Source organism: Aspergillus ochraceoroseus, assembly GCF_002846915.1.
Source record: "Aspergillus ochraceoroseus IBT 24754 chromosome Unknown P175scaffold_11, whole genome shotgun sequence".
Taxonomy (NCBI): Eukaryota; Fungi; Ascomycota; class Eurotiomycetes; order Eurotiales; family Aspergillaceae; genus Aspergillus; species Aspergillus ochraceoroseus.
Window position 1 is genome coordinate 10,727 of NW_024468486.1, and position 72,089 is coordinate 82,815.

Below are 72,089 nucleotides of genomic sequence, written 5' to 3' on the forward strand. Positions count from 1 at the left end.
TCTTGATATTAGTATATATAATAACCTGGCTACCATAGGCCTGGTAAATATGCGCCTGGATAAAACTAATTACCCTAGAGGTAATTAATTACTAGTGCGGCTCCTGGGGCACCCCATGCAGTAATATTAGCTAGTGCATGTGGTATGCTATATTTGGATAGCTAGTCTAGCTATAATATATACTAATCTTACTAGGCTGGTACTAGATCTGCTGTAAAAATATAGCTTTACTAGATAGGGGTAATATAGTTATTAAATATATTATTTATATATAGGTACTAGCTAATTAGCCTAACTAAGCTATAGTAGGCTAGAAATCCTTTTATAGGTTTAATATTATATAATATTTATTAATAATAATCTAGTCTAGCTACTATAGTAACCACTACTAGTTTAAAAATATATAGAAATTAGAATTCTTAATAGATTTAGATATAACTAGTATAATTATAGCTTTATTAGGGGGGTAGTAACTTTCCTATAATATATAATAGATTCCTAGTATCTAGTACTACTATATTAAATTAACTTATAATAAAATTAATAGAATAATTATAATAGTATAACCCCCTAGAATAGTATATATAGGTAATATAAATAACATGCTCTTCCTACCTCTAGTAAGTATAATAATTATAACTAGGCTAGTATTATCCTGGATAGCTTTAATAGCTAGCCTTTATATTTTATAGAATATAATCTCCTATCTAGTTATATACTATAATACTTACTCTAAATTAGCTGCCTATAACTATGCCTGTTACTAGACCTGGTAGTCTACTACCTGTTCCTCTTATAGGTTTTCCTACTTGCCTAATATAGGGTAGTCCTCCTAAGTAAATCTTAAAAATTAGTACTAGTTTATACTAGATACCTAGAATTTTAATTATTATATAATAATATTATTTTTAAACTTAGTTACCTTCTAGTTATATATTATTCTAGCTATATAAGGAATATGGCTAGCCTGCTTGTCTATAATATTCCTAATCTTATTAAGATCTTTATCTACCTCTATAGTAGCTATTTCCTGCTCTTACTTAACTTATATATTATTTAGGAATATACTAAATAGATATAAAAAATAATAGCTAATGCCTACTATAATATTCTAATAATAGGTAATATTAAGTAGATATAATAATCCTATACTAGTCTAGCTCTCCTACTTTAATACCTTGTAGAACTACTTACTAGTCTAGTCCTAGCTACTACTAATATTAGGTCCCTATAATCTTAAGTTATAGTAGTAATTAGGATAGTAGTATAGGTATTAGTTAGTATAGAATACTACTAATTATTATATAAATAATAATACTAATTATAAATATTATATAATTAACTTATTAATTACTTAAAATAAATACTAGTAAATAATCTTTATATTATTACTAGTATAGAATTCTTTATAATATATAATAATAAATACTACTATACTATCCTTAATATATATATTTTAATATTAGTTAGTCTTAGTATTTACATGCTAGATACTTAATAATTCTAGGGCTTATATAGGTGCCCTACTAGTTAAATATATGGCTACTACTAGCTTCTCCTTAAACTAGGCTACCTGCTAGAAATACTTCTAGATCTTAGGGCTGCTGACCTCCCCCTAGGTAGTAAAGATATAGGCTATAGCAGGTTCCTACATAATCTAGTCTAGTAGCTAGCTATATCTAGCCACAGGCCACCAGGTTCACGCATCCTGTAAAAAACTCCAGCTAGGGGTGGCTTTAGTAGGGTTATTAAATAACTAATTTTATAAAATAGCAGGCTATTAATCTAGATTAAATTAATATAATAATCCTATTATAAACTCCTGTGCAGCCCTAACTAAGCTATATATAAATCTTTAAAACTTACCTATAGTAAAATTTATTTCTTTATATAATAACTACTCCTATCCTATCTAGGTTACATGCCTAGGGGTAGTAGTATTATAATAAATCTTTAGCCTAAAGGTCTACTAATCTAGTAATATCTCTACAGGCCTGTACTAGCTATAGACTATAAATTACTAGACTATCTAGTCTACTTTAGCTTAAAATAGCATTCCCTGGGTTTAGGGAATCTAGTAGATAAGGGCTATAGGCAGGCTAAGTAGGCTAGATAGTAGGCTAGATAAGGGGGATATAATAGAGGTATTAAGTCCCTTTATATACTCTTTATTAATAATAAACCCTAACTCTTTATTTATAGTATCCCCTATCTATAACTCTTACTCTATAGCTATAGCCTATATATAAATAATCTTTATATACTATAGATCTAGCTATAATACTTTTTATATAAGTATAAAGCGCGCTACTTTTAATACCTAGGAAATAATAGGTAGGTAACTTTTAGGGCCCTACTAGGTTATCTCTCCCTAATCTAATATAGCTATAGTATAAATTAATAGGCTTTTATACTTATAGATCTTAATTTTCTAGTTTAATAACTTAATATAAAATTCTAAGTATATAGTTTTAATTATAATTATAATAAATAGCTAGACTATAGGAGGCTAATTCTTAATCTCTATAAGGTTAGGACTGTGCTGGGATTCCTACATGGTTATTTACTATAATTACTGCTATATTTTCTACTACTAGGTAGTTATAATATATTATAGCTACTACTTCTATAGCTAGTTTATCTATATATAGATAATAAATAGTAAAATTTATTATTATAACTAGATATAGTTTTAGATACTCTTCTTATTTATATATACCTATAATAGCTAGTATAGGGTCTAGTATAGTATGGTATGTATAGTAGCTATTTAGATCTTATTCTTGCACTACTTTATCATGTACTAGCTATATTAGGCCAGTAACTTTATAGTATCCCATATTATGTATATAGTACTGCTTATAGGGTCCTCTAGCTTAGGATTAGGAGTAGCTACTACTACAAGCAGGTCTAGAATATATATATTAGCTAAATACCAGGCCTAGCAGGTTATATATAGTTATGAATTAGTATTCTAGAGCTCTCTAGCCTAGATAATCTGGATAGCTATCTTCTACTTATCTACTACTGCTTGTGCCTTAATCTCCGTGACTAGCTACTTATAAGTAGTGATTAGGATAAATTACTCTTTAAGCTAGGGATTATATAATAAGATATATATTAAATAAGAGTTTTTCTAGCTAGGGAATACCTGCTACTAGGTAATTAGATAGAATAATTATTAAAGCTAGATCTACTACTTCTCCTATTCCTAGGTAGGAATCCCTTTATAAAACTAGTACTAGATTTAATTATATACTTCTTTCTAGTAATTTTGTATAAATTTAATACTAGTAATAATATATATATATTACTCTAATTCCTTACTATAGCTATACTAGTATAATAGCCTGTTAGTATAAATAGGGATAATAGAAACTAGTATATCTAGTATATAGGGAATATATAAATTATCTAGCTACTAGATAATCTTTACCTAGCTAGCTACTACTTAAGTAATAAGTTAATTATTCTATAGCTTAAAAAAATATTTCTTCTATAGGTATATTATAACCTCCTTGGGATAAATACTATGCTAGTACTAGTAATATATAATAATTTATAGTATAGAGATCTTCTTAAATAGCTAGTATTCTATAATAGAATATAGATAGGTAGTAGCTAGATATAGATAAAAATATAATATTAGATAGGAAAACTAATAGAAATACTTAGAGGAATTAAAGTTTAACTAGACTTTTTAATTAAATAAGCCCTTGATTATTTAATTTACTAGTATAATTAATCTATTACTATTATATATAGCTATCTAAGTCTATCCCCTACTAAATCTTTAATAGAACCCCAACCAACTTTAATATATTACTATATATTTACCTGATATCTATAGGCTCTAAAACTTAGAAATCTATAATTTAAGTAACTAATCTATATCTAGTAAAAATTTGAGCTATAACATGCAATAGGTTCTACAAGTACCCTACTCCTGAAAATTGAGCCACCCTATAATAAGCCAACCAATCAGTGCTGGTCCTCCACAAAACCCTAGAGCCACCCTAGTAGCCTTCCTCAACCCTTGTGGGATAGGGTTACCTAAATAGGTCTAGACTACCTGTAGCTTGGCATACCCCAATAAAAAAAACCTACTTTTTTTATTTTAACTTTCTACCTTCCTAAAGAGGAAATTTCGAATTTTTTTTTTATATTATTAAAATTTAATTAGTTAGCTTTCTAAATATCTAATTTTTATTTAAAAAGACCTAATATTGGTAATTTTAGACCCAGGGTCTGTGTTAGACCCAGACCCTCCCCCCTGGAGACCCTAAAATTTTGCGCAGACCCTGGGGAGGGTCTGTGACAGAATAATATTAGGCGGTTAAGCAATACTATTAAATAGCTGCCCAGTAAATTAAATTCCTAGAAAGGGTGGTTAAATTATGGCAGGAAAGTTACTGTCTAGTTTACTTTTTTAAATAGGATAGTAAGTTTTTATTTCTTTATTTATTTCTTTCCTAATTAGGAAGTTTATTTATTAATTTAAACTTTAGGATCTAAATTACTAGATCCTTCTATATCTACTAGAATTTTTGCCCATTTATTTGAAAATTGCCCTGAAAATACTACTTAGGTAGTTTAACTTGAGCAATTTAGGGCTTCTTTGGGTAACCCTATTCCAGATACATGCTGTTTTAGGTGTTTTCTACCTACTAAGGTTTGTAAGGGTCCTAATAAAAGTAATAAAGGTCTCACATGCCTAGCACCTGACCTAGTTGCATTATTATAGATCCTGATAAAGCAGAATTTGGATCAAATTCATGCAAACCCTACTAAATATTAGAGGGTTGAAATTCTGCCTGAAAATCTAGGTAACCAGACCTTCCTAAAATGGAAATGGGATCTAGATACTGAAATTACTGAAGGAGCCCTTTATTTCTATTACTTTTTTCTAAATATATCTAAATTATAGCCTAAAATTATACAGGGCCCTAATATAGTTTAGATTTATTTTATTTATTTTATTTATTTTATTTATTTTATTTATTTTATTTATTTTATTTATTTTATTTATTTTATTTATTTTATTTATTTTATTTATTTTATTTATTTTATTTATTTTATTTATTTTATTTATTTTATTTATTTTATTTATTTTATTTATTTTATTTATTTTATTTATTTTATTTATTTTATTTATTTTATTTATTTTATTTATTTTATTTATTTTATTTATTTTATTTATTTTATTTATTTTATTTATTTTATTTTATATTTCTATACTAGCTACTATTAATATTTTAATTTTAAAAAATATGGCCTGAAAAATAAGGCATTAATAGTTGCTGCCTAGTAAATAAGGCACCTATATGGTTGCCTGACCCATCTAGTTAACCCTAGGGTATTAGGGCTACCTAAATAGGTCTAGACTACCCGCAGCTTGGCATACCCCATCAAAAAAAACCTGTTTTTTTCTTTTGACTTTCTACCTTCCTAATTAGGGAATTTTCGATTTTTTTTTAAATATTATAAAATTCTACTTCATTAGCTATCTAGATATCTAATTTTTATTAAAAAAGACCTAGAATTCATGATTTTAGGGGGGGGTATCGTATCAAACCCAATACCCCCCCCCTAGAAACCCTAAATTTTTGCAGAGTACCCCCCCCGGTATCGTGACAGAATAGTAGTAGCTACTATTAATATTTTAATTTTAAAAAATATGGCCTGAAAAATAAGGCATTAATAGTTGCTGCCTAGTAAATAAGGCACCTATATGGTTGCCTGACCCATCTAGTTAACCCTAGGGTATTAGGGCTACCTAAATAGGTCTAGACTACCCGCAGCTTGGCATACCCCATCAAAAAAAACCTGTTTTTTTCTTTTGACTTTCTACCTTCCTAATTAGGGAATTTTCGATTTTTTTTTAAATATTATAAAATTCTACTTCATTAGCTATCTAGATATCTAATTTTTATTAAAAAAGACCTAGAATTCATGATTTTAGGGGGGGGTATCGTATCAAACCCAATACCCCCCCCCTAGAAACCCTAAATTTTTGCAGAGTACCCCCCCCAGTATCATGACAGAATAGTAGTAGTATTCAACTCTGGTGCTCATTAGGCAACGGAGTCAGCGTCTATGCTACTTAAGTGAGCCCGTTAGCCGTGGGTCTGGTCTTCAATCTTCCCATCCCGAATACAATCATAGCAGCCATCATCACTTTCTTCTTCCAAGTCCTCTTCGATCCGCCCAAATTCCTTCCCCGATTTTTCCATATGCAGGCCACTCAAAAACCAGTGACTCCTAGAGAGCGGGCCTTGATCATCAAAAAGGCTCAGGAAGACGCGCTCGCTCGATTGCCTCTAAACACGCTCTTCATTGTTCTTCATATACGATCCGACCCTCCTCAGCCAAATGACTTTCACTGGGGATATTACTTCCACACTAGCGCCCAGGGAGGGTCGAAATATCACATGAGAAACCTGGGCGGAGGATGGATCCCGGACCATGGCCCAACCGGAGGCGCTTTCAAGTCGAATTTCCTGTGCGTCCTTATCGAGATCACAAACGTCCCACATGTAAAGCATGGTCTTCTCGACCAGATTATGAGATCCCGTGATGGAGACGTCAATTCAATTCCCGGTATAACCTGCCGAGTATGGCTCATGGTCATCTTGCGAGAGTTGATTCGACAAGGGATAGTACGCTGCAGCAATATTGATGGCTTGCAGCAGGAATGTATGACTTTCGGAAACCAATACAGTCAAGGGGCAGCAAACAACACCCAGCCACGACCTGTAGTAAGATCAGCCCTGTGTCTTTGAAAGCAAATTAGAGAGAGAACACACGTAGTTGAGCAGAGCTGCGTATACCTTTTTTTTTTTTTTTTTGCTGCTCTCATGTTTGTAACTCGTGATTGTTATCCGAATCCATTAAGCCAATGCGTGTATGTTTATTAGCCCTAACATTGCCATGCTAATTTAATAAGCCTCAGTCACTAAAGGGCTATATAAGAGTCGACGGTTAATAGATTTAGAGCCACATCGGAGTCCAACTCATCCGAATATTGTCTTCCACCCATCCAAGAGGCAACTTGGAACCACCAGCTATCTTTCCCAAAGCGCATAGCCGTAGTAAACTCCCAGTATTCGGGATACCAGCCTGCGGATTCCCAGTCGAGAAACCCAGATAAATGTCCATCATCATCGACAAGAATGTTGTGCGCTTTGAAATCCCCATGAGTGAATACAATTCTATGCTGATGACTCTGTAACCTTTTTGCGCGTGACAGAGTCTTTTGGTAATCGGTGTCAGATTTGAATGCATGGGCTGAAGCCGGAGCAAAAAGATAGTCGTAAAAAGCTTCTAGGCTGGAAAAAGGACCCATGATGTGCCCAGGAACTCGTGAACTCCGTAAGGGGGTTCCAATGGGAGAGCAAATCGTCTCTGACCCTGGAGAATGCCACGATCGCATAGAGGTGATACAAAATTTCAACTCTTCCAGCCAAGGCTCCTTGGCATTAGTCTGTAGTATATCGTTCGAGTTCTCAAGAGGTACACCAGGTAGCCTTGTCATCAAGATAGAAAATCTTCGGTTGAAAGGCGCATCTAGGTGTTCACCACAGCTGATAACTTTGGGTACAGGCATTCCCGCAGATCTTGCCATTTGCATTGAGACCACCTCCTCGACGCTCGTCCGGTCTGTCCATTTCATAACAAGGCCAAATGGTAATTGAATAATATTTGCATCGAATAGAAGACCGAACCAAGAGCAGTACCATTGAGAGAAGTAATAAAGGAGCTTGTGAATGATGCCCCAGAGTATTCTGGTGCATCTGCCGGGCCCAACTGGTACTCGAGGGGTGGTCTGCTGAATTGCGGACTGCATCCGCCGTGGCCAGGTATAATCTGGCAGTAAGATCGATGGAATAATAAGGCGATCCATCGAGTCGTCTAATAGCCTAAGTTCGAAAATGAATGCTGGGACGTCGGGGTGGGAGTTTCATTTCCTGTAAGGTTTTGGGTTAAGGTTGACCTTACAGAAGATAGGATATATTTTATCGGTCAAAAAGATTGTGAATCACTTACTCGACGATAAAAACCGGGCGAGACGGACTCGGGGGAAGATAAACGAAAAGTGGAGGAATGAGAACAGGGAGCAACCGAGATTTCCAAAGAGAAAATGGGGGTAGTATCAAAAGAAAAGGGAGGAGCGAAAGGGGTGGGGGTGGATGAAGCTTGGGAGATTGAAGATGGTGCGACTGATGAGTGCACAATATGGGAGGAGAAGGTGGGAAGGAAGGAAAAAAGAAGTTGGAAGATAATAAGAGAGAATGAGGGGACAGGTCTTATATAGTTTACTCTAGCTGATGATTGACTACAAACCAACTTTGATTGGCGTAATCGTCGTTGACCAAGGATGGCCGTTTTGACAGCTATCGATTTGTTACGGAGGACAACAAATTCTCTTCCGCGCCGCTGAGCTGTGTGCTCTTAAACTAAATTGGAAGCCAATCAATGTGAGAAGGTCAAGGCAATAAACTCTACATTCTACCTACCAGATCCGCATCACCAGCAGTAACTGTATTTAGGGAAGGATGCAAGATATGGGCAACTTCACCAATTGTTTGATTCACTTCCCAGGGGTTTCAATCGTCTTTACAATCTTCTCCGTACTTCTCCAGAGGCAAACGCAGTGGGTTGAAAGGGAGACTTTAAAAATAGCCAATAGGCTACCCTTTTCAGTGGAGGCACTCGCCTTCCAACAGTGATATCAAATCGTCACAATCCCAAGATAAGCTGGCATAAATTGAAAGCATGGTACCTCGCAATGTGGTACTTGACCACATTCCCATAGGATACGAGACCAAACAAAGTTGGTTGTCTGAATTTGACCATTATATTATTGACACATCTGAATCCACTAGGGTAGATACAAGATCATTCTTCTCAAGTCCTCCATTCAGCCTGGTGTATCTACGTCCCTTGATTGGTTTGTGGCTGGTTGGGTTCGAGTGTGTTGGTTTTGGTGGCTGAGTAGGTCGTCACTGGCTAGGAGTTCGACACATCCGTCGGCGCGCTCCATCCCTCGCCCCTCTGAGTTTTGTCAAGCACTTCGCTGATCGGGTTACAAACTTCAGATTTCTCGACCAACGCCCTTGAAGTGATTTCCAATCCCTTCCAGCAAAACTCCGACCGAATTCCTCCTCAATCTGTTCCCAGGGAAGGTTTCTGTGCACTAATTTCTATAGAAGGTCGTCTTCGACATCTGAATAAGGCCGGACCCGACGGCAACTAGAGAATGAACGGGATGCTTTTGCTCTAGCCCCTGCCCTTGTTCGAGGGCCGCTGGCTGCAGTACCTTCAGTGTACCCCAACATGGTGCACGCAGGCTTCTTTCGATTGTGACACTTTTATCGGGAGATTTTAGACATAATACCCATGGTAGTCTCAGTTACATGCTTGAGGCCTCTGCATTCAAGGAGAGTAGGTCGTGATCCTTTAACCAAGGAAGCGAAAAGGATCTTTGGTCCTAGAGTATCTGTCAAGCCACCCTGTCTTTCATTAGAGATAAGCTTCGTAGGACCGTTATCATCATTGCCGCTATCATCAGCATCACTAGGGCGACTTTCGCAGGACAGGCTTATCTCACAAACTTCGGAAGTGGATGAACTTGTTTCGTCATGACACGACCTGTCATCCACACTTCGAGTGGCCACCGAAGCCTCACGAATCCCAGCACCGTGGTTGTTCCACACCCAAGAGAATAATGTATCCGGATGGGGCAACTCGTCAGTGTTGATGCTGCCTGTCTCGTCACAGTCGCTTTCGAGTGCTGGGAACGTATCTGAAAGGGAAAGAGATCACTGATAAGCAAGAACCTCGGGCAGCAAGACGCGGTAAATCTGTACGAACCTTCACTGGACAGTAGGATGACGTTCTCTGTCTTGGGACTGCTAAGCGCCTCAAGTGATGGTGCGGTTGCGTGATGGACCGAAGAGATTTTGGGCTCGTTATTCACAGGAAGATATTTGCCATAGACAACGTGCTGTGTTGCCGTAGTGCAGACTGGGGTTGCAGGATTGCGGGAAGTAGTATATGGATGGGAAAAGTACTTGGAAGTAGGAGGTTTTAGGGGTAGTGGATGGTTCATGAGGCTTGAGGGACGTGAAGCAGGGAGATTACAGGGCAAAGGAGAGCAAAGCAAAGGGCCGTTGTAAGAGACCTGGCGATCCATCCTGAAATATGAGCAAGGTGGGAAACAAAGTGTGATGTTGAGGAAATCAGTTATGCTGTCTGCGTAGCTGTTTAACTCGAGACAGACCGGAGTATTTATAAGACGCAGATCAGGCAACAACTGAAGTCCCAAGACCCATTGTTGGGGCTTCAACGAAGAACTACACCCCCAAAGCCAAATTACCGGTGAGTAGCCCGATCCTGCACTCCTGCCCACGCGCCTGGGAGTCTTGAAATTGAATGTTGTATCCTTCTCACTTTAAACCCAGCCAATGAAATCGACCATTCCAAACAACTTATCGGGGCCAACCCAAGGGAGTAATCGAGCATTGCCCGTAAGAGTAAATGCGGGATGTAAGGCGCGAACTCGGCGAAGTATCAGGTCAGCATGGGAGCTCGACAATATTCCACAAGAAACACTGCATGAGCAAATGGCCGTGCTTGTAACCTAATTCTTTCCACAACTGTGTATCACAGGGCGCAGCAGACCGGAAGATCGAGGATAGAGCACCAATCGGCTACTATTCGGCAAGCAAGATTCCGCGAGAATGTGATCAATAACAGTGACAATGACAGCGGCGAAGATAGCCAGCGGAGTCAAGGATGAGGTATTTGTGCTATTGGACATGCTCCTCTGAGGCGCAATCTCGTCGCGATCCATACAATCCAATCATATTTCACAACACGCGAGATCAACATGGCTGGGGCGAAAACAAAGACGCAGAACAGGCGACCGCCGGAAAAGGGTAAAGAGGTGGGGGTAAGCATAAGCTGTAACGCGTAATTAACCTTGGAGCCTGTTGGGAGCTTGGAGCGTCAGTCTCTTTCTTCCTTGGATAAGGAGGTCCAAAGTGTAGATACCTTCGAAGACTGGTAGGCAAAGCAAGGTCCCAAATAAACGCATTCTCTAGCAGTAGAGGCTAGAGGACGGAAGATATGAATGGATTGACTAGATAAGAGTGAAAAACAAAGGGAGAGAAAATAAATCAGCTCAATAGCCGGTCAAAGCTGACGGGGAAGGAATCTAGACGTGGAGGCGACAAAAAAAGGGTGCAGCCGCAATTTCCAACAAGAAAAAGGGGGCGAGGGGCGGCCATTTTCGGAGTAGATGAGACAACAGGGCGCGATCGAGTGAGTGCAGAATATAGGAGGGGGTGTTGAGGGAAAAGAAGAAATTAGGAGAGAAGAGGGTCAGAACAGCAAGGACGGTTCTTATATACTAAGAGGAGCTGGCAGGCGGCGATGACAATACGGCATATCGAGCCGCTATCCCGAAATAGGCAAAGCTAACCCGAAGAGGGAATTCACAGGTCCTCGCTTTACAATATAAATTCTGCTATCTCCCACATCAGGGATAGCCTATATTTCGACACTTCACGTCAGCAACATGCCCCTGGATTATAGTTAATCCGCCCTGATAAGGTTCCTTGGATCTTCATGTTGGAAATATTAGCTGTATCACCCAAGCAACAGAGATACTCTCCTACTCTCCAGATGTTTTGTTAGTCCCTATGGGCTGACCATCAAGAATAGGAATATGTCCCCCGGCATCACTCAAGATGAATTCCACCCAGAGGAAAGCGATTGAAAACTGGATTGACAATATACCCACCAATAATCTAGCATCACAACCAGCTAGCGCCAGCCATGCTTGCTGTTCTCACAAGCTGCAGGAGTCGCTCCTGACCCCGCCAGGAACTTCTGCTCTTCACAATAGGACCAAACGAAGACTCACAGAATTGGACGCGGAGTCGAATATGTCTTGTTCTGAACCACAAAAGCGACTTCGTCGGACGCTGACTACTGATACCGCTTCCCTACCAGTTTCGCTTCCTGATAGCATCACGCTCTCTCCTTCGGTTACCACACGGTCAGATATCACAGCCAGCGATCGGCCCCGACAACGGTCATCTAGTCCGAACCGTACGAAATCTAATCTGACATTAGGCACACCAAAAATCAAATTCCTACACGAGTCGGCTGACCCAGGCAGCGATTTAGCAAGACAATTACTAGTGCTGTTAACGGCGGACAACGAGAAATGGGAACCGGAAGCACACGAAATTGACAAGATCTCTGCTGCGTCGTGTAAATGCGATGCCCAATTACGAAGCGAGGGCTCGTGGGTTATTGAAGTCGTTCGTCCGCTACTACAATGTGCTATAGGGAAACTACCTCTAGAGTGTTGGAGCGTGTAAGAAATCGCCTTCTACGTTGTTCTTCTCACATTAACCTGAGATGACCTTGTAGTCAAACCGAGACTGTCGATCCTAAGTACCAACCTCGTTATGCTGCACGCGGCACTTATAACCGTAAAATCGATCTTGTGGTCGGTTTCCCGGTTGACGAATGGTCAACGGAGTACGAAGGCATGGCTTCACGGTATCCAGATCAGTGTTTCAGCCACATCGCTCATCCACATACTGGAGCACGATTTCTTGGACCTGGCTTCGAAGTCAAGGCTTCTGACGGAAACTTGGTTGAAGCGCAGGTACAACTTGGTGTTTGGATGGCAGGGTTGATGACCTGGGCGTGGGATCATCGATGGGGGGATTCTCTCCCTCCCCCCGTGGTAGGGTGCATTAGCATTGGCGAGCGCTGGGATTTCTACATTATTTATAGCGTGGAAGTAGATGAATCTGCTCGACCAGAGGTACGTGTTTGGGGCCCGTTATCTGACCTGGATGGTCGTACAGGAACCTGCAAGGCAACAGCCATGTTGGCTAAACGACTACGGCGAGTGATGGAATACACTGAAAGCCAGTACATCCAGCAACTATTGAGAGCAATTACAACATGATGGTTTTGAGCAACCGGTAATAGCGTGTCAATATCGATGAAATCATGGTTAAACTCTCCATTAATGGCCCCTGTAGATGAACTTACCCCTTAACTTGGGCCGACTGTCTACTAGTGCCTGGTTGTTCAGTTCGAGGACTAGGTTGTAAATTGAATTGCATTGAAGGCTTGATCTCCTAAGTGCAGTCTATATTAGGGTTTATAGCAATCTAGGGGGTTTGTCTAGGGCCCGAATAGGAATTCCTGATCCCTAGATCATCCTAGGGGATGATTGGAATGCGAATCTAGATGGTAGAGTAAGTGAGGTGCTAAGTGTAAGGTAACTCTGACTTAACTAACATCCTAGCATCTCCCCTTTCCCTAGTATGTCTCCAACAAAGCTAAGCAGGTAATATGTCACTTTTTAGGCTATAATTGATGAAAGCCAGCAAGACAGTGGTTAGCATGGTGTTTTTTTCGAGAAAGTAAGGCAAGGGGTTATATTAAGTAGTCTGAAGATTAAAATCATAGAAGAGAGTGTCACGGCATGTACTAGGTGCACTGGTGCCAAGGTAATTGATAACTAGGTATATAAGGTGGGATTCGGGCAGATCAGACCATCAGGTCTGATCATAGTGACCTTTTGGTCCAATGGTATAGACATGTTGCCCGAATCGCATGCTCTTACAGAGAGAGCCTAAGGTGGAGGATCAGGCCATACTTAAATGGTGAGAAAGGGTCTGTACTGAAGGCATATATTTGTTACTGTTGCTTAGCGGTTGGGGGTGATTTACCTGATATGCATGAAATACTAAACTTATAATAGGGTGATGAATTTTTTATATTCTGTTATGAGATTATGTGCCACCCTATTTTGTCTGCCATCTTCTGTAGTCAATATTAATATTACTGTACCTAGTATCAAAGAGTATGCCGTTGATTCCACCCGACTACGGCAAGCCAATGAGCCGCATGGGAAACATCGGATGGCTTGATGCCAGAGTACGGCAAGACCAAGGGTTGACTATCGTGGAGCATGGCCGATTGAAGAGTGTCTTGACCGGATTAGTGGCCCCCAAAGAGTAATATCCAGCACTATGTGTGTTCCTTGGCAGCAGAGCGAAAGAGGCTGCACTGAAGCAATTATACCCCGAGACCAACATGAGAAGACACTTTTCGGATGCGGTTATGCGACTCCGGGTGATATGCGGTCCTTGAACTCAGTTCAGCTATTGATGATCGTGGGCAGAAATCTATACTGCAGTAAAAAATATTGGGCTGGCTATGCTAAAGTATTTGGCTTTGCATACTACAGTAATTTGGACTGACTTCTCATTTCGGTGAAGGAAAAGGTCCTTTACAAACCAAGTAGAATTCCGATAACTCATTGTAAATAGAGCATTGATGAAAATTTGAAGATTTAGGGACTACAGGGAGATATATGATGTTTATTGATACTATCCCTAAAGTATGTATGTTAGTTCGGAAGTTTCCAACATTATCAATCCCAGGCTAAAGGAGAATTTCCGAGCTCCTTAAACTACCATTATTATACTAACACTATTCAGAAGTCCCAATCTTTCAAATTGGCTAATCCCATTTGAAAAATCATAGGTGGATCACTACAAGGACAAAATACATACTGTACAACTAAAAGCAGTCTAGATATAGAAATTATCACATGGAAAGAAGCTATTAAAGAATTAGATGCATATTATGATGAAGGTCGTCAAACTATGACAGTAGAAAGTTGACCAAAATGAATTTAATTAGGTCTAACTAGGAAAATAGAGAAGGAGAGATGCTTAGAAGAAGTATGGAGATTTAGAAAGAAATAGTAGCCTAAATATATAGAGTAGTTATATGTTACTATCTTCTTTTTTATAGTAATACTACTTTATAGTAGTACTAGTTATATTTATTAAGTATAGTACTTTAACATACCCCCCTTAGTAACATATCTATTATATAAAACTATTTAGAGTCTATTTCTAACCTATTAAAATCTAATCTCTTAATAAATTCTTTAAATTTTATAATTAATAGTACCTTAATTAGTCTATTAGTAATATTATCCTTTCTACTAACTATTTATAATTAAATTCTATTATTTTTAATTACTTCTTTAATAAAAAAGTAGTAAATATCTATCTAGTAGAATATAAATATATAATTTAGCTTTTTTACTAAAATAATAGTATTAGTAGAATTAATATATAAAAGTATAGTATCTTTTATAGACTTTTTGTCACGGCGTGAAGCCATAGTACCTATCTAGTTAGATTCTGCCTTGATTATCTACTCTTATTCCTATATTTAAACTATATTATCCTTAATCCTATTATAGCTCTTTAAGCTATATTCTATTTATTACCTAATATTTATTATTCTACTATTCTATTTAGTTAGCTTCTAATTAATAAATATCTAAATTTAATTTTATTCTTTAATATTATATAACTCCTCTTTACTAGAAGTTAATTATTACTATTATACCTATCTTATTACTTATATTACTTAAAGATATAGAAACCTTTCTATATAATATTTTTAATAAATTAAGATAATATATTATTAAAATATATTAATTCTTTACTACTATTATAGAAAAACTTTATAAATTATTTACTTTATATTTTACTATTACTAACTTTCTTAATTATATTTAATAGAAAGATAGTATAATTAAATATTAGAAGATATAAATTAAAAAAATCTAATAAAAATTATTTAAAGTACTTACTTAAAATAATATATTTTTTTAATTATTATTTTTTTTTAAAAAAGATACTAATATTATTATTTTTTTTATTATTATTATTATTTTTATTATATCTATTTTTATTACCTAAATTTCTAAATAACTTCCTAATCTTAATAAATTTAATAATTAATAAAATAATTTAAGATACTTTACTTCTTAAATTTACTAGAAAATAATTATAAATCTTAATTATTTTCTAATCTTAAATAATAAAATAGCTTATATAATTAATTACCTTAAAGAAACTTTATATACCTAAATCTTATTATATATTTAAGATAGAATTTATAAATTAAGTAATTATATTAAGATTTTAAAAATCTTAAAGAAAGCTTTTAGAGACCTAAATCTAGAAATTAATATTTATATTAATTTATTTTACCTTTAATAAATTTATTATAAATTTAATATTTTTTTTACTAAATTCTAATATCTTATATTAAAAAAAAATATAAATAAAAATATCTTATTTATAATTTTAAAATAGACTATTAATTAAGAATTTTAAAAAATATTAATATATTTTAAGATTTTATTATAATATTATAATTTTACTAATTATTTATAAAATCTAGAAAATTATTATTATTATTATATAAGTATTATCCTATCCTTATCTATAAAGAATTTCTAGCCTCTTTAATTTATTTTAAAGTTAATTCTTATTACTTAAATTTTTATAATCCCTATTAATCCTATTATTATTATTACTCCTACTAAAGACTTAATAGACCTATTTATTATTTATTACCTTAATTATTAAATTTAATATCTATATTACTACTATAGTAATATTAATTATCTAGTAAGTAGCTACTTATACCCTAATTAAAGACTAACTAGCTATATCTTTATATCTACTACTAAATTAGACCTATACCTCTTATTAACTAGAATCCTGCTTATTAAATACCTTATATTCCCTAAATTAGAAAATAAAGTATCTTTAACTTAAGTTATAATTAAGAATACCTCTAATACTTTCTTTATTTATTAAAAACTATAATAGCTAGAATAATAGTAAAGAAGAAAAATTACTAATCTAAATTAATAATTTTACTTATTAATCTAAAAATCTCTAATAAAATTCTACTAATCTTTATTATAATTAACTCTAGAGCTAAGAATAAATATTTTATAGATTATAATTAAGCTATAAATAATTAACTAGAGATATTATTATTAAAAAATCTTATTTTATTAAAGAGATTTAATAATATTTTAATAAAATTTAATTATATTATTTATTTTATTTATTTAATTTAAAGAATTTATAATTATATTAAAAAAAATATTACTTTTTTTATAATTTAATTTATATATTTTTTTATTATTCTTAATTTATTTTAGTTAAAAATTTATAATCTTTAGATTAGATTTACTAATTATATTATTTTATTTAAAAATTTTTATTATAAAAAATACTATAATATATTTCTAAAATTTATAAAAATTTTAATATTATATAATATATTATTAAAAGCTTCTTTCTAATATCTTAATCCTTACTTTAAATTTTTAAAGAATTAAGATATTATTAGAGTCTTAATTATTACTTATACTATATATACCTACTATAAATACTAAATATTTATTATTATTATTATTAATATTAAAATTATTCTAAATCTTATTACTATTATTAAATTTAAGTTATAAGAGTAATTATTCTCTAAGTTTACTAAATTTTATAATATATTCTTATTAAAGGAGGCTAAATACCTACTATCTTATTAATTTAATAATTATAAGATTAAATTACTACTTAAAAAAATCCTATCTTTTAAGAACCTATATAGCATATCTTAAAATAAATTAAAAATTCTAAAGAAATAGATTAAAAAAAATTTAAAAAAAGATTTTATTTACTTTAATTTTTTTTCTACTATATTCTTTATTCTATTTATAAAAAAATCTAGAGAAGACCTATAATTTTATATAAATTATTAAGCTCTAAATATAATTATTATAAAAGATTATTACTTATTATTACTAATAAAAGAAATATTAAATAATTTAAAAAGAATAAGATATTTCTTAAAAATTAATATTATTTTTACTTTTAATAATTTATAAATTAAAAAAGAATAAAAATATCTTATTACTTTTTAAATTTAGTTAAGCCTATTTAAATCTTTAATAATATTATTTAGGCTTACTAAAGCCCTAATATTATTTTAAAAATTTATTAATAAAGTCTTATATAATTATTTAGATATCTTTTATATTATATATCTAGATAATATTCTAATTTATAGCTAAATTTATACTAAATATACTTATTATATTTAATAAGTATTAGAATATTTATAAGTAATAAGACTTTATACTAAATTTAGTAAATATAAATTTTTTATATATAAGATAAAGTTTCTAGAATTAATTATAGATAAAGATAGCTTCTAAATAAATTCTAATAAAATAAAAATAATTATTAAATAGAAAATACTAATCTATTTAACTAATATTCTAGCCTTTATTAATTTTAGGAATTTTTATTACTAATTTATTTATAACTTTTTAAAAATTATTAGATTATTAGTTAATCTAATTAAAAAGAATATTAATTTTAACTAGATACTTACTTATTAAGAAGTATTTAAATAATTAAAAGTTATTTTTATAAATATTTTAATATTAAAATCTTTTAACTAGTTAAAAAATATAATTCTAGAAATTAATATCTTTAATTATATATTTACTAAAGTATTATTATAATATAATAATAAAAATATATTATACTTTATTATATTTTTTTCTAAAAAATATTTTATAATAAAATATAATTATAAGATTTATAATAAAAAATTATTAATTATTATTTATTACTTTAAAAAATAATATTTTAAATTAAAAGAAACTTTATTACTTATAAAAATTATTATAAATTATTAAAATCTAGAATATTTTATATTAATTAAGTTATTAAATTATTAATAAGCCTGCTAGTCTAAATTTTTATTAAAATTTAATTTCTAAATATATTACTATCTTAAAAAGTTAGATACTAAGCCTAATATACTAATTAAAAGATTAAAGAATTTATTTAAGAAAAAGAATAAATAATTTCTTTATTAAAGCTAGATTATTCTAAAATTTAAAAACTTATTACCTAAGACTATTACTAATTTAAGACTAAATATTAATAGCTAATATTAAATATACTTTATTAAATAATCTATTACTAATAAATTAATCTTCTTATTATTAATATTATAATTACTATTTAATAAAGCTTATCTATAAAATAAGAAGCTCTAGTCTATTTTAAATATTTTAAAGAATAATTTACTAAAATATTTTAATATTATACTAACTAATTATAAATATATTAGTTTATATTTAAGATATTAAGACTAATTTTATATATCTAATTATAATAAAATAAAAATTAAAATATTAAGATTTTATTATAAAAATTCTATTACTAGATATTCTAAAAAAATTAAGATATATAAATTAATATTATATAAATATTTCTAGCCTAGAATTTATAAATATATTAATTAATAAATCTAGAATTATTATTTCTATTATTAAATTACTCCTTTTTAAAAAATAAAGTAAGAAGTACTAAAATCTTTATTAATTTCTAAATATATCTAGTAAAATATAAGTATAGACTTTATTATATATTTATTATTAAGTAATAGCTATAATACTATTCTAGTTATAATTAATTATTTAATAAAGATAAAGTACTTTCTTTTTTATATTAGAATAATTAATACTAAAGAAATAGCTAATTTATATCTTAAATATATTTAGAAACTTTATAATATTCTTAAAATAATTATATTAAATTATAAAGTCTAGTTTATTACTATTTTTTAAAAATATTTAATATCTTACTTAAAAATTTATAATTTATTATTTATTATTTATTACTTTAAGACTAATAATTAAATTAAATATATTAATATTATCTTAAAATAATACTTATAAGTATATATATTATATTTATAAAATAATTAATTTAAATAGCTATTAATAATTAAGTTTACTATTAATTTTATCTACTTTAAATTTATAAGAGTATTATTATTTATAGCTAATTATAGATTTTATTTAATATTAAGATTTAAATTAAACTATTTTATTATTTATTCTATTAAAAAAAATACTAAAAAATTTATTAATATTATATATAAGATTTATAAATTTATCTATATTAAAATTTTATTTATTTAAGTCTATTATAAAGTATAAACTAATTATTAAAAGTAACCTATATATTACTATATTATAAGATAAGAAATCTAACTAGATACTTATAATATTTAAATATTCTACTTATAAAAAAAATTAGACTAGAAGAATTTTAAGCTATATTATATTAAGAGAATTATTAATTTATATATTTATAAATTTAAATTACTTAAAAATATAAGAATTTATTTTATATTTAATATATTTTTACTCTACCCTACTATTAATAACCCTCTATCTAATTAATATCCTAATCTATTATTACTTATTAAAGTAGAAAGATTAGAAGAATAAGAAATTAAGGAAGTTTTTAATTCTTAATAAGTTTATTAAGATTATAATAAATTTAAGTTATAATATATTATTAAATAAATTAAATATAATAAACTAATTAAAGAGCCTGTTAAATATTTAAAAAATATTTATTAACTAATAAATAATTATTATCTTTATTATTTTAAGAAATCTTAACTAATTTCTTCCTAATTTTAATAAAGTTTAATCTTAAAAAAGGGGGTATTATTATAGTATAAAGTTATAATATTTATTTAATTAAATTTTACTTTAATTATTTATTCTTATTTCTATATTTAAATTATATTATCCTTAATTTTATTATAGCTCTTTAAGCTATGTCCTATCTATTACCTAATACCTACTATTCTGCTATTCTGTCTAGTTAGCTCCTAGTTAATGAATATCTGAATCTGACTCTGTCCCCTAACACTTTTCTAGTCTAATAATTATATATAGCTTTTATAGCTATATAACTAGCTTTATTACTATATCCTATATAATAAATTCAGTAATAATTAAGTTTAGAATAACTAGTAATTACTTTACTAATCTCTATATAATTAGTACTCTAAATATAAAATGTCACGGCGCGAAGCCATAGTACCTATCTAGTTAGATTCTGCCTTGACTATCCACCCTTATTCCTGTATTTAAGCTATATTACCCTTAATCCTATTATAGCTCTTTAAGCTATATCCTGTTTATTACTTGATATTTACTATTCTACTATTCTATCTAGATTAGCTTCTAGTTAATAAATATCTAAATCTAACTTTATTCCTTAACATTACATAGCTTCTCTTTACTAGGAATTAATTACTACTATTATACCTATCTTACTACCTATATTACCTAAAAATATAAAAACCCTCCTATATAATATCCTTAATAAATTAAGATAATATATTATTAAAATATACTAGTTCTTTACTATTACTATAAAAGAATTCTATAAATTATCTATTTTATACTTTACTATTACTAACTTTCTTAACTATATTTAATAGAAAGATAGTATAATTAAGTACTAGAAAATATAAGTTAAAGAAATCTAATAAAAGTTATTTAAAATACTTATTTAAAATAATATATTTTTTTAATTATTATTTTCTTTTAAAAGAGATACTAATATTACTATCCCTCTTATTATTACTACTACTCTTATTATATTTATTTTTATTACTTAAATCTTTAAATAACTTTTTAACCCTAATAAGTTTAATAATTAATAAAGTAACTTAAGATACTTTATTTCTTAAATTTATTAAAAAATAATTATAAATCTTAACTATTTTCTAACTTTAAATAATAGAATAGCTTATATAACTAGTTATCTTAAAAGAATCTTATATATCTAAATCTTATTATATATCTAAAATAGAATTTATAAATTAAGTAATTATACTAAGATTTTAAAAATCTTAGAGAAAGCTTTTAAAGATCTAAATCTAGAAGTTAATACTTATACTAACCTATTTTACTTCTAATAAACTTATTATAAGTTTAATATCTTTTTTATTAAATTCTAATACCTTATATTAGAAGAAAATATAAATAAAGATATCTTATCTATAATTCTAGAATAAGCTATTAGCTAAGAATTTTAAGAGATATTAATATATTTTAAGGCCTTATTATAATATTATAACTTTATTAATTACTTATAAAATCTAGAAAATTATTACTATTATTATATAAATACTATCTTATCTTTATTTATAAAAAATTCCTAGTCTCCCTAATTTATTTTAAAGCTAATTTTTACTACCTAAATTCCTATAGTCCTTATTAATCCTATTATTACTATTACTCCTACTAAAGACCTAATAGACTTATTTACTACTTATTACCTTAATTATTAAACCCAATACTTATATTACTACTATAGTAGTACTAACTATCTAATAGATAGCTACCTGTACCCTAACTAAAGACTAACCAGCCATACCTCTATATTTACTACTAAACTAGACCTGTACCCCCTATTAACTAGAACCCTGCCTACTAAATACCCTACATCTCCTAAATTAAAAAATAAAGTATTTCTAATCTAAGCTATAATTAGAAATACCCCTAGTACTCTCTTTACCTATTAAAGGCTGTAATAGCTAGAATAATAGTAGAGAAGAAAAGTTATTAATTTAAATTAATAATTCTATCTATTAATCTAAAAACTTCTAATAAGACTCTACTAATCTTTATTATAATTAACTCTAGAACTAAGAATAAATATTTTATAGATTATAATTAAATTATAAATAATTAACTAGAAATATTATTATTAAGAAATCCTATCTTATTAAAAGAATTTAATAATACTCTAGTAGAATTTAATAATATTATTTATTTTATTTATTTAATTTAAAGAATTTATAACTATATTAAAAAGAATATTACTTTTCTTATAACCTAACTTATATATTTTCTTATTATTTTTAACTTATTTTAATTAAAGATCTATAATTTCTAGATTAGATTTACTAATTATACTATTTTATTTAAAAGTCCTTATTATAAGAAATACTATAATATATCTTTAAAGCTTATAAAAATTTTAATATTATATAATATATTATTAAAAGCTTCTTTCTAATATCTTAATCTCTACCCTAAATTTCTAAAAAATTAAGATATTATTAGAATCTTAATTACTACCTATATTATATATACCTACTATAAATACTAGATATTTATTATTATTATTATTAATATTAAAGCTACTCTAAACCCTATTATTATTATTAAATCTAAGTTATAAGAGTAACTACCCCCTAAGTTTACTAAATTTTATAATATATTCTTACTAAAGGAGGCTAAGTACTTACTATCTTACTAATCTAATAATTATAAGATTAAATTATTACTTAAAAAAACTCTACTTTTTAAAAGCCTATATAATATATTCTAAGATAAACTAAAAATTTTAAAGAAATAGATTAAAGAGAACCTAAAAAAAGATTTTATTTACTTTAATTTTTTCTCTATTATATCCCCTATCTTATTTATAAAGAAATCTAGAGAAGGTTTATAATTTTATATAGATTATTAAGCCCTAAATATAATTATTATAAAAGATTATTACCTACTATTACTAATAAAAGAGATATTAAATAATCTAAAAAAAATAAGATATTTCTTAAAAATTAATATTATCTCTACTTTTAATAATCTATAGATTAAGAAAGAATAAGAATACCTTACTATCTTTTAAACTTAATTAAGCCTATTTAAATTCTTAATAATATTATTTAAGCTTACTAGAGTCCTAGTATTATTCTAGAGATTTATTAATAAAATCTTATATAATTATTTAGATATTTTCTATATTATATATCTAGATAATATTCTAATTTATAGCTAAACTTATACTAAATATATCTATTATATCTAATAAGTATTAGAATACCTACAAGTAATAGGACTTTATACTAAATTTAGTAAATATAAATTCTTTATATATAAGATAAAGTTTCTAAAACTAATTATAGATAGAGATAGCTTCTAAATAGACTTTAATAAAGTAAAAATAATTACTAAGTAAGAAATACTAACCTATTTAACTAATATTTAAACCTTTATTAACTTTAGAAACTTTTACTATTAATTTATTTATAACTTTTTAAAAATTATTAAACTATTAATTAATCTAATTAAAAAAAATATTAATTTTAACTAGATACTTACCTATTAAGAAGTATTTAAATAATTAAAAGCTACTTTTATAAATATTCTAATACTAAAACTTTTTAACTAGTTAAAAAATATAATTCTAGAAATTAATATTTTTAATTATATATTTACTAGAGTATTATTATAATATAATAATAAAAATATATTATATTTTATTATATTTTTCTTTAAAAAATATTTTATAATAAAATATAATTATAAGATTTATAATAAAAAATTATTAGTTATTATTTATTATTTTAAAAAATAATACTTTAAATTAGAAAGAATTTTATTACTTATAAAAATTATTATAAATTACTAGAATCTAGAGTATTTTATATTAACTAAATTATTAAATTATTAACAAGCCTACTAGTCTAAATTTTTATTAAGATTTAATTTCTAAATATATTATTATTCTAGGAAGTTAGGTATTAAGCCTAATATACTAATTAAGAGATTAAAGAATCTATCTAAGAAGAGAAATAAATAATTTCTTTACTAGAGTTAGATTATTCTAAAATCTAAAAACCTACTGCCTGAGACTACTATTAATCTAAGACTAAATATTAATAACTAATATTAAGTATACTTTATTAAATAACCTACTACTAATAAATTAATCTCCCTGCTACTAATATTATAATTATTATTTAATAAAGCTTATTTATAAGATAAGAAGTTCTAGTTTATTTTAAATATTCTAAAGAATAGTTTATTAAGATACCCTAATATTATACTAGCTAATTATAGATATACTAGTCTATACTTAAGATACTAAGACTAACTTTATATACTTAATTATAATAAGATAAAAGTTAAAATATTAAGATTCTATTATAAAAATCTTATTATTAAATATTCTAGAAAAATTAAGATATATAAATTAATATTATATAAATATTTCTAGCCCAGGATCTATAAATATATTAATTAATAAATCTAGAATTATTACTTTTATTATTAAATTACTCCTTTCTAAGAAGTAAAGTAAGAAATATTAAAACTTTTATTAATTCTTAAATATACCTAATAAGATATAAGTATAGACTTTATTATATACTTATTACTAAGTAATAGCTATAATACTATTCTAATTATAATTAACTATTTAATAAAGATAAAGTACTTTCTCCCCTATATTAGGATAATTAATACTAAAGAGGTAGTTAATCTATATCTTAAGTATATTTAGAAACTTTATAGTATCTTTAAAATAATTATATTAGATTATAAAGTCTAATTTATTACTATTTTCTAGAAATATTTAATATCCTGCCTAAAGATTTATAATCTATTATCTATTATTTATTACTTTAAGACTAATAATTAAATTAAATATACTAATATTATCTTAGAATAATATTTATAAGTATATATATTATACCTATAAGATAATTAGTTTAAATAATTATTAATAATTAAATTTATTACTAACTTTATTTACTCTAAGTCTATAAGAGTATTATTATTTATAGTTAACTATAGATTTTACCTAATATTAAGATTTAAATTAAGCTATCTTATTATTTATTCTATTAAAAAAAATATTAAGAAATTTATTAATATTATATATAAGATTTATAAATTTATTTATATTAAAATTTTATTTATTTAAGCTTATTATAAAGTATAAATTAATTACTAAAGATAACCTATATATTACTATACTATAGAGTAAGAAGTCTAGCTAGATACTTATAATATTTAAATACTTTACTTATAGAAAAAATTAGATTAGAAAAACTTTAGACTATATTATATTAAAAAAATTATTAGCCTATATACTTATAAATTTAAATTATTTAAAAATATAAGAATCTATTCTATATTTAATATATTTTTACTTTACCCTATTATTAATAATCCTCTACTTAATTAATATCCTAATCTACTACTACTTATTAAAGTAAAAGAATTAGAAAAATAGAAAGTTAAGGAAGTTCTTAATTTTTAATAAGTTTATTAAGATTATAGTAAATTTAAGCTATAATATATTATTAAATAGATTAAATATAATAAGTTAATTAAAGAGCCTGCTAAGTATCTAGAGAATATCTACTAATTAATAAATAATTATTATTTTTATTATTCTAAGAAATCCTAGCTAATTCTTCCCTAATTTTAATAAAGCTTAACCCTAAGAAGGGGGGTACTATTACAGCGCGAAGCTATAGTACCTATCTAGTTAGATTCTGCCTTAACTATCTACTCTTATTCCTATATTTAAGCTATATTACCCTTAATCCTGTTATAGCTCTTTAAGCTACGTCCTATCTATTACCTAATACCTACTATTCTGCTATTCTGTCTGGATTAGCTCCTAGTCAATAAATATCTAAATCCAACTCTGTCCCCTGACATAAAAAATATAAAGCCTTTTATTAATTTCTTATCTTTATAATCTACATAGAAGGCATTAATATATATATATAATAGATTATCTAAATAGTCTAAGACTATTATATAGTCTGAAATCTTCTTTAAATATTAGAAAATTTATTTAATTATATTATAATCTAACTTACTAGGATTATAATTCCTCTATAATAGTTATATTATTATATATTAAATATCTAGTTAGGTCTAAATAGTAATCTAATTCAACAATCTAGTTAATTCCTAATAATAAGCAATATCTTTATTAGTAAAGGCATATATAGTATTTAGAATAATACTACTAGTATCTTAAGTAATACTACTAGATTCTAGTATTTCTTTAACTAATTTCTATCCTAGAGTTATTAATATATAATATAGCTAAAAACTATAGAAATTCTATTTATAGAGCATCTTTTAGATATATATATATTAAGATATTAATATTAGACTACTAAGTAGTCTATAAATATTATATCCTAAGAATTATATAGATTTATCTAATTACTTTAATTTAAAATATTTTTCTAACTTATTTATAAATTATTAAATATTTATTTTATTAGGGCTAGTAACTATTATATTATTAATATAGATAATAAGCATTAGCTACTAGTCTAGATTATAGTAGAAATATAGGTCTTTATTAATTACTTTTATATTAATTTTTACTAGAATATTATAGAATTCCTTATATTAAAGAAATACTAACTATTATAATCTATATAGAGCTTAGAGTAATAGATATATTATATTATCTTACTTATTAAAACTAGTTAATTAGTATATATAAATCTTTTAATCCTTAATTATTATATTAAGATAGGTAGTTACTATATTAAATTATACTTATTTTAAATTAAAATAAGTAACTATATTTAAAAATAGCTTTACTAAAGTATCTACTACTACTAGGGAGTAGACTTAATTAAAGTCTATACCTAGTTTTTAAAAATTTCTATATATAACCTATCTTATATAAAATTATAATATATTATTATTTATATCTAACTTTAAATTATATATTTATTTTTCTAGTAAGATCTTTATATTCTTTAGTAATAGTATAAATTTATAAGTCTAAATAATTTCAAGCTTGCTAATTTAACTTTATATTACTTATATCTAGTAATCCTTTTATAGTAACTTTATTACTTAAGTATAGGTTTATAAGATTCTAACTTTATAAATCTTTATAGGCTTGATCTCTAGTATAAAATTACTAGGATCTAGTAATATTATAATAATTATATTAGATAATTCTCCTAGCTTTAGATAAGATTCTAATAAATAAGGTATTTCTAGAAGTATTTTTAGAAATAATATAAATTAGGATTAAAATTATTATTCCTATTTTATCTCTTTTTCCTATAATTACTTTACCTACTTATCTTTAAAGTAAATACTTTAGTATTAACCCTTTATAAATCTTAAAGATCTCTATAGAATAGTAATACTACTACTAGTATTATTACTAGCAGGATTCCATGCCTTTACTAGGTTAATTATTTCTATATTCCTAATATTAAATTTAACCTACTTTCTAGTCTTTAAATACTTCTTTTTTAATATATCTAGAGTTATTAGAGTATAGTTATTTTTAAAAGATTCTAAAACTAGTAAGACCTCCTTATATTAGGAAAATAACTTTAGAAGCCTTTATATTAATTATAATACTAGTATTCTTTTAAAAATAGGTTAACTAGTATATAAATTATTTATAGTAAAATAATTAATTATTCCTTTATATTTACCCTACCTAGATTATTCCTCTATACTAGGTCTTACTATCTCCTCCATATCCTTACTAATCACTTGATTATTTTGCTTGGCAATAGTTTCAGAAACAGCCCCAGAGGCCAGTATCCACTCTAGTATGATAAGCTTAGTAGTTTTAGAGATAGCCCTAGAGGCAGCCCTAGAGATAGATGGCTACAGATATATCAAGTTAGTACCTACCTCTTAGTTAGATAGACTTGGTTCAGGTAGGGCTAGATCAGGTATTAATATTTAAATTCTCCCTATAATAACTTTGTTATTAATTACTAATAGTAAGATTTAGAGAATAGTATTACTTTAAGATACTTTATTATAGGTTATTCTTTTTCTTTTAGTATTAATAGACATAGTTACTCTAAATAGACTATTATTCTTTAGTTTTAGTCTATTAGAAAGTTATGATTATATTCTATCTATTCTATTAATATTATTTTTATTAAATATTATATCTCTTAACTAAATTATCTTCCCTATATCTAGATACTATACCTTATAAATATAATCTTTATTATATCTAATTAGTTAACTAATTTTTATTCTAGGTAATATTTTCATATTTTTAATCCTATTTTTATATAAGATATTTATAAATATCTTATATCCTTATATATAAATATATTATAGATTAATATCTTTAATTAAAATATTTAATCCTTTATAAAAAAATTATATAGGTAGCTTTTCTTTATTATTACCTTTCTTAACTAACCTATTTAAAATATAGATTACTATATCCACACTATATAGCTATATAGTTAGCTCTATTTTTACTTATATATATATTATGCAGGCAGTCTAGATCATATAGCTACTAAACTATTTAATAGTGCTGTTTTCCTTGGGGGTTTATAGTAGTATTAGTTTATATATAGTACCAAAATCCTTACTCTACCTAGTATACTTATTAAATTTAGGAGTAGAGTTAAATCTAACCCTTCTAATATAGATACTAGTTATATTTAACTAATTATTATAGGGTGCTGCTATTCTCACGGCTCAGCTGGTCATTCTCACGGCACAGCTAGCCCTTTTAGGTTAGTGGGTGGGGTACCTAACTAACTATAGTTAGTTTATGGGTCCTCGCTAGTTAGCGTGTAGTTATGTGTGGTCACATGTTGAGGTTTATTCTTAATTTTTAGTGTATGGATATGCACGTGACCTGGTGGTCTAGCAGGATATCACGTGGATTCCTAATTAGGCTATAATAACAGATCAGAACAGGGGTAATTATGTAATAGAGGTAGTTATTTAGTATCAAGCCAGGCAGGTAGGGAATCAATTACTTAGAGGAAGTAGGAATAGTCAGATTAGCACGTAGTAAAGGAAGAATTCCTAATTAAATAAAGCCTTCTAATTAGTCAGTAAATATAGTCTTATTTATTACTTTAAAATTAAATTCTTAAGTATTATTTTTATATAAGAAACTAATAAAATAATACCTTGAGGTTCTCTAGCGCGTTTTTCATGATCATATGACTAGTCTAGTCTTATTTAGGTCTAGCTAGTTGGCACTATTCTATAAACAGTCAGGTTCCTGCTGATGTGGAGCTGCTATGCCCAAAGAGGCTAGCTGTGCCGTGAGAATGACCAGCTGAGCCGTGAGAATAGCAGCACCCTTATTATATATTTCCTTTAATACCTTTAAAGATTTACTTTTCACCTTTAAATATTATATAAAAAGATATCTAGAATAATTATCTAGAACTAGTAAGATATACCTAATACTATCTCTTTTAATTAATTTAATTTCTTAGAGATCTATATATATAAATTATAATAATTTTATTATATATAGTTATAATTTTTAGGATATTCTTTTCTTTAATTTTGATAATTAATATACTTCACAGTATGGCTTAGTATTCTAATTAGCAGCAAGCAAGTTATTAGTAATCAAGTCATTACTTTCATTATAAAGTATTACCTTATTGTACTTTAATTATTTAATAGATAGATAACCTAATTGTCAGGGGATAGAGTTGGATTCAGATATTCATTGACTAAGAGCTAACTAGACAGAACAGCAGAATAGTAGGTATTAGGTAATAGATAGAATATAGCTTGAAGAGCTATAATAGGATTAAGAATAATATAGCTTAAATATAGGAATAAGAATAGATAGTTAAGATAGAATCTAACTAGATAGGTATTATAGCTTTATACTATAATAGTACCCCCCTTCTTAAGATTAAGCTTTATTAAGACTAGGAAGGAATTAGCTAGAATTTCTTAAGATAATAGAGATAGTAATTATTTATTAATTAATAAGTATTCTTTAAATATTTAGCAGGCTCTTTAATTAACTTATTATATTTAATTTATTTAATAATATATTATAATTTAGATTTACTATAATCTTAATAAATTTATTAAAAATTAAAGATTTTTTTAATTTTTTATTCTTTTAATCTTTTTACTTTAATAGGTAATAGTAAATTAAGATATTAATTAAGTAAAGAATTATTAATAATAAAGTAGAGTAAAAATATATTAAATATAAAATAAATTTTTATATTTTTAGATAATTTAAATTTATAAGTATATAGGCTAATAATTTTCTTAATATAATATAATTTAAAATTTTTCTAGTCTAATTTCTTTTATAAATAAAGTATTTAAATATTATAGGTATCTAGCTAGACTTCTTATCTTATAATATAGTAATATATAGGTTATCTTTAGTAATTAGCTTATATTTTATAATAAGCTTAAGTAAATAAGATCTTAATATAAATAAATTTATAAATTTTATATATAATATTAATAAATTTCTTAATATTTTTTTTAATAAAATAAATAATAAAATAGCTTAATTTAAATCCTAATATTAAGTAAAATTTATAATTAACTATAAATAATAATACTCTTATAAATTTAAAGTAAATAGAGTTAATAATAAACTTAATTATTAATAGTTATTTAAACTAATTATTTTATAAGTATAATATATATACTTATAAGTATTATCTTAAAATAGTATTAATATATTTAGTTTAATTATTAGTTTTAAAATCATAAATAATAAATAATAGATTATAGATCTTTAAGCAGGATATTAGATATTTTTAGAAAGTAGTAATAAACTAGATTTTATAATTTAATATAATTATTTTAAGAATACTATAGAGTTTCTAGATATATTTAAGATATAGATTAATTACTTCTTTAGTATTAATTATTCTAGTATAGGAAAGGAAGTACTTTATCTTTATTAAATAATTAATTATAACTAGAATAATATTATAGCTATTACTTAATAGTAAGTATATAATAAAGTCTATACTTATATCTTACTAGGTATATTTAGAAATTAGTAAAGATTTTAATACTTCTTACTTTATTTCTTAGAAAGAAATAATTTAGTAGTAAAGATAATAATTCTAGACTTATTAATTAATATACTTATAAATTCTAGGCTAGAAATATTTATATAATATTAATTTATATATTTTAATTTTTCTAGAATATTTAATAATAGGATTTTTATAATAAAGTCTTAGTATTTTAATTTTTATTTTATTATAATTAAGTATATAAAGTTAGTCTTAATATTTTAAGTATAGACTAGTATATCTATAATTAGCTAGTATAATATTAAGGTATCTTAATAGATTATTTTTTAGAATATTTAAAATAAACTAGAGCTTTTTATTTTATAAATAAATTTTATTAAATAATAATTATAATATTAATAGTAAGAAGATTAATTTATTAATAATAGGTTATTTAGTAAAGTATATTTAATATTAGCTATTAATATTTAATCTTAGATTAGTAGTAATCTTAAGTAATAGATTTTTAGATTTTAGAATAATTTAGCTTTAGTAAAGAAATTATTTATTCTTTTTTTTAAGTAAGTTCTTTAACCTTCTAGTTAATATATTAGATTTAATACTTAATTTCTTAGGGTAGTAATATATTTAGAAATTAAATTTTAATAAAAATTTAGACTAGCAGGCTTATTAATAATTTAATAGCTTAATTAATATAAAATATTCTAGATTCTAGTAGTTTATAATAATCTTTATAGATAATAAAGTTTTTTCTAGTTTAAGATATTATTTTTTAAAGTAATAAATAATAATTAATAATTTTTTATTATAAATCTTATAATTATATTTTATTATAAAATATTTCTTAAAAAAAAATATAATAGAATATAATATATTTTTATTATTATATTATAATAATATTTTAATAAATATATAATTAAAGATATTAATTTCTAGAATTATATTTTTTAACTAGTTAAAAAATTTTAATATTAAGATATTTATAAAAGTAATTTTTAATTATTTAAATACTTCTTAATAAGTAAATATCTAATTAAAGTTAATATTTTTTTTAGTTAGGTTAATTAATAGTCTAATAATTTTTAAAAAATTATAGATAAATTAGTAGTAAAAGTTCCTAAAATTAATAAAGATTTAAATATTAATTAAATAAATTAGTATTTCTTACTTAGTAATTATTTTTACTTTATTAAAGTTTATTTAGAAGCTATCTTTACTTATAATTAATTTTAGGAACTTTATCTTATATATAAAAAATTTATATTTACTAAATTTAGTATAAAGTCCTATTACTTATAAGTATTCTAATACTTATTAAATATAATAAATATATTTAATATAGATTTAGCTATAAATTAGAATATTATTTAAATATATAATATAGAAGATATCTAGATAATTATATAAGACTTTATTAATAAATCTCTAGAATAATACTAGGGTTCTAGTAAATCTAAATAATATTATTAAGAATTTAAATAGGCTTAATTAAATTTAAAAAGTAGTAAAATATTCTTATTCTTTCTTAATCTATAGATTATTAAAAGTAAAAATAATATTAATTTTTAAGAAATATCTTATTTCTTTTAGATTATTTAGTATCTTTTTTATTAATAGTAATAAATAATAATCTTTTATAATAATTATATTTAGAATTTAATAGTCTATATAAAATTATAAACTTTTTTTAGATTTTTTTATAAATAAGATAAAAAATATAATAAAAAAAAAATTAGAGTAAATAAAATTTTTTCTTAAATTTTTTTTAATTTATTTCTTTAAAATTTTTAGTTTATCTTAAGATATATTATATAAGCTTTTAAAAAATAAGGTTTTTCTAGATAGTAATTTAATCTTATAATTATTAGATTAGTAAAGTAGCAGGTACTTAGCTTTCTTTAATAAAAATATATTATAAAATTTAATAAATTTAGGGAATAATTATTCTTATAACTTAAATTTAGTAATAATAATAGGATTTAGAGTAGCTTTAATATTAGTAATAATAATAGTAAATATCTAGTATTTATAATAGGTATATATAATATAAATAGTAATTAAGACTCTAATAATATTTTAGTTCTTTAGAAGTTTAGGGCAGGAGTTAAGATATTAAGAAGAAGCTTTTAATAATATATTATATAATATTAAAATCTTTATAAACTTTAGAAGTATATTATAGTACTTCTTATAATAAGGGCTTTTAAATAAAATAATATAATTAATAAATTTAATCTAGAGATTATAGATCTTTAACTAAAATAAATTAAGAATAATAAGAAAGTATATAAATTAAATTATAAAAAAAATAGTATTTTTTTTAATATAGTTATAAATTTTTTAAATTAAATAAATAAAATAAATAATATAATTAAATTTTACTAGAGTATTATTAAATTCTCTTAATAAAATAAGATTTTTTAATAATAATATTTCTAATTAATTATCTATAATTTAATTATAATTTATAAAATATTTACTCTTAACTCTAGAGTTAATTATAATAAAGATTAGTAAAGTTTTATTAAGAATTTCTAGATTAATAAATAAGATTATTAATTTAAATTAGTAATTTTTTTCTTCTACTATTATTCTAGTTATTATAGTCTTTAATAAGTAAAGGAAGTACTAGAAATATTCCTAATTATAGTTTAGGTTAGGAATACTTTATTTTTTAATTTAGAAAATATAAGATATTTAATAGGTAGGATTTTAGTTAATAGGGAGTATAAGTCTAGTTTAGTAATAAATATAAAGATATAGCTAATTAATCTTTAGTTAAGGTATAAGTAACTACCTACTAGATAGTTAGTACTACTATAGTAGTAATATAAGTATTAAATTTAATAATTAAGGTAATAAGTAATAAATAGATCTATTAGGTCTTTAGTAGGAATAGTAATAATAATAGGATTAATAAAGATTATAAGAATTTAGATAGTAAAAGTTAATTTTAAAATAGGTTAGAAAGGCTAGGAATTCTTTATAAATAAAAATAAAATAATACTTATATAATAATAATAGTAATTTTCTAGATTTTATAGATAATTAATAAAGTTATAATATTATAATAGAGCTTTAAAATATATTAATATTTTTTAAAATTTTTAATTAATAGCCTATTTTAAAATTATAAGTAAGATATCTTTATTTATATTTTTTTCTAATATAAGATATTAGAATTTAGTAAAAAAAATATTAAATTTATAATAAATTTATTAAAAATAGAATAGATTAGTATAAATATTAACTTTTAAATTTAGATTTTTAAAAGCTTTCTTTAAGATTTCTAAAATCTTAATATAATTATTTAGTTTATAGATTTTATCTTAAATATATAATAAGATTTAGATATATAGAATTTCTTTAAGATAACTAGTTATATAAGCTATTCTATTATTTAAGGTTAGAAAATAATCAAGATTTATAATTATTTTCTAATAAATTTAAGAAGTAAAGTATCTTAAATTACTTTATTAGCTATTAAACTTATTAGAGTTAGAAAATTATTTAAAGATTTAGATAATAAGAATAAATATAATAAAAATAATAATAATAATAAAAAGAATAATAATATTAATATTTCTTTTAAAAAAAGATAATAATTAAAAAAATATATTATTTTAAGCAAGTACTTTAAATAGCTTTTATTAGATTTTTTTAGCTTATATCTTCTAGTACTTAATTATACTATTTTTTTATTAAATATAGTTAAGAAGATTAGTAATAATAAAGTATAAAATAAATAATTTATAAAATTCTTCTATAATAATAATAAAAAATTAGTATATTTTAATAATATATTATCTTAATTTATTAAGAGTATTATATAGGAAGGTTTCTATACTTTTAGATAATATAGGTAGTAAGATAGATATAATAGTAGTAATTAACTCCTAGTAAAGAGAAGCTATATAATATTAAGGAATAAAGTTAGATTTAGATATTTATTAATTAGGAGCTAATTAAATAGAATAGTAGAATAATAAATATTAGATAATAGATAGAATATAGCTTAAAGAGCTATAATAGGATTAAGAATAATATAGCTTAAATACAGGAATAAGGGTAGATAGTCAAGGCAGAATCTAACTAGATAGGTACTACGGCTTCGCGCTGTGACACTAATTATCAATATAATAAGTCTATTAATATAGTAAGCATGATTACTACCTTATTTAGAACTAAAAATAGAATATTATTATCTAAGATAGTATATTTAATTATCTTATTTATTACTATCTTATAAATATATTAATTTTTTAAATTAAAATAAATTCCTAATTCTATCTTTATTCTTTCTACTAGTATCAGGTTATATAATATATTTAGATTCTAAAAATATTCTATTTAGTATAATATTAAAGTACTATTATCTAATTTAAATTAAATTATTATTTTTCTATAATCTTAAGAATATATTATCTTATTATTAGAGATAATAAAACTATAATTCTTAAAATTATCTAAGTCTTTAATTAAGTTATTAAAGAGATTATAATTATTATATACTATATAGCTTACTCTAGAGTTATATAGTTATTTATTCCTAAAAATAATTAATATTAAAACTATTAGTATATTAACTCTAGATAGTATAAAATTATTAATATCTAGAATAGTATTAACTTATATAGTTAGACTAATTTAACTTTAGGTTAAATTATTTTTATTCTTTAACTTAAGTAGCTTAAAATACTAAAGTATAGAAGTTAGCCTCTACTCTTTCTTCTACTTATTAATTATTAAATATAGGTAGTTATTAATATTATATTTTTTTTTCTTATAAAATAAGTATAGTATTCCTAATTTTCTAAATTATTTTAATTAGTAATTAATATAATTTATAATTATTATATTTTATAATAATATATATTTCTATTATTACTATTATCTTCTTCTATTATTTATTATTAATTAAGAATTTAGTATATTTATAATAGGTATAGTAGTATTAAATATAATATTAAATAATAGATTTTTCTAAACTTTATTCTTTATTATATTATATATAGTATAAAAATACTTTTATATAATTATTTTAATAAGATTATTATTTAAATTATTTAAGATTAAATTTATAAAACTTATATTATTTTTTTTTAAATTTCTAAAGTATTATAGTAACTACTTAATAAAATATAATAATTATTTTTAATTTATTAAAAATATTTATCTTCTAGATAAAGTTTAATATAAATTTATTAATAATTATATAATTTTTATATTTAATTTTAATAATTTTTCTTTAAATCTAATATATATATTTTTAATTATTATTAATAATTATTTTTTATAATTTTTATATAAAATTATTTATAAAAATATATAAAATAATATTTATTAATAATTTTTTTACTAATTTCTTATTTATTAAATATAATATCTAATTAATTATTATTTATAAAAAAAGTTTTTATAATTTATATTTAAAATTATTAAATTATAATTTAAGAATATTACTTTTAAAAAATTTATTTATTTTATAAAATTTTAACTTTATTTATATAAATAAAATCTAAATTTTAAATTTTAAATTATTTTTTAATACTATTATTAGACTTAAGTTAAATATACTATTCTTTAATTTTATTATTTAATTTTAACTATTAGTAAATAGGATAGTAGCTATTAAAAATAGGTATAATAAATTAGGAATATTAGAATATTTACTAGGAGTAGATTTAGTTATTATTTTAATTAAATTATAGAGATTTTTTATATACTATTATCTAGATAAAGTAATATAATAATAGTAAGTAATATATTTATTAAAATTTCTATCTAATTAGGTAGTAGATTTCTATATAAGAATATAGAAATATAATAAGAGTTTTTTAGAGATTTATAAAGTATAAAATAAAATCTTAAGAAAGGCTTATAACCTAATAAAGGTTATTAAACTATAATAATAGAAAATTAACTAAAATAAATTTAATTAGATCTAACTAAGAAAATAGAGAAGGAGAGATACTTAGAAGAAGTATAAAGATCTAGAAGGAAATAGTAGCCTAAATACATAAAATAGTCATGTGTTACTATCTTCTTCTTTATGGTGATGCTGCTTTATGGTGGTGCTAGTTGCATTCACTAAGTACAGCACTCCAACATATTATAAGGTAATCCACAGAAAATGATTCTTATGCTGCATCTGACAGTTCCCATCCCATCCCAGCTTTCTATAAAGACAGTCGTTAGTAATATCTGGCGCCAAGTTAACCGGGCACTTGCATTTGATTTTTTATCCATGGCCTCATACAAGGTACCTAAAATAGGACCCAGGCTCCATATAGGCATATACTACCTAGAGTTTATGATTGGTTTGCCCCACTTTCTTTGTGTTGGTCAGAAATAGGTTGCCAGGAGTTTCTGATCATCCTGTTCCTCTCTTAGCTGGAATGTTGGATTAATTATTGGAACCCGCCAGGGCAGGTGCAAAGGGAAACCAGTCTAGATATGCGTTGCTATTGCCTTTGGAATCCATTAACCAAACCAAAATCCGGCAGCTGGGTTAGGTATTTTTCCCCTTCTCTCATTTGGAAACAGTCGACCGCTCGAAGTCCCCCAGCCCGTTCCGCATTATCCACCATGTCAGCAAAATCCCCCCCGGCCGACCTCCCAATCCACGACTTTCCCTCCGCTCGCGACTTGGAAGCATTCTTAGAAACCGAGCACAGCAAAATTCCTGGGTTTTATTTGAAGCTTGCTAAGAAATCCTCGGGGATCACCTCCGTCTCGGCCAGTGAGGCGGTGGAAGTCGCCCTGTGTTTTGGCTGGATTGACGGGCGCTCCAATGCGTATGACCACGACTGGTGGCTCGTGCGGTACACTCCGCGTAGGACGAAAAGCCTCTGGTCCCAGAAGAATGTTACCACTGCCCAGCAATTGATTGCGGATGGCCGGGTTCGCCCCGCAGGCATGATAGCCATACAAGCGGCTCAGGCTGATGGGCGCTGGGATCGCGCTTATGACGGACCTGCTTCCATCACTATACCGGCTGATCTTGCCGCAGCATTCACAACTGATCAGGCAGCGCACGGTTTTTTTGAAACCTTAAACCGAACTGATCGTTATACTGTGTTGCATCGGCTGCAGACCACAAGTCCGGCGCAGAGAGCAAGGCGCATTGAAGCACTGGTAAAGTCGTTGGCCAAGGGGGAAATCTTGTCCAAATTGCCCGCGAGTAAGGTCAAGGGCAATATGAAGGAAAGGCACAAGGGTGGGATAACAAAGCATACAGAAGCTTCCAAGTCTTCCAGACGTTCTAAAGATCGCCCCCAGAGTCTTTCCATGCGAGAATTGCGTCCTCGCAAACCCCGTTCTTCGAGTTCCTGAGGTCGTTTCCTCCATGAATTATTTCCAGCACAGCACTCGCAATATTCCTTCTTAGAACAATTCCTCATTGCTACGAATCCAACCCCTCGTACGTAGCTCATGTTTCCTAGTCACCAATGATACAAGTTCGATTTTTTGCCGGCATATACCTTGTCTTTAGCGCTTAGTTCTCAGCAATGTACCCCTGATCGCATATTCCTACATTTTTTGGGACCTATGAGAGACCCAGCCAGAGCACTAGTCAGTTTATTTAGACCCCCGCGAACATCTTCCCTTTATTCAAGGCCACGGATATTCAATGTCCGAGTTCGAAGGTCATTAAACCAATCCTGATAAAGAGATCCAATGGCAGCTACAGATAAAACCTCTATATTCTCCTTTGCACTTGTCCTTCGATATTCTGCGATCCATACAATAGCAATGATAAAGTATTATCAAAGTTTAAAATAAGTTAGCTTGGTCATATTTCTAATGATATTATGTTAGTTTATATCACCCATTATAAGTCCTCTGTGCTAATACTGTGCACTGTAGTAGACTGCGTAGAGATATTCTTGAACCCTAAAACTATTCTTCATCCGCAGTCTTCACGGATCAGCTGTAGATTTGAAGCCCGAAAAGCTCGAATGACTGTAGTTGTCATAGGCAAGTGGAGACATTTGTTATTTGTATTTTCATATTAAGCATTGCTTTTGAGTATATGATTAGGTAGAGTGGTCCCTATATTTAATGGCATAATCTTAATCACAACTCTCACACCCGAGTGAACTATTTGATATACTCATTTCGATATTTTAGGGTGATACAGACAATATTAAAAGGGGCCTTTTAACTCCTTTGGGGGATTATCCTGCAGTATTCCATGGCAAATGTTTAAATCCCAGTTACAACAACTAGCTATTTAAAATAGTTTCTTCAATGCCTGCCAATAATAGTTATAAAAACGCTCAGTGACAAAGCAATATATATCTGGTCTACCCGGGTTAGGAAGGATGTGATGAAGTGAATCCGACAGCTTTTAATTTCTAGATGCAGGAATGTGTTCAGAAATATAGGTTTTCTCAAAGAGGGCTGTAGTCTTCGTGGATGTCTCGCTGTCCCTGGGAAGTCTCGAAACACCTATTTCACTCATAAATAGGTCGAGAGTATACATATCTGGAACGCTGAGATTGATAGGAGAAATTATACGAATCGACCGTTGGCAGGGCGTTGGGTACTTGCGTCTTCCGAGCGGAACGAGGTAGTCTGAATACGCGAGAATCGTTCTAATGGAAGCAATTTTCCCACGGCGAAGGATCGCATATCAACCTTGTTTTGGCGGTGAATACAGTACGGGCCGGCTTTGGTCTCTTCACTTTAAGAAGAGATAGTGGAGAATTACCCGCCAACGCTCAAGCCACAAGCACGGCTTTGGGAAAGTATAACCTCGGCGGTAAGGGCGACAGTGGCAGACCTGTGCTTTAGTAAAGACGGTGAGAGGGACCCCGTACTCCGTACTGTAGATTAGCTTCGTCTAGTTTATCCTAGTGGTTCCTCCCCCTTTTTCATCCCAACAGTACTCTGTCCGAATCATCGATTCGAGTGGGAGATAATCTCACTGCCGGTTAACTCGTGGGCCTCGCCCTCACGATTATACACTACGCCTATTCTCTTAGTTTTACTTTTGGGGTATTGAGGAAGACATTGAGGTTCCTAAAATGTGGGCAATAGCTGCCACCCATATTTGTATTCTCTCTAAACGTCTATTAGGCTCGGAACTAACTGCAGGCCTTGTCATAAACAGCTAATTTCTTTGGCACCCCGTACAACTGCTGTATCTGCATCCCATACCTTGTAATCGAAGCTTCATGCTTAGATTAGGACCTCCTCAATCGAGGCAAGTGTTCCGTTCACAATGGCTCCAGCGTGGTGCCGGGCCACCAATCCATAGGCAAACTGGTACCTGGTCGCACAATAATGTTAGAATTACCGAGAATAACGAGCAGGGGGGATCTCTTAGAAAACTCACTGATCAAGGAAGGGAAGCAGTTGGGTCAGGCCAGGAGTGTTCCGCCAGTCTCGCATCAGATCGCAAACGATAGCGAAGAACCCCATCAGGGTGACGCCTGCCTTCTCCATTCGACGATTGGCATCCTCTGCCAGGCGGGCATCGAAAGTTCCACTAGCCTCGGTATTTGCATAGACTTCATAGCCCTCATCAACCAAGGAAAGGGCCAAGAAAGTAGTACCTTTCAATGGAGTTAGGTCAAATACTCCATCATAAAACGTAAGGCCGAGTAGGAAGTAGTTACTCACAGACTTCAGTGACAATGCCACCAATGATGAGCTGCTTCTTGCCTGTAGCCTTTACCGCCTTACGGAATTCGCTGTTGTCCCATGCATTGACTTCGCCCTGACGGCGGATAAGGGTCGTGTTAGGGTACATCTCCCGGATCTCCTTGAGCATGAGGCCATTGGGACCCTCATCAGAAGATGTAGTCATCACCACTGGGATGTCAAACACGCTTCCCAAGGCAGCATGTGCCAGCATGTTGTTCCGGAAATCATTGGTACTGTAATCCCGAACCAGCTGGGAAAGTCCCACCTGGTGGTCAATAATAAGAAGGGCCTGAAATGATCGACAACACTCAGTCAATTCCTCTGTGCACCTTGGGACCTGTAGTAAAGCGGAGTCTACGGAGTACATACCGCGTTTTCTTTGTCCAGTCTGTTCCATGCTTGGACGGTGGTAGAGGCAGCCAGGACAAGGGCCGTCTGGAAGGCTTCGATAAAACGCATTTTGGACTACTGGTCGGAGGTGAGGAGATGTACCGGAGAGGTTGTTGCTGGATATCCTCTTTCCTCTAGATGTGTACGATCCTATTTATATTTCTGTCAAGATGGTCTCCTCAAGTCCTCCATACTCTTTGTCAGATCTTATAAAGTGTTTATTCATCACCAGCTAATAATTAGTTTCTTCAAAGGTAGTTGATACATCTGCATTGCTCTGCCTTGAGTCCAGGTGCATGGGGAAATGACCGATACTAGTGGACAATCTTGGCATCTGGAGATGAGATCCTTCACTATGGTCAAATAAGGCTAGATCCCGGATAATCTGCCTATCAATAGAATTGGTCGACGGGACGGAGCAAGAAGCCCGCCTGTGTTATACTGTAATATACTTGTCGGACCAAATTGAATCTGACATTTTGGGGCCAGAACACCCTCGTGGCGGATGTTGCTATACTATAATTGCTCGGTCAGCTCTTACAGTATTCCCTCCCAAGTTCCTGGACTACCCTCCTCCGTACTCCGTATACCCCGTCGTGTGGCCGGAAAAGTTTGAGGGACATATTTCCGAGCCGTCCCTTAACTAACGTGCGCCAATTGTTTTTACTCCCCAGGACAGCTGCACCGAGATTGACTCCGGGCGCGCTAAGTACTAGTCGATAGGGTCGCCACTTGCAGATAGTAGTCTAATTCGCACTAATCGAGCTGGGTACGTTTCATGATTCGCAGAAATCCCCCCCTTCTACTTTAATGTCGAAATGACCAAAATGTTACAAAGAAGAATGGCGTCTTGGCAACATTGGGGGCCATATGTAGGTTTCATCACTTGAAAAGCAGAACCGAAATAATTGGTTTGAATGACACTTGATATGCGCGGAAACAGCCCCCCGCGCTGGTGACTGAATATGAAGGATTACCTACCAGGTACCTAAAAGCTACAGTAGAGCTAATTGGCTTTCAACCCTTGCCTCGACCAATTGCCCCTTTACCCCAAGATCCGTTCCCGATGCTAGAAAATTTGGTGGGAATCCGAACTGGGAAGTTGCCTCTAGAGAAATCATTGGGATGTTGGAAACCCCGCTGACAGGCTAGTGATCACTAAGGCCTTACTGCCAACACTGTCAGGGAAATATTACTTAGTTCGGCCAACTGAGTAATGAAGACGACCAAAATGGGTCTCACTCTGTATTAGCTATGGATTGTTGTATCTGATAATTTTGATGACCATGCATCTTGACCCTCACATCTAAACAAACTCCACGGGGAAAAAAAAAAAAAAAAGATTCGTTACAAATATAGCCGAATATTAACATTGATATTTCTTTCATCACTTTGGCTGCACCGGATATATCAAGACCCAACGCCTTCTTTATGTTCTTGCGGTTGGTCTTGCTTCTTTGCGGCATCCGCACTTTTATACCCATGTAACCCCGGACGAGTAAACTCGAATTCTTCAAAGACAGATAGCAAAGTTTGCATAATGATGAAAACCCGCGACTGTTTCATGCCTCTCTGCCAACAAGTAGAAGAGCAGCTTGTGGATATCATTTCAAGGAAATCATCTGTTGGTTGATCTTGTTGGACGATATCAGACATCAACCCAGTGATTTTTTGTTGCCACCTGCGTAACATCTCAACCTCCGTCTGTAATCGCCTTTTTTCTGTTTCCATATCAAGATATTTTCTCTGGATTTGTGCAAGACGCTCAGAAAACCTATCGTTCTCCGCCTGTAGTTTGTCCAGATTGCTGAGCAGCTGGGATTTTTCCTGCTCCTTTCGTTCGCGAAAGCGACGTTGAGCTTGACGATTCTGGGATCGCCGTTCAGTGTCCTAAACATGGAAATTAGCATGCTTTTTTGCCCACTGGGTAAACTTCTGCATCAACGCTACCTTGTGCCGCTGCATAAATTGCGAGCCGTCAGCAAGTTGCTGGGCAACCTCTGTTGCACCGCTGGGAATGGAGTCTCGGTTTATAGAAAGTTCCGGCATATGGGGTGATGATAAATTCGACGATGAAGATTGTGAGAAACCCTCATCGCTAGCTGGTGCAGCAGAGGTCGGGTGCTCTGATGAAAGATAATGCATGCTACCTGTCATGATTCGAGGCGAGCTACAACCCGAATTTTCTGGGAACATTGCATCCCAAGGCTTATTTCCCAGCCAGCAGTCACTCCCGAGAACCGTGGCCTGCCTTGAGTGTGTCTTGTCATGATGGCCAGAGAAGGAGGTCGTGTCCATGTCTTCCGCACAGAAGCAAGACCCAGTGTTTATTCCCTGGAAGATTTTCCCAGAATAGCCGGCGGAGAACGATGCTTCAGATTCGTCCATGATGTGTAAAGACAAAGAGCAAAGGGTCAGCTGTCCTGAGCTTTAATGACGGCAAAAGATGTGTTTCCCCGGCCTTCAACAGACCAAGTTGCACCCTGTGGACCACTTTAAATGCCATGCACGTTAGCATATACCAAGCATTCCGATTCACGACTAGAACCAAAATGGGAAGATCTCGAAATGATATAATTCACTGATGGAGACAATAGTTAGAGATGACGGGCTAGCTCAAAGCCTTGTTGCTTTGTAAGGTAATTTGAGATGAGTTTTCGGCGCTGTTCCGCTCCTCTGTATATACTAATCAGACACTAGCGGAACTCCAGGGTCCAAGATGCACCCAAGTCAACGGCTCAGCTATCAGATTGCTACAAGTGGGATCCATAACTTCCTTGTGCCAATGATAGTTTGGTGGTGGCTGTAGAAGGGGCCACGAGTAAGGTTGGCCCAAGAGGAAATTTAGCCAACTACGGAGAAACGTTACCATTATCCAATCATGGTAACCCATCATCCTACTGAAATTGGTTAGAAAAAGGAATCTGGTAGGCTCAAGCTCTGTTAGTTTGTGTTTAGCTTCGAGATTAATGCATCAGGCCACCGGGACGCAATTGCGCTATTAAAAGAACCCTCCCAGTCAACTACCAACAAGCCAACCAGAACCCGAGAGTCAAGTATTTTAACCCCATATTCCTATTCCAGCAATTTTTCAGTCCACAAAGTTGTCGGGATTCACATGGCATTTGGCGACCCACTTTAATTAAAAAAACAACCAAAAAAAGAAAAAAGAACTTTGGGGTCATAAGGAAGAGATTCTCCGCCAAAGGCCCTCGCAGTGGTCCGGAACTACTCCGTCCACCCAGACAAAGGTGTGAAGAAGGCCCATTAACTTGGGTAAGCTATTGACACTTAGATTGTGGCATAGGCGCCTCATGTACATGGTCAATTGGTTGGGACTGTTGGAGGCTCCGTCACCCATAGCGATCACTGCAATTGTTACGCACCACAGGAGCAATCGGCCGGGAACTTGTTCGTTCATGAGGCGATCGATCTTTGGATGGAGACGTTGGAGGATAGAATCTCGCAGTCCCTGGGACCGTGGGACTGGATAGGTGACATGAATAGCATACAAAATCACGCCAAGTCGGCAAGCGAGGTAGATTTCCCGGGACAATTCAGTCTCCCCAGAAGACCGCCCCCCGCAATCTAGAATCAGTTCTAGACGGTCGTTCTCGTCTGGCAAAGAAAACAAACGGTGGTGTACTAGGTTTCGGGTGTCCCCCATTAAGTCAAGCACAGCGGGGCTACACGTTTTCTCCGAATAAAACTGGATGACTTGAGAGAACTCCCCGATGTGTATAAACACTGAGACAATTTGCTGCCTTACAGGCGGCCAGATGTGCAAAAGCTCATAAAATCCCAACCCCGGGGTATCGTGTGGGAAACGCCCACGGTCGAGGTGAAATAGTAATAGTGGGGGGGGTAAATCCAGGCGTTTACCATCCACGCCTAGAATCGGGTAGACTGGCTTCTGTAACGTGTGGATTGCGTTCATCAGGCCCGAAATAGAAACCAACCAAGCCAGGGCAAAAGCCTGCAGCACCTCTATTCCTCCAAATCTCTGGATTATGTCCTGCACCACATTCCAGTGTAGTGGGTGGTAATCTCGGCTGCCGTAAAAGTCTAGGGCATGCAGGTTTTGAAAAGGGGGGCAGAAAGGACTAGGGTCCCGAAATACTTTTGTCATATACCTCTCATTGACGGCTAAGTAGAGGACGCACATCACGACTCCGTCTAGAGGGCTTGACCCCGAGATATTAGCCAGCTCCGCCTGCAAGCTCTTTAGAGCCAATCCTTTGAGCTGCAGCTGTTCTTTTGAATCTAACTGGGGCTCTCTCCCGTATGTGACACGCAGGACGTCCCGGTGGTATGATGATGCCCACAAAATCGCGTAGAGCTGTACATTGTTCTCAACAGGAAACACCCATGAGTGATAGCAATCGCCCGCATAACTCAATGGACGGAAATGTGGCCATATTACGGTTACCGCAAAATGCAGCAGCTCCTGCACTTTCAGCCCTGAGGCTACGGGATCTACAGGCAACAGGGGGTCATAGCTCCCTGTCCCAAGGGGTTGGGGACTCGGAACCCTGGAGGCTTGCCCACGGCTGGCGGGGGCAGATGGAGGAAGCAGCCCCCCACAAGTAGAACAGCCATCTCGGCCGGTGTCGCTACCGCGTGCAGGGTCGAGGGATTGTTCGTTCCTGGGCTTGATTGGGCGATAGCCTGATGCCTCTGCTGACGATTCGCTCTCCTGAGCGCAGGAACAGAAGGCTGGCGGGTCACCTTGTCCCTTTAAGATATGATCTAGCTTATCTGCCGCATCCTGACGTCTCTTGACTCGTCTTTCACTAAGTACGCGTCGAAGGAGGGTTGATCGAAGGTTACCGGACCGGTGGGCGTTAAAACTCGGACCACCCACAAACATAAATTTCGTCTGCGGACGGTCATGGTCTGATGACCGTGGTGGCATTTTCTCCCTTGGATCTGTGATCAGATAGCCATTTGGCTAAAACCGCCTCTTTTTAGTTCAAAAAACGAAGTTCATACTGACTGAAGCCACTTCTTGAATCGTCGTGACCATGCTCAACTTCATTACCCACCAAAAGATAGACGACGTGGCAGCCTTAGGAATCACTAGTATAAACATGTGATCTTATTTGGGTGTCGGATTTATGATATTCCGTTAGGGTAGCTAATTTGTGTGTGTGAAATTAAACTGGGGCTCAAGGAGCTTTTCAGTTCTACATTAGAAATATTTTCATATACCTAAGTATTGCTAATTAATTCAATAATTTCATTTGTCCCTAACATGAGAATATTATTCGGTTGGAATTAGGGTGGTGGATAACTGGTTGATTTACGGAGTTTCCCAAGGCATCGCACTAAAGTTACGTAGGTAATCTGACAATTTTTTGGTGTGACTATCCAGTAAAACTTGGTAAATTTTATAGATCTCTTGTATGTAAAGGTAAGGGTTTATTTATATAAGACCTGGCCTGCTTCAACTTCTGTTCCCCAATCTGCGCGAAAGATACCATTTGATATCAACCCTAACGGATTAATACCTTTAGTATAGTACATTACTCAAGTTGTCCACTTATAGGGTCTGCTGTCAGTTTGGAGTATGGCTCTTTTATCGTGCCATTGAATGTAGTGTGCTATACAAAACTCGCCATGATCACCATTACCTGGTAGCGGAATCCCCTCTCCAGAGACACCACCTTTCCGATATATATATTACTGGATACAAGGAACTTTCACAACATCAATTATGTCTACCACTCAACAATCTGCTTTGTGATTTTGTGCTGGTATTTTGGGGTTATATACCATATATTGTTGGAGTGCTGCACTCAGTGAATGCAACCAGCACCACCATAAAGCAGCATTACTATAAAGAAGAAGATAGTAATACATGACTACTCTATATATTTAAGCTACTATTTCCTTCTAGATCTCTATACTTCCTCCAAGCATCTCTCTATTTCCTAGTTAAACCTAATTAAATCTATTTTAGTTAATTCTCTACTATTATAGTTTAATAACCTCTTATTAGGTTATAAGCCCTCCTTAAGGTTCTATTTTATATTTTATAGATCTTTAAAAAACTCTTATTATACTCTTATTGTCACGGGGAGCAGGCGGGCAGTAGGTGTAGCTAACAGCAGGGTGTATATTCAGGCTATCTGCGTACAGGTACAACAGGTAGGGGTCAGGTCAGGACAAGGATGTAGCTTGAAGAGCTACAACAGGATTAGGGGCAACATAGCTTAAATATAGAAATAAAGGCGGATAGTTAGGGTAGAATCTAACTAGATAAGTATATAGCTATACTATAATAATATCCCCTTTCTTAGGCTAAGCTCTAGTAAAGTATTCCTAAGGTCTAGGCTTTTTAGGGTAGTAGTAATAATAAGTAATAATATATTTAGTAGTATTCTCTAGATAGCTAGTAAGAACTTTAGTAATAATAGGGTATCTAACCTACTTAATAGTATACTTTAAATATAGATAGCTATCTTAGCTATAGTAGTTTTAGTAGGAGTTAATTACTTCCTTAACCTCCTATTCCTTAATACTATTAACTTTAATATATAAGAGTTTAGTTTCCTCTTATTTAAGTAGTAAGTCTTTAATAATTAGGTATAATAATTTAATATAAAATACTAGATATATTTTTATATTCTTAAATAGGTCTAATTTATAAGTATAAGGGCTAATAACCCTCTTAATAAAAAAGGAGCCTAGATTTTTCTAGTCTAATTTTTTTTAAGAATATAGAATTATAATATTCTTAATATTTAATTAGATTAATTAATTCTTAATATAATATCTAGTAAGATAGTATTTCTAGTTAGTATAATATTTATAATAAGCTTAAGTAATAATTATAGTAATATAATAATATTCCTATATCTACTTTATAATTAGGGTAAATTAATAAGTATTATAAGTTTATAAGTAATAATTAAGTAGGATAGGCTTAAATCTTATATAAGGGTTAAAATTATATAAAGTAAAGAATAAGGAATATCTAGTAATCTTAAAATTAGTATTATTAGTAATAAATTCTACTATAGGTAATTATTTAGCCTAATTATTTTATAAATAGTTAATATAAACTTATAAATATTATTCTAAAATAATATTTATATATTTAATTTACTTATTAGTTTTAGAGTAATAAGTAGTAAATAAGAATAATCTTATTTTTAGAATATAATTTAGATATATCTAGAATATTAATATAAATTAGGATCCTTAATTAGATATAATAGACTTAAGGAATTTATAAAATCTCTAAATATAGTCTTAAAATAGGTAAGTAACTTTCTTAGTATTATAGGTATTATTATAGGAAATATAGTATTAAAACTTTATTAACTAGTTAACTATTATTATAATAGTATTAAAGCTTAAGCTTTAGGATAAATATATAATAAAATTAATAAATATATTTTTCTAGAGACTCTTAAATATAAATAAGGAATAGAGTATTTCTTAATATTTATTTTAATAAAATATAGATTATTTATAAATATAATAATTATAAATCTATTATTCTATAAATTATAGTATTCTAGGCTAGTAATATAATTATAATAGTAATTTATAAATTTTTAATCTATCTTAATAACTAGTAACTATACTTTTATAATATTTATATATTAGTTCTATCTTTAATTCTTTTATATTAAGGATATATAGTTAGTTATAATAAAATAGAAGTCTAGAATAATAAATATATTTAAATAATATAATTAATAAATAATAATTATAGTTTTTTTCTAGACTTTCTAGAATATTATTAGGGGCTAGATTTTATTTATAATCCTTATTTAGGTACTCTCTTAATTATTTAAGGAGCTAGATAGTCTCTTTTTCTTTAAATTTAAGTAGCTAGAAGTATATTAACTTCCTTCTAGTAATAGCTTAAAGCTAGATTAATTATAATATTTACTAGCTCTATAACTTCTCTAAATATTTAAGTAGGAAGCTTGCTAAATTTTCTCTTTTTAATATTATTTAACTCTAATATAGTAAGTATTTATCTCTCTTCTTAGGAAGATCCTGTAATCTCCTAATTAAGTTATCTAGTTTTACTTTATACTTACCTGGGTAATAGTTAATTATAAAGTTAAAGTAGGATAGAAATTTAAATTATTAGGCTTATTATTAATTTAGTATTTTAATTATTATAAAATATTCTAGATTTTTATAATTAATTATAATCTTAATTAGATACTAGTATTCTTCTAGTTCTAGAGTCTATTCTTTTAAATAATAGATAATTACTAGTAACTCCTTATTATATATCTTATAATTATATTTAGTTAGAGTTATTTTCTTTAAGTAAAATCCTACTAGATATAGAATTTTATTATTATTATATTATAATAACACTCTAGCAGATATAAAGTCTAAAATATTAATTTCTAAAATAGCTAGTTAGTCCTAATTAAAGGATCTTAATATTAGTTCTTTAATAAATTCTACTTTTAGTATTTTAAAAGTAGTCTAGTAAGTTAGAGTCTATAAAAATAGGGTTTTTTTCTTCTTTAAGGTAGTAATAGGTACAAGAATCTGTAAGAATCCTTTAATAAAGTATTAATAAAATCTAGTAAATTTTATAAAACTCTTAATATTAGTAACTATCTTAAGTAGCTTCTAATCTACTATAATCTTAATCTTCTTAAGATTCATATAAGTACCTTCTCTTTTAATAATAATATTTAGAAACTTAACTTCTAGCTAGTAAAATTTATATTTAAATATCTTTATATATAGATTATTATTTTTTAAGATTTATAATATTTATCTTAAGTATTTAGTATATTTTTTTCTTATATAGTTATAAATTAGAATATTATCTAGAAATATATTATAGAATATATCTATATACTATTATAGGATATTATTTATAAAATATTAGAAAATAGCTAGAATACTAGTTAGGCTAAATAGTATAACTAAAGACTTATATAGTCTAAAATAGGTTTAAAAAGTAATTAAGTACTCTAACCCCTTCTTAATATAAATATTATTAAAGATAGCTATTAAATTAATTTTAGAGAAGTATTATATTTCTTATAGATTATTTAGGATTTCTTTAGTTAGGGATAATAAATAATAATCCTTAATTAATATAGTATTTAGTCCTTAATAATCTATATATAGATAGAGGCCACCTCTAGGTTTATTAATAAATAAGATAGGAGAGATAGCTAGAAATAAGCTAGAATATATAAAATCTTTTTTTAGGTTCTTTTCTAGCTATTTCTTTAGAATAATTAATTATACTTATAATATTAGGTATAATTTACTAAATAAGGGCTATTTTCCTTCTTAGATCTTAATATTATAATTATATAATTAGTATAGTAGTAACTTCTCTATTTCTTAGGGATTAAATATATCTTAGAAATCTTATAGTTTTAGGGAAAATATAAATAATAATTTAAAACTAGTATCTTTATACTTTAGTTCTTTATTAACTTTATTTAATAAAATCTAATATAGTTTCTATACTAGATAGTAAGTATATATAGTTAGTACTCTTAAGGATATTTAGTATATTTTTATAAGTATAAGAGATTTTAACTCTAGTAATTCTTCTTATTAATTTAGTTACTTAGATTAATCCTTCTAGAGAATATTTATTAGGGCCCTTACTCTTATAGACTTAAGAAGTATATTATAGTATTTATAGTAATATTAGCTATTAAATATAATTATTTAGTTAGAAAAATATATCTTTAGGTTATATATAATAAATTAGGCTAGTCTTAGGATAATTAGGTAATAGAAGAGATAAGTAATATAGAAGATAGATTTCTAGTTATAATAATTATTTAATAATAAATTAGCCTTTATATAATATATTATTATACTTTCTTCTACTTCCTTACTATAGAAGCTAGATAAGGATATTAGATAGAGAAGTAGAATAGTCTTTAGTCTATATATTTTTATTTATTAATAATCTATAAAGTTAACTTCTTTAGCTCTAGAATTAGTTATAATATAAGTTAGTATTTTTAGATTTTCTTAGTATAGTTATACCTGCTATATTATTAGGTTAGCATGCATATAATAGGGATTAGGGAAGTTAGTTAATTTAGTAATAATATAAGATAGGTAGAGTAATATATCTAGTAATAAGGACTTCTGTATATATTCTAGTACTAGATAGTAACTATAGCTAGGCAGACTCTATTTTCTAAGTTAGGTAGGGTATTAAGGGAGTATAATTAGTTAAGTTTCTCTAGAGTAGCAAGGTAGTTATTCCAAGCTATAATATAGGAAATAAGTGATATTATAGTAAAAATTAGGCTAGAATAATATACTAGTATATTTATCTACTCTTAGATTTATATAAGGTATTAGTTAAGTAAGAAGTAGTTTTTTATATAATATACTTTATTTCTATAGTAAAAGTATTCCTTATACTTATATTATTCTCTCCTGGGGGAGTATAATATATAGTAGGTATAAAATAGATTTATAGTATTTAAATCTCTTCTAGGCGCGGGGGGTATAACTAGGCAACTAGATAAAATAGAATTAAGAAGATTTCTTGGTACTACTAGACTAGGGTAGTAGGAATTAGATATTAGGCAAGAATAAGATACTTATAGCTAGTATTAATAGTAATAATTTTTTAATAACTAGAAATAGTTAGTATATTCTTAAAAATTTTAGAATAAGGTAGGATTATAAAGTAATATATTTTAAAATTTAATTAAAATATTTTAGGTTAGAAAAAATATTAAAGAATTATTAAGTATTTTTTTTTCTAGAGTAAGGTAATAGAACTCTATAAAGTAAGTATTAAAGTTTAAGTTTCTCTATTTCTAATTATAGAGATAGTTCTAAGTATTTTAAACTTAATTAAGATTTCTAAATACTATTTCTAGATAGTTAAGTAGGTTAGAATAATCTAAGAACTAGAGGATATTAAATCTTATCTTAAGTAGGATTAATTTATAAGTCTTTCTAGTTAAATATCTTATTATATAGATTAGTTAGGCTTTAGTAGCTGGGAAATAATCTAGATTAGTATTTATTTTATTATAGATCTATTATATAAAGTAGTAAAGATTAAAATAAGTATTATTAAATTCTTGTAAGTTAGGGAGTTTCTTACTAAGATAGGTATTAAAAAGAGGACTAGTAGAAACAGGTATAAGTACTCTTATTATATTAGCTACTATAGCTTTAGTAAGGGGAGCATATTTAGTAGGAGTAGGGGCAATAGCAGGAATAAGTATAGTAAAAATAGTAGTAACCTATAGTATAATAAATATATACTTAGATTTAATTAATTTCTATTAAATTACTTCTAGTTCTTCCTTCTAGTATAGTATTACTCCCTCCTTCTTAGCTAGCTTTAGGCTAGCTTTATTAACTTAATTTTAGAGGGCATGAATCTCCTTCTTTAGGAAATTAGTATATCTATTATAAGATTTAAGGTAAATAATCTAGATAGTAAGATTATTAGTAATATAGCTCATGAACTTCTTAACTAAGTCTATAATTAGGAATAGTTTAGGTTATTTTAACATGCTAGTAGTAGCTATACCTAGGATAGGAGCTATATAATATTACGGGAAGTAGATAGGTAGTAGGTATAGTTAATAGTAGGGTATATATTCAGGCTATCTGCGTATAGGTACAATAGGTAGAGATCAGGTTAGGACAAGGACATAGCTTAAAGAGCTATAACAGGATCAGAGGTAACATGGCTTAAATACAGGAGTAGAGGCGGACAGTTAGGGCAGAATCTAACCAGATAGGTACATGGCTACACCGTGACACTTATACCCCTATATAGAGATCTATTACTTAATTAGATAGAGATTCTAGTAAATATATTACCTACTATTATTATATTACTCTACCTAGGTAATAATATATAAAAAATCTCTATAATTTAATTAAAATAATAACTAAATCTATTCCTAGTAGATATTCTAATATTCCTAACTTATTATACCTACCTTTAATAGCTACTACCTTATTTATTAATAGCTAAAATTAAATAATAAAGCTAAAAAATAGTATATTTAACTTAAGCCTAATAATAGTATTAAAAAATAATTTAAAATTTAAAATTTAAGCTTTATTTATATAAATAAAATTAAGATTTTATAAGATAAATAAACTTCTTAAAAATAATATTTCTAGACTATAATTTAATAATTTTAAATATAAATTATAAGAACTTCTTTTATAAATAATAGCTAGTTAAATATTATATTTAATAAATAAGAAATTAATAAAAAAATTATTAATAAATATTACTTTATATATTTTTATAAATAATTTTATATAAAAGTTATAAAAAATAATTATTAATAATAATTAAAGATATATATATTAGATATAAAGAAAAATTATTAAGATTAAATATAAGAATTATATAATTATTAATAAATTTATATTAGATTTTATCTAGAAGATAAATACTTTTAATAAATTAAAAATAATTATTATATCTTATTAAGTAATTACTATAATATTTTAGGAGCTTAAAAAAGATAATATAAGCTTTATAAATTTAATCTTAAATAACTTAAGTAATAATTTTATTAAAATAATTATATAAAAGTATTTTTATACTATATATAATATAGTAAAGAATAAGGTTTAAAAGAATTTATTATTTAATATTATATTTAATATTATTATACTTATTATAAATATACTAAATTCTTAATTAATATTAAATAATAGAAAAAAATAGTAATAATAGTAGAAATATATATTATTATAAAATATAATAGTTATAGACTATATTAATTACTAGTTAAAATAATTTAAAAAACTAGGAATACTATATCTATTTTATAAGGAGGAAAAATATAATATTAAGGATTATTTAAATTTAGTAATTAATAAGTAAAAGAAAGAGTAGAGACTAATTTCTATATTTTAATATTTTAGGTTACTTAAGTTAAAGAATAAGAATAATTTAACCTAAAGCTAAATTAGTCTAGCTATATAAGTTAATACTATTCTAGATATTAATAATTTTATATTATCTAGAGTTAATATACTAATAACTTTAATATTAATTATTTTTAGAAATAAGTAGTTATATAACTCTAGAGCAGGCTATATAATATATAATAATTATAATCTCTTTAATAATCTAATTAAAGACCTAAATAATTTTAAGAATTATAATTTTATTACCTCTAATAATAAGGTAGTATATTCCTAAGATTATAGAAAAGTAATAATTTAATTTAAATTAAATAATAATACTTTAATATTATATTAAATAAAATATCTTTAGAATCTAAATATACTATATAACTTAATACTAGTAGAAAGAATAAAGATAGAATTAGAAATTTATTTTAACTTAAAAAATTAATATATTTATAAAATAGTAATAAATAAGGTAATTAAATATACTATTTTAGATAATAATATTCTATTTTTAATTCTAAATAAGGTAGTAATTATACCTATTATATTAATAGATTTATTATATTAATAATTAGATTATCTATTTATTAAATAATTAAAATATAATAAAATAATACTTTATAATAATAACTTAGCTACTAATAACTTGCCTACTAATTAGAATACTAAACTATATTATAAAGTATATTAATTATTAAAATTAAAAAAAAAGATATCCTGAAAACTATAACTATATATAATAAAATTATTATAATTTATATATATAGATTTCTAAGAAATTAAACTAATTAAAAAAGATAGTATTAAGTATGTCCTACTAGTTCTAAATAATTATTCTAAATACTTTTTTATATAATATTTGAAGGTAAAAAGTGAATCTTTAAAGATATTAAAGGAAATATATAATAGTTAGCTAAATATAACTAGTATTTATATTAGAAGGGTTAGATTTAACTCTACTCCTAAATTTAATAAATATACTAGATAGAGCAAGGATTTTAATATTATATATAAACTAATATTACTATAAACTCCTGAGGAAAATAATACTATTAAATAATTTAATAGCTATATAATCCAAACCACCTGCATAATATATATATAAGTAAAAATAGAACTAACTATATAATTATATAATATAAATATAATAGTCTATATTTTAAATAGGTTAATTAAAAAAGATAATAATAAAGAAAAGTTATTTATATAATTTTTTTATAAAAAATTAAATATTTTAATTAAAAATATTAATCTATAATATATTTATATATAAGAATATAAGATATTTATAAATATCTTATATAAAAATAAGATTAAAAGTATAAAAATATTATTTAGAGTAAAAATTAGTTAATTAATTAAATATAATAGAGATTATATCTATAAGATATAATATTTAGATATAAAGAAAATAATTTAATTAAAAAATATAATATTTAATAAAAATAATATTAATAAAATAGATAGAATATAATTATAATTTTCTAATAAATTAAAATTAAATAATAATAATTTATTTAAAGTAATTATACTTATTAATATTAAAAGAGAAAAAATAACTTATAATAAAATATTTTAAAATAATATTATTTTTTAAATCTTATTATTAGTAATTAATAATAAAGTTATTATAAGAAGAATTTAAATATTAATACCTAATCTAGCTCTATCTAAATCAAGCCTATCTAACCTAGAGATAAGTACTAACTTAATATATTTATAGCTACCTATCTCTAAGACTATCTCTAAAACCACCCTACTTAACCTAGAGGCAGGTATTAAACTTATTATACCTGAGTAGCTACCTGCCTCTAGGGCTACTTCTAGGGCTATCTCTAAAACTACTAAACTTATTATACTAGAGTAGACACCTGCCTCTAGGCCTACCTCTAGAGCTACTTTTAAAATTATTATTAAGTAAAATAATTAAGTAATTAGCAAGGATATAAAGGAGATAATAAGACCTAGTATAAAAGAATAATCTAAATAAAGTAAATATAAAAAAATAATTAATTATTTTACTATAAATAATCTATATACTAATTAATCTATTTTTAAAAGAATATTAATATTATAACTAATATAAAAATTTTTAAAATTATTTATTTAATATAAAAAGATCTTACTAGTTTTAGAATTTTTTAAAAATAATTATACTTTAATATCTATAAATATATTAAAAAGAAAGTATTTAAAGATTAAAAAGTAAATTAAATTTAATATTAAGAATATAAAAATAATTAATTAGATAAAGGTATAAAATTCTACTAATAAGAATATTAATAATAATATTATTATTTTATAGAAATCTTCAAGATTTATAAAGAATTAATATTAAAGTATTTACTTTAAAAATAAGTAAGTAAAGTAATTATAGGAAGAAAAAGTAAAATAGAAATAATAATTATAATTCTAGTTTATATTATCTTTAAAAATACTTCTAGAAATATCTTATTTACTAGAATCTTATCTAAAGTTAGAAGAATTATCTAATATAATTACTATAATATTACTAGATTCTAGTAATTTTATACTAGAGATTAAATTTATAAAGACTTATAAAGTTAGAATCTTATAAACTTATACCTAAATAATAAAATTATTATAAAAGGATTACTAGATATAAATAATATAAAATTAAATTAATAAATTTAAAATTATTTAGATTTATAAATAAATATTATTATTAAAGAATATAAAGATCTTATTAAGAAAATAAATATATAACTTAAAATTAGATATAAATAATAATATATTATAATTTTATATAAGATAAGTTATATATAGAAATTTCTAAAAACTAGGTATAGATTTTAATTAAGTCTATTCTCTAGTAATAATAAATACTTTAGTAAAGCTATTTTTAAGTATAATTACTTATTTTAATTTAAAATAAGTATAATTTAATATAATAACTATCTATCTTAATATAATAATTAAAGATTAAAAAATCTATATATATTAATTAACTAGTTTTAATAAGTAAGATAATATAATATATTTACTACTTTAAGTCCTATATAAATTATAATAATTAGTATTTTTTTAATATAAGAAATTTTATAATATTCTAGTAAAAATTAATATAAAAGTAATTAATAAAGATCTATATTTTTACTATAATCTAGACTAGTAACTGATGAGAGGTTGTCAAACTATGACAGTAGAAAGTTGACCAAAATAGATTCAATTGGGTCTAACTAGGAAATAGAGAGAAGGAGAGATGCTTGGAGGAAGCATGGAGATCTAGAAGGAAACAGTAGCCTTAAATATATAGAGTAGTCACATGTCACTATCTTCTTCTTTATAGTAATGCTGCTTTATGGTGGTGCTAGTTATATTCACTAAGTATAGTATTCTAATATACCCTCTTTAGTAATATATCTATTATATAAAGCTATTTAGAGTCTATCTCTAACCTACTAAAACCTAACCTCTTAATAAATTTATTAAATTTCATAGTTAATAGTACCTTAATTAGCCTATTAGTAATATTATCCTCTCTACTAACTATTTATAACTAAATTTTGCTATTTTTAATTATCTCTTTAATAAAGAAGTAGTAAATATCTATCTAGTAGAGTATAAATATATAATTTAGCTTCTTTATTAAAGTAATAATATTTATAGAATTAGTATATAAAAGTATAGTATCTTTTATAAACTTTTCTAGTCTAATAGCTATATATAGCTTTTATAGCTATATAGCTAGCTTTATTACTATATTCTATGTAATAAATTTAGTAATAATTAAACTTAGGATAATTAATAATTACTTTACTAATCTCTATATAATTAGTACTTTAAATATAAAAAATATAAAGCCTTTTATTAATTTCTTATCTTTATAATCTATATATAAGGTATTAATATATATATATAATAGATTATCTAAATAGCCTAAGACTATTATATAATCTAAGATCTTCTTTAAATATTAGAAAACTTATTTAATTATATTATAATCTAATTTAGTAGGATTATAATTCCTTTATAGTAATTATGTTATTATATATTAAATATCTAGTTAGGTCTGAATAATAATCTAATTCAAAGATCTAGTTAGCTCCTAATAATAGGCAATATTATCTTCACCTGCAGAGATATATATAATATCTGTAAGCGTCTCGCTGGCGAGGCGCTTGGGTATGGGTAGTGTTGGTAGAGGAAGCAAAGCTACATGGAGTATGAGGATAGTAGGAAGGTATTAGAAATAACAAAATAAAGTGCTTGCCTCTTAGTATTTTAGGGGTTATTACATTACTATTTATATTGTCTAGTTAAGTTACTAGTATAATATAGGTAACTTAAATATTACTATTCTCTTAATTATCCTTAGTTACTGGACATGTAGTTTAGTATGTGGTTTAGTATGTGGTTATATATTATATAATTACTATAATAATTACCTCCCCTCTCCTTGGTAGCGCGTCCGCGCGCCGCGTGTGCTATGCCTGATCTGGCTTGGTACCTTGCTAAGGAGGAGCTAGTCCTAGTTAATATAATATAATCTACTTTTTTATTTAATACTAGAAATAATAATAATATATATAATACTATCTTTATTAATTATACTTTATTAAATAAAATATAAATAATATTATATTTTACTTTAAATAAAATAATAAATAGAAATAAATAATTTACTAGGTATACTAGTAATAAGTAAAAATATTATTATAATATAAATATTATAAGAGAATACTCCTTTATATATATATTTCCTAGCCTGATCTATATTTTAAAAGGTCCCTTCTAATAAGTTAATATATTATTTTAGATAGGTTATTATTACTTAGATATTATAGTAATAATTAACTATATTATAAATCTTATGGCTCCTCTTAAGTATCCTTTATTAGGTATTATACTAGTTATATTCCTGTAAAAGAGAGTCTATTTAACTATTATTACTTTTTCCTTTATAAGTACCTTTATTCTAGTAGCACAAGTCTATTATACTAATTATTTATAGGCTCCTATAGTAAACCCCCCTATATTTATACTAATTATAGTACTTATAATCCCTATTACTACTAGTATATCTCTTATAGTTCCTGCTATTACTATTATATTATCTGGTAAGATTATATCTCTCTTATCCTCTATAGCTACTTCTAATATTATAGTAACTCCCGCTACCTCTCCCTCTACTTCTTCTACTGCGGTGACTCCAGCTACTCCTACTGCTGTTATCATGCTAGCTCCCATCATTATGCCAGCTCCTATTATCATGCCAGCTCTTATTATCACACCAGTTCCTATTATTACTGTAGCCCCGGCTACTCTACCTGTTTTAGTTGCCTCTGCTGGCCCGGCCGCTATTATTTAGACACTATATTACCTATAGTGCACTAAATTTTAGTAGTATAAGAATAATAGTCCTATAGAAGCCTGTTCCTATATATACCTAAATTTAGAATAGCAGTATACTTAATATACCTATTTATATAAAAAATACTTCCCTATTATCCTGCCTATATAGATTAGTCTTAGGGAAATTTAGGTAATATTTAGTAGGGTAGCAGGTATAGTAGCCTGTATCTAATAGGTTTATACTATCAAGATTTTTATTTATTATCTTAAGACTAAGGACTAGATAGAGAGATTACTTTAATTTATTAACTATAATATATTTTGCCTGCTTAATATATAATATATTAGGGGTAGTATAATAGAGTTAGAGAATAGTAATAAAGAGGTTTAGAATAGTTATAATAATTAAAGATTTACTAATATTATAATATAGGTACCTACTATTTCTATTTTTATATAATAAAATTAAGTTATTTTCTTAAAATTCTTTAATATCTATAGTATGCTCCTGTTAAATCTTAAAACCTAGTAGGAAAAAGAGAAAGAATAGTACTATTAATATATTTTTATAATTTTTTTAGTTCTTTAATCTTATTAACTTATTATTTTTATATTTTATTTATTTATAATATTTTACTAGTATCTTACCTATATCTTATTTATATAGCAGAACTTATTCAAGATATCTTATATATTTTTTAAATCTTTTATTAATTATTAAGTATTTTTATATATTAGCTATTCTTTCTATTTAATTAGGTATTAGTCCTTACTATATAGCTTTTATTATATAATAATTTATTCTACCTCCTACTCTTCCTTATTATTAATAATAACTAGTTAAAATAATACTAGTAAATTACTATCTCTTGTATTTTATTTCCTAAAAAGTAATATATAGAAGACTAGGTAGATTTTCCTATATAATCTAGATAGTTATAGGTAGTATACTTATTAATCTATTACCTTAACTATTTTAAATAGCCCTTTATATTTAATATCTAGCTTCTTACTAGGCCTCTACATGCAGATATTCTTTATAGATAGTAGTACTTATTAGCCTATATAATATTTAGTTAGGTAATACTTCCTGTTATAGCTCCTTACTTGCTATTTAGTAGTATAGTATAGGCTCTCTTCTAGCTAATAGTATTTTACTTATAGTTAATTAAGTTATTTTCTTACTACTATAACTATACTAGAGTCCCTGATATTAGCAAGCTTAAGTAGTACTAGCTAGTAACTATACCATGCCTTATAAGAGAATATCCCTAATAATATATTCTTTATATTATTATATATAAATTCTACCATATCTAGCTAGTTTATTTAATTAATTTATTAATAACTAATATAGGTCCTTAAATAAGTCTCTAATATCTAGTTCTAATATTCTATTTAGCTATCTATTTATAGGTAGAATATAGTACTTAATTATTCTTTAACTTAAAGTTCTTAGTATAGCTAGGTCTAATATTTACTAGTAAAGAGCAAGCTATAGTTACTTACCAGGCTCTTTAGTACTCCTATTTTAAGTATAATCTCTTTTATAAATATATTAGCTAGCTCTTTAGTATTAATATTCCCTATTATTAGGAGGTATTTAGCTCTCTTAATATATTAATCTATAATTATTAAGATAGTATTATACATGCGCCCTTTTTATATTAATAGTAGTAAGCCTATAATAAAGTCTAGAGTCAGGTCCTACTAAGAGTATTCTAGTACTAGGAGCTTTATAAGCTAGCCTAGTAAAAGCTATCTAGATACCTTTATTTTCTAGTAAATTAGATAGCTCTTTATATATTCCTTAATATTATATTATAGGGTATCCTAGTAGAATTTTTATTTAATAAGATTTAATATCTTCTCTTAACTAAAGTAGCCTATATATAAATTATTATAGTATATTCTTAATAATTCTTAATATATTACTTAATTAGAAGGGATATAGATAGCCTTATTATATTATACTAGCTTATTATTATTAATATATTATTTATTCTTATAAGTTTATCTTTATTTAGTATTATTCTTGAGCTACTTTATTATTTTTTATTTAAGTAATTTCTTTACTATTTAAGTATATTTCTAGCATGCTAGATATTTCTTACTAGTATTACTTTAAATTTAACTTATATAGGTATCCCTATATTATATCTCCTAAAGTAAGTCTTATAGAGTGGTTAATAGTATCTTATAGGCTTGTTTATTACTAGCTACCCTTCGCGCTAGTATTCTTTAAGTTAAAAGTTCTAGATTTTTTAACTATATAATTAAGGTCTCTTAGGAAGCTACTATTCTATTCTTACCTTAATTATTCTATAAACCTCCTAATTTTACCTGAAGTATAGGTAAGAGTCCCTTAGCTATATCTTATTAAGTAGGTTTATAATTCTTTTACCTTAAAGATATATTAGCTAGATTAAGGTTACTAGGCTAATATTTAATCTAGAAATTATATATTACTAGGAGTTTAGCCTATCTAGTCTAGTATTAATTTAGGATCTTTATAATATAAAAATATTTTAGATTTATATAATTTATTTATATATATATTATATATAGGTTACTTTTAAGATAATAATACTATATCTTAAAGTATTTTACTATAACTAATAATTCTTAATTATAAGTCTTATATCTTCTCTTTACCTTAATTAATTTCCTTAAGTAGAAGGCTATAAGTTACTAAATAGTATACTATATCTTTATAAATTAAGTACTATTATATTATATTAGGATTCCTATAATTATAAATCCTAATATATTAGTTACTAGAAGTATCTTATTCTCTAGGTTAAAATACTATAGTATAAGTAATTTAGAAAATACCTACTTTAGTACCTTAAAAATACTTTAATTATTCTCTATTATCTTAAAGAGGCTACTCTTTCTCCCCTTTACTATCTTCTTTAGTATATTACTTAGTAGGGTGGTAATCTTAGAGTACTAGTAGATAAATCTTTAGAAGTATCCTATAAATCCTAGGAATACTTAAATATTATAGAATAAATATAATTCTAGCTAGTTACCTATAGTATATACCTGCTTGAGATCTATTTAAATTCCTTTAATTCCTATAATAAAGCTAAGAAAGTATACTTCTTCCTAATAGAAGTTATACTTTAAAAATTTTATATAAAGGTTATACTTCTAGAAGTATAATAGTACTTTACTAATATAGTACTTATATTCTTTCTCTATTTATAAATAGATTAGGATATTATCTAGATATATTATATAAAATTTATCCAGGATCTTCTTTATTACTTTATTAATATATACTTGAAAGGTAGCTGGGGCATTATATAATCTAAAAGATATAACTAGATATTTATAGTATCTATATCTTATATAAAATACTGTCTTCTACTTATTACCCTAATAAATATAGATCTAGTAGTAGGTATCTTATAGATCTAGTTTAATAAATTATTTAGCCCTAACTAGTTAATCTATTAATTTATTAATTTATAGGAGGGGGTATTAATTCTTAATAGTAATTATATTTAGGCCCCTATAATTTATATAGAGCTATAGTAATCTATTAGTCTTTTATATAAAAAGTACCAGCATACCTACTATACTTATTAAGGGTCAGATTTATTCTTTTTCTAATATTTAATTAATATACTCCTTTAAAGTTACTAACTCTATCCTTAATATATTATATAGCCAGCCTGTTAATAGTACTATACTAGTAATTAATAATATATTATAACTAGCTTTTTTAAAGGGGAGTACCTTTATCTTTTTTTCTAAGAATACTAATTTCTATTTTTTATAGTATTTAAGAAGAGTCCCTATTATACTATTATTATTATATAATTAACTTAAGATTAGTATAGTAATTTCTTACTTTATTATACTCTTGAATTACTTAAGTAACTTAATCTTAATTTTTAGTTTTTTTCCTTAATAGTGCTAGGTATTTGCTATTAAGAAAATATTAGAATTAATCAGGCTTAACTAGCTATACTCTAGAATTAGTTAATATTCTTTTTTTTTTAAATCTACTATATAATATTCTATATTAAATTCTCTAATTTTATTAAGGTTATCTATAATTTAGTTTTTTACCTAGAATCTTATATAGCACAGTACTATTAAATTATTAGTAAAATATATAGATTACTCTATCTTTATTTTATTAAGATTTATTCTCTCTTTAATTAAGAAGTAATAAGAAATAAAGTCCTTATTTACTCTAGTATTTATAAGTACCCTTATCATAACCTATTTCTTACCTACTAGGATGGCTATAGTAGCTAGAAAGGGTCCTGCTAGTACCTCTTTATTCTATTAGAGTACTAGGGATTCTAGAATATTTAACTATTATTAATTCTAGTTCTCTAATTTTCCTGCCCCCTTAGTGCCTTCTTTATACTAGGGGTATTTCCTTGTAATATAACTAGTTTAATTATACTAGTAATACTAGCCTTCCTTTTATTAGTTCTAGTAGTTCTGCTACTCCTCCTTTAACTCTTTCTACTAGAATTTATTTAGTTAGGGATTTATTACTTTACTATTATCTTTCTTTCTTTTTCTTAAATTATCCTTTAATATATAAGATCCTAGAAATTAGTTTAGTTATATTTTATTTAGCCTTTTCTATTTTTCTTATTTTTAAAGTTTCTCATATCTTGCCCCTAGTTTAGTAACTTTAGCTAGACTTTATAATATTATTATATTCTACTAGATTTTCTTATATAATTTAGGCCAGGCTATTTAAATAGCTAGCTAGTAGAGAAATCCTTTAAGATTAGCTTTAATTATTAGGATAAACTTTTTTATCTAGGTTATTAAGATTTATATACTCTATTATAGTCCTTATCTTATATATAAGAGCTAGTAAGCTACTATTTATCTATAATCTCTCTCTAGTTCTAGAAAGTTCCACAGGAACTTAGTAAACTTTATATAAGTAAGTCCTTTAGGATTTATTCTATACTTAGAATATTATACTTATTTTATATTATTTTTTAGGTAACTTATAATATAATAAACCTTTACTATATTACTCTTATAAAGTTTCCCCTATAATCTAAAGTAATCTTAGAAGTCTTCTAGAAAGATATTAAGTTCTTTTAGGTTTTATACCTTAAAGAACTTGGGTTTAGGTACCTTCTTCCTACCTGTTTATATAGCTTATACCATATATTAGGCTATGCACTATAGCTTATTATCTTTTATTAACTTAATAAGTTAGTACTAGAAAATTACTAGTACTATTAAATCTTCTTTAATAATAGTTTCTAGGACCATAATTATAGATTCTATAGAGTTTAGATCTACTACCTCTTAGGAGGAGGAGCAGGTAGTCCTTCTTATACTTACTATATTACTTTACTTGGTTAAGGTAAGTACTTTAAATTATAAGCATCTTACTAGCAAGGCACTTAGGTATAGATAGTATTAGTAGAGAAAGCAAAGCTATACAGAGTATAAGAATAGTAGGAAGGTATTAGAAGTAATAAAATAAAGTACTTGTCTCTTAGTACTTCAGGGGTTATTATATTGCTATTTATATTGCCTAGTCAAGTTGCTAGCGCAGCACAGGCGACTTGAATATTGCTGTTCTCCTGATTACCCTTGGTTACTGGGCATGTGGTTCGGCATGTGGTTTGGCATGTGGTTGCATGTCACGTGGTCGCCGTGACAATATCTAGAATAATATTACTAGTATCTAGTGTCTCTCTAGTTAATTTCTATCCTGGAGTCATTAGTATATAATATGGCTAAAGACTATAAAAATTCTATTTATAGAATATTTTTTAAATATATATATATTAAAATATTAATATTAGATTACTAAGTAGTCTATAAATATTATATCCTAAGAACTATATAGGTTTATCTAGTTACTTTAATTTAAAATATCTTTCTAGCTTATCTATAAATTATTAAATATTTACTTTATTAGGGCCAGCAATTATTATATTATTAATATAGATAATAAGTATTAGCTACTAATCTAGGTTATAGTAGAAATATAAGTCTTTATTAATTATCTTTATACTAATTTTTACCAGAATATTATAGAATTCCTTGTACTAAAGAAATACTAACTATTATAATCTATATAGGGCTTGGAATAGTAAATATACTATATTATCTTACTTATTAAAACTAGTTAATTAGTATATATAGATCTTTTAGTCCTTAATTATTATATTAAAATAAGTAATTACTATATTAAATTATACTTATTTTAAATTAAAATAAGTAACTATACTTAAAAATAGCTTTACTAAAGTATTTACTATTACTAGAGAATAGACTTAATTAAAATCTATATCTAGTTTTTAGAAATTTCTATATATAACCTATCTTATATAAAATTATAATATATTATTATTTATATCTAACTTTAAGTTATATACTTATTTTCCTAATAAGACCTTTATATTCTTTAATAATAGTATAAATTTATAAGTTTAAATAATTTTAAGCTTACTAATTTAACTTTATATTATTTATATCTAGTAATCCTTTTATAATAACTTTATTACTTAAGTATAGATCTATAGGATTCTAACTTTATAAATCTTTATAGGCTTAATTTCTAGTATAAAACTACTAGGATCTAGTAATATTATAGTAATTATATTTAGTGATTCTCTTAGCTTTAGATAGGATCCTGGTAGATAAGATATTTCTAGAAATATTTTTAGAGGTAATATAGACTAGGATTAAGATTATTATTTCTATTTTACTTCTTTTTCTTATAGTTACTTTACCTACTTATCTTTAAAATAAATACTTTAGTATTAATTCTTTATAAATCTTGAAGATTTCTATAAAGTAATAATATTATTACTAGTATTATTACTAGTAGGATTCTATATCTTTATTAGATTAATTATTTCTATATTCTTAATATTAAATTTAACCTACTTTCTAGTCTTTAAATACTTCCTTTTTAATATATCTAAAGTTATTAGAGTATAGTTATTTTTAAAAAGTTCTAAAACTAATAAGATCTTCTTATATTAGGTAAATAATTCTAGAAGCCTTTATATTAGTTATAATATTAATATTCTTTTAAAAATAAATTAACTAGTATATAAATTATTTATAATAAAATAATTAATTATTTCTTTATATCTACTTTATCTAGATTATTTCTCTATATTAGATCTTACTATCTCCTCTATATCCTTGCTAATTACTTGATTATTTTACTTAGTAATAGTTTTAGAAATAGCCTAGGAGGCAGGTCTAGAGGCAGGTATCTACTCTAGTATAATAAGCTTAGTAGTTTTAAAGATAGCCTTAAGGGCAGCCCTAGAGATAGATAGCCGCTCAGGTATGATAAGTTTAATACCTGCCTCTAGGTCAGGTAGGGTGGTTTTAAAGATAGCCCTAGAGGCAGGTAGGTATAGATATATTAAATTAGTACCTGCCTCTAGGTTAGATAGGCTTGGTTTAGGTAGGACTAGATTAGATATTAATATTTAAATTCTCCCTATAATAACTTTATTATTAATTACTAATAATAAGATTTAGGGGATAGTATTACTTTAAAATACTTTATTATAGATTATTCTTTCTCTTTTAGTATTAATAGGTATAGTTACTCTAGATAAACTATTATTATTTAGTTTTAGTCTATTAAGAAGTTATAATTATATTCTATCTATTTTATTAATATTACCTTTATTAAATATTATATTCCTTAATTAAATTATCTTCCCTATATCTAGATATTATACCTTGTAGATATAATCTCTATTATATCTAACTAGTTAACTAATTTTTACTCTAGATAATATTTTTATATTTTTAATCTTATTCTTATATAGAATATTTATAAATACCTTATATTTCTATATATAAATATATTATAGATTAATATTTTTAATTAAGATATTTAATCCTTTATAAAAAAGTTATATAAGTAGCTTTTCTTTATTATTACCTTTCCTAATTAACCTATTTAAAATATAGACTGCTATATCTATATTATATAGCTATATAGTTAGTTCTATTTTTACTTATATATATATTATACAGGCAGTCTAGATTATATAGCTACTAAACTATTTAATAGCACTATTTTCCTCAGGGGTTTGTGGTGGTATTAGTTTATATATAGTGCTAAAATCCTTGCTCTACCTAGTATACTTATTAAATTTAGGAGTAGAGTCAAATCTGATCCTTTTAATATAGATGTCAGGGGACAGAGTTGGATTCAGATATTTATTGACTAGGAGCTAACCAGACAGAACAGCAGAATAGTAGGTGTCAGGTAATAGACAGGATATAGCTCGAAGAGCTATAATAGGATTAAGGGTAATATAGCTTAAATATAAGAATAAGGGTAGATAGTTAAGGCAGAATCTTATTAAATAGGTACTATAGTTTTATACTATAATAGTACCTCCCTTCTTAAGGTCAAGCTCTATTAAGACTAGGAAGGAATTAGCTAGAGTTTCTTAGGATAATAAAGGTAGTAATTATTTACTAGTTAGTAAATATTCTCTAGATATTTAGCAGGCTCTTTAGTTAGTTTATTATATTTAATTTACTTAATAATATATTATAGCTTAGATTTGCTATAGCTTTAATAAATTTATTAGAAATTAAGAACTTTCTTAACTTTCTATTTTTCTAATTCTTTTACTTTAATAAGTAGTAGTAGATTAGAATATTAACTAGATAAAGAATTATTAGTAGTAGGGTAAAATAAAAATATATTAAATATAAAATAGATTCTTATATTTTTAAGTAGTTTAAATTTATAAGTATATAAATTAATAATTCTTTTAATATAATATAGCCTAAAATTTTTTTAGTCTAACTTCTTTTATAGATAGAATATTTAAATATTATAGGTATCTAGCTAGACTTCTTACCCTATAGTATAGTAATATATAAATTACTTTTAATAATTAACTTATACTTTATAATAAGCTTAAGTAAATAAAATTTTAATATAAATAAATTTATAAATCTTATATATAATATTAATAAACTTTTTAGTATTTTTCTTAGTAAGATAGATAATAAAATAGCTTAATTTAAATCTTAATATTAAGTAAAATCTATAATTAGCTATAAATAATAATATTCTTATAAATTTAAAGTAAATAGAATTAGTAATAAATTTAATTATTAATAATTATTTAAATTAATTATTTTATAGGTATAATATATATACTTATAAATATTATTTTAAAATAATATTAATATATTTAGTTTAATTATTAATCTTAAGGTAATAAATAATAAATAATAGATTATAAATTTTTAAATAGAATATTAAATATTTCTAGAAGATAGTAATAAACTAGACTTTATAATTTAATATAATTATTTTAGGAATATTATAGAGCTTTTAAATATATTTAAGATATAGATTAGCTACCCCTTTAATATTAATTATTCTAGTATAGGGGAGGAAGTACTTTATCTTTATTAAATAATTAATTATAATTAAAATAGTATTATAGTTATTACTTAATAATAAATATATAATAAAGTTTATACTTATATCTTACTAAATATATTTAGAAATTAATAGAGACCTTAATACTCCTTACTTTACTTTTTAAAAAGGAATAATTTAGTAGTAAAGATAATAATTCTAGATTTATTAATTAATATATTTATAAATCCTGGACTAGAAATATTTATATAATATTAATTTATATATTTTAGTTTTTTTAGAATATCTAGTAATAGGATTTTTATAATAAAATTTTAATATTTTAGCTTTTATCTTATTATAATTAGGTATATAAAGTTAGTCTTAATATCTTAGATATAGACTAATATATCTATAATTAGCTAGTATAATATTAAAATATCTTAGTAGATTATTCTTTAGAGTATTTAGAATAAATTAGAGCTTCTTATCTTATAGATAATGTCAGGGGGCAGAGTCGGATTCAGATATTCATTGACTAGGAGCTAACCAGACAGAACAGCAGAACAGTAGGTGTCAGGTAATAGACAGGACATAGCTTGAAGAGCTATAACAGGATCAAGGATAACATGGCTTAAATACAGGAATAAGGGCGGACAGTCAAGGCAGAATCTAACTAGATAGGTACTATAGCTTCGCGCTGTAATAGTACTCTCCTCCTTAGGGTCGAGCTCTATTAAGACTAGGGAGGAATTGGCTGGGGTTTCTTAGGATAATAGAGGTAGTAATTATTTACTAGTTAGCAGGCATTTTCTAGATACTTAGCAGGCTCTTTAATTAGCTTGTCATATTTAATCTACTTAATAGTATATTACAGCTTAGGTTTGCTATAATCTTAATAAATCTATCAGGAATTAAGAACTTCCTTAACTTTTTATTCTTCTAATTCTTCTACTTCAACAGGTAATAGTAGATTAGGGTATTAACTAGGTAAAGGGTTATTAGCAGCAGGGTAGAGTAAAGATATATTAAATATAGGATAGATTCTTATACTTTTAGGTAATTCAAGTTTATAAGCATGCAGGCTAATAATTCTCTTAATATAATATAGCCTAAAGTTTTTCTAGTCTAACTTCTTCTATAGGTAGAGTATTTAGATATTATAGGTATCTAGCTAGACTTCTTGCCCCATAGTATAGTAATGTGTGGGTTACCTTTAATAGTTAGCTTATACTTTATAACAGGCTTGAGTAGACAGGATCTTAATATAGATAAACTTATAAATCTTATACATAATATTAGTAAACTTCTTAGTATTTTTTTTAGTAAGATAGATAGCAGGGCGGCTTAGTTTAAACCCTAATATTAGGTAGAATCTATAGTTAGCTATAAATAGTAATACTCTTGTAGACTTAGAGTAGATAGAGTTAGTAGTAAACTTAGCTATTAATAGCTATTTAGACTAATCATCTTGCAGGTATAATATATATACTTATAAGTATTATCCTAAGATAGTATTAGCATATTTAATTTAGCTATTAGTCTTAGGGTAATAAATAGTAAATAGCAAGTTATAAATCTTCAGGCGGGATATTAGGTATTTCTAGAAAGTAATAATAAACTAGACTCTATAATCTAATATAATTATTTTAGGGATACTATAGAGCTTCTAGATATACTTAAGGTATAGATTAGCTACCTCTTTAGTATTAATTATCCCAGCACAGGAGAGAAAGTGCTTTATCTTTATTAAATAGTTAATTATAACCAGGATAGTATCATAACTATTACTTAGTAATAAATATATAATAAAGTCCATACTTATATCTTACCAGGTATATTCAGGAATTAGTAGAGGTCTTAATACTCCTTATTTTACTTCTTAGGAAGGGGTAATTTAGTAACAAAGATAATAGTTCTAAACCTATTAGTTAATATACTTATAAATCCCAGGCTAGAAATATTCATATAATATTAGTTTATATATCTTAGTTCTTCTAGGATATCTAGTAGCAGGATTTTTATAATAGAGTCTTAGTATTTTGGCTTTTATCTTATTATAGTTAGGCATGTAAAGTCAGTCTTAATATCTTAGGTATAGACTAGCGCATCTATAGTTAGCTAGTATAATATTAGAATATTTTAGTAGACTATCCTTCAGGGTATTTAGAATAGACTAGAGCTTCTTATCTTGTAAATAAGCTTTATTAAATAGTAGTTGTAGTATTGGCAGCAGGAAGATCAATTTATTAGTAGCAGGTTATTTAGTAAAGTATACTTAATATTAGCTATTAATATTTAGTCTTAGATTAGTAGTAGTTTCAGGCAGCAGGTTTTCAAATTTTAGGATAGTCTAGCTCTAGTAAAGGAGTTATTTATCCCCCTCCTTAGGTAGGTCCTCTAACCTCCTAGTTAGTATATTAGGTTTAACACCTAACTTCCTAGAATGGTAATATATTTAGAAGTTAAATCTTGACAGAAATTCAGACTAGCAGGCTTATTAATAATTTAGTAGCTTAGTTAATATAAAATACTTTAGATTCTAGTAATCTATAATAACCTTCACGGGCAATAGAGTCCCTTCTAGTTTAGGGTACTATTCTTTAAAGTAGTAAATAATAGCTAATAATTCTTTATTATAAATCTTATAATTATATTCTATTATAGAATATTTCTTAGAGAAAAATATAATAAGGTATAATATACCTTTATTATTATATTATAATAGTACTCCAGTAAATATATAATTAGAGGTATTAATTTCTAGAATTATATTTTTTAACTAGTTAAAAGGTTTTAGTATCAGGGCATTTATAAAAGCAGCTTTTAGTTATTTAAATACTTCTTAGTAGGTAAGTATCTAGTTAAAGTTAATATTCTTCTTAGTCAGGTTAACTAATAGTCTAATAATTTTTAAAAAGTTATAAATAAATTAGTGGTAAAAGTTTCCAAAGCTAATAAAAGCTTAAATATTAGTTAAATAGGTTGGTATTTCTTATTTAGTGATTATTTTTACTTTATTAGGGTCTATTTAGAAGCTATCTCTATCTATAATTAGTCCTAGGAACTTTATCTCGCGCATGAAGAATTTATATTTACTAAATTTAGT

The 72,089-nt window shown here is 26.9% G+C and overlaps 9 protein-coding genes across 9 annotated transcripts; 3 read left to right on the forward strand and 6 right to left on the reverse strand.

The window, feature by feature from the left end:
• Positions 1–6,043: 6,043 nt before the first annotated feature.
• Positions 6,044–6,923, forward strand: P175DRAFT_0504931 (uncharacterized protein). Its single transcript, XM_040897979.1, has one exon. The coding sequence runs from the start codon at positions 6,234–6,236 to the stop codon at positions 6,780–6,782; it is 549 nt and encodes a 182-aa protein (XP_040748560.1). The 5' UTR covers positions 6,044–6,233; the 3' UTR covers positions 6,783–6,923.
• A 32-nt stretch (positions 6,924–6,955) lies between these two features.
• Positions 6,956–7,903, reverse strand: P175DRAFT_0535971 (uncharacterized protein; the record flags this gene model as incomplete). The annotated part of the gene is made up of 1 exon (XM_040900278.1): positions 6,956–7,903. One exon carries the CDS (start codon positions 7,901–7,903, stop codon positions 6,956–6,958), a length of 948 nt encoding a protein of 315 aa, XP_040748561.1.
• A 1,099-nt stretch (positions 7,904–9,002) lies between these two features.
• P175DRAFT_0512341 (uncharacterized protein) lies at positions 9,003–10,195 on the reverse strand (the record flags this gene model as incomplete). Its single annotated transcript, XM_040898663.1, has 4 exons — positions 9,003–9,203; positions 9,225–9,353; positions 9,417–9,805; positions 9,874–10,195. The coding sequence occupies 4 exons, from the start codon at positions 10,193–10,195 to the stop codon at positions 9,003–9,005; spliced, it is 1,041 nt and encodes a 346-aa protein (XP_040748562.1).
• Positions 10,196–10,453: 258 nt separating this feature from the next.
• P175DRAFT_0535973 (uncharacterized protein) lies at positions 10,454–10,855 on the reverse strand (the record flags this gene model as incomplete). The annotated part of the gene is made up of 2 exons (XM_040900279.1): positions 10,454–10,560; positions 10,684–10,855. 2 exons carry the CDS (start codon positions 10,853–10,855, stop codon positions 10,454–10,456), a joined length of 279 nt encoding a protein of 92 aa, XP_040748563.1.
• An 898-nt stretch (positions 10,856–11,753) lies between these two features.
• On the forward strand, positions 11,754–12,994 carry P175DRAFT_0535974 (uncharacterized protein; the record flags this gene model as incomplete). The annotated part of the gene is made up of 2 exons (XM_040900280.1): positions 11,754–12,388; positions 12,445–12,994. 2 exons carry the CDS (start codon positions 11,754–11,756, stop codon positions 12,992–12,994), a joined length of 1,185 nt encoding a protein of 394 aa, XP_040748564.1.
• Positions 12,995–37,765: 24,771 nt separating this feature from the next.
• On the forward strand, positions 37,766–39,084 carry P175DRAFT_0504937 (YdeI/OmpD-associated family protein). Its single transcript, XM_040897980.1, has one exon. It carries the CDS (start codon positions 37,954–37,956, stop codon positions 38,698–38,700), a length of 747 nt encoding a protein of 248 aa, XP_040748565.1. The 5' UTR covers positions 37,766–37,953; the 3' UTR covers positions 38,701–39,084.
• Positions 39,085–40,501: 1,417 nt separating this feature from the next.
• P175DRAFT_0540737 (putative isochorismatase family hydrolase) lies at positions 40,502–41,478 on the reverse strand (the record flags this gene model as incomplete). The annotated part of the gene is made up of 4 exons (XM_040900345.1): positions 40,502–40,642; positions 40,709–40,928; positions 40,996–41,308; positions 41,389–41,478. 4 exons carry the CDS (start codon positions 41,476–41,478, stop codon positions 40,552–40,554), a joined length of 714 nt encoding a protein of 237 aa, XP_040748566.1. The 3' UTR covers positions 40,502–40,551.
• A 1,288-nt stretch (positions 41,479–42,766) lies between these two features.
• On the reverse strand, positions 42,767–44,032 carry P175DRAFT_0560861 (bZIP transcription factor). Its single transcript, XM_040901005.1, has 2 exons — positions 43,360–44,032; positions 42,767–43,299 (listed from the first exon to the last, which is right to left on the reverse strand). Exons 1-2 carry the CDS (start codon positions 43,795–43,797, stop codon positions 42,820–42,822), a joined length of 918 nt encoding a protein of 305 aa, XP_040748567.1. The 5' UTR covers positions 43,798–44,032; the 3' UTR covers positions 42,767–42,819.
• Positions 44,033–44,452: 420 nt separating this feature from the next.
• On the reverse strand, positions 44,453–45,372 carry P175DRAFT_0504938 (uncharacterized protein). The gene has a single exon (XM_040897981.1). It carries the CDS (start codon positions 45,344–45,346, stop codon positions 44,591–44,593), a length of 756 nt encoding a protein of 251 aa, XP_040748568.1. The 5' UTR covers positions 45,347–45,372; the 3' UTR covers positions 44,453–44,590.
• Between the last annotated feature and the right edge of the window lie 26,717 nt (positions 45,373–72,089).

Coding starts and splice junctions, on each gene's coding strand:
- P175DRAFT_0504938 (XM_040897981.1), bottom strand. CDS start 45,346: ATGAACGCAATCCACACGTTACAGAAGCCAGTCTACCCGATTCTAGGC.
- P175DRAFT_0560861 (XM_040901005.1), bottom strand. CDS start 43,797: ATGGACGAATCTGAAGCATCGTTCTCCGCCGGCTATTCTGGGAAAATC. Junction 43,300..43,359: donor AATTTATGCAGCGGCACAAG/GTAGCGTTGATG, acceptor TTCCATGTTTAG/GACACTGAACGGCGATCCCA.
- P175DRAFT_0504931 (XM_040897979.1), top strand. CDS start 6,234: ATGCAGGCCACTCAAAAACCAGTGACTCCTAGAGAGCGGGCCTTGATC.
- P175DRAFT_0504937 (XM_040897980.1), top strand. CDS start 37,954: ATGTCAGCAAAATCCCCCCCGGCCGACCTCCCAATCCACGACTTTCCC.